The sequence below is a fragment of the Miscanthus floridulus genome, chromosome 18, assembly GCF_019320115.1.
Source record: "Miscanthus floridulus cultivar M001 chromosome 18, ASM1932011v1, whole genome shotgun sequence".
NCBI classification, from domain to species: Eukaryota; Viridiplantae; Streptophyta; class Magnoliopsida; order Poales; family Poaceae; genus Miscanthus; species Miscanthus floridulus.
In genome coordinates, this window is record NC_089597.1 from 855,530 (window position 1) to 915,801 (window position 60,272).

Sequence of the window (60,272 nt, forward strand, 5' to 3'; positions counted from 1 at the left end):
TAATTTATGAAAATTGATGCAAGGATTGACTATCCATAAAAGAAAAATCTATAACTATAAATCTACCCATGCAATGGTCCTCAAATTTTTACCAGAGTTCATATATGACAAGAATAGCTTACCACAAAAATTTCATAATTTTTGGAGCACAGGAGCTCTAGATATAAAATAAACAAATTTGAATGCATTCAAAAGCACATTTCAAATCCCTATTTAAATCTCCAAAACTTTCTACTGTAAATGTTACAAACATATTTTTCCTAAATACTACACCTTCTAATGAACACTACAAAATTTATTTCACAAATTTAGGAGCTACCAAACTGGAGGTATGAAAATCACAAAAGAAATCAAAAACTGGAATCAAATGAGTTAGCCTTCAAACACGGAGTCGCTGACCGGTGGGACCCGCTAGTCAGCGAGACACAGCAGAGCACGGCGGCGCTGCTCGACTGACGCGGCTAGAACTCAACGGCGGCGAGTTCGCCGATGGTAACATCTTCACTACATGATCTACGTGACCTAGCAAAGCTATTGAGCCACTTGGCCGGCCTTATCGTTGACTCTAAAGCTGACGGCGGCGGCCATGGCGGAGCGGCGGGGCTGGACCACGGTGGTACGCCGGTGGAGGCCAAGGTGACTCAAATTAACGCATGGACAAGCATTAGTGGACTACAAGGAAGCTGTTGCTCGCGCTATCGTGGCCTGCGGTGGTCAGGTTGGGCCTGGCCACGGCGACGGAGGGTGGTGGAGGAGCTCCGGCGAGCAGTTGCACGGCGCTGGCGCATACCGAACTCGAATGGCAGGCACTGGGAGAAGCAATGGGGTGCTGGGGAGACGGTGGAGGGATTGCGGTGATGAAGGAGCGGCTAGGCGCGGCTTGTGCCGTCAACGACGACAGTGGCGCTGCGGGAGCTCGGCGGCTGCGCTTGCGGGTGCTGCGGACGGCGAAGGAGGAGCGGGAAAGCGAAACTAAGGGCGCGGACGGGAGCGGACGGGTGCTGGCGTGATAATGCCGCGCTCAGGTGCGTCATGGCCGGCGCGGTTAGGGCGCTGGCGACGCGCGGCCATGGCGACCTCCACGCGGCGTGCAGTGTCTGAAGCCGGTCGGCCACTGTGCCGGTTGATTCAGTTAGTTCAAACGCGATAGGAGCAGCCTGACAGCGAGTTTTCACGTTGATTTAACTGCTAATCTGTGGCTCCAATTTGTAAATGATCTAAATGACTTTCGTAGTCCTAAGTACCAGCTACAAATGTTGTTCAATCATCTCGTGCTAATTCGCAACCGAAACTGAGAAAAATCATCCCCAAAGTGAGCCTGTCAGTCGGTCAGTGACCCACGACTTAGAAAATTTTGTTAAGTATAGAAATGTTAATTTGCTGATTCTTGTGATCCAAATTCAAGCATGTTAGGAGCTGAATCAATCAATGACCCAAAAATAAAAGTTGTTCCTTATACCAAATACTACAACTTTGCTTTAGTGATCTCCTCCATGCAAGGTCTCTAACACCTAGTTCCAAATTGGTCAAACGTGTCACATTTAAAAGAGGAAACACATCAAAGCATGGCTTAATGACCAAACTAGCCCTAGCCCTAAATACCAAAGTTGTTCATAATGATATCCTAAGCATGTTTAAGCAATTTGCAAGGCCATTCAATCATTTCAGGTAGTAGTCACTCATAGAGCTATTTAAAGTAATCACATGAAATATGCCTTAAAGACTTGACCATGAAAAATGACATTCATGATCCATGCTCCATTTGTGAACCTAAGCATTGCCAAAATATTTTGGTGACTCAAATCTACCAAGTACATGTTTACATTCATGATCATTTGCATATGTACAAAGAAACATGCAATAACAAGCAACGTTGCATATGTTTCAATTCAATGTTTCAATTGTAAATGCTTGTTTATGAATGCGTGATGATCATGCTCATGTTATGCAAGTCAAGTTATGCAAGGCTAACACCCGAGGTGTTACATGAGGGGTAGTCACTTGCAAGCAGTACTGGGCGTGAGTGAATGTAGACAGTTCGCCGGCCGTGTAAATTATAGTGCGAGCATGGGAGGCTCAGCGTTACAGTTTGGTGCAAGCCGCAGGAGTAGTGCAGCCTATGGAAAGGAGATGCTGGCCGTGTAGTTTAGATAATGAAGTCTGAATAAGGGCAGCAGTAGGTTGCAAGCGAGGTAGCACGAGATCAGTGTCCAGAGGCTTTGATTTAAGCCCTGATATAGAAGAGAAGATGCATTTGTGTAGTTATAGATTATAGATCAGTGTCAAAGTAGTGCATACACATGCAACACACAGTTACATGCAAAACTGATAACATAATCTAGGAAAACACTGCAACAACTAATAAGATCAAAATTGGAAAGCCAAAATTTAGATTCATAAAGTTACAGTACATAGGCTGCGATAAGAGCTCACATAACTGAAACTAATTTATCAACTAAACACATATTAAAGGCATGAGTGTGCTATGCAAAGTGGAAAGACTATAAATATGGATGAAAAACATATTGAGTGGTAACCAAAGTATGTCTCAGTCAGACAGAGATTACAGTATATTATATTAGAAAACAAACAAAGAGAGATCAAAGATAGCATTTTTAGTTAGATGATGATCAAAATTTTATTTATGAACTTCTAATATTAATATCTTCTAAGATTCTAGCCCTCATACGAGTAGGGTTTGGTGGACTAGTGATAATAAAATAGCCATATTAAATCCTTGCAATACTTTTCTTGGCATCATCAAATCCTAATAGCTCCTCCAATTGCTAAAAAGTGACCACTATGGTTAAGCTTTATGAGACTACATAATCTGTTAGTGATACTCACGAGTTGGAAAATATAATAAATAAAAACATCTAGACCCTACCATTTAACGCCCTCAGAAAATAGAGAAACCCTATAAAAACAGAGAAACACTTATATTGGGAGATGCACTATACATGACCTTTCCTTCTGAAAAGCAAAGATTTAGCAATTAAATTTGTAAACTAACATGACCTGAATATTTAATATCAATTTTGTCACTCTCTTCTCCTCCACTTGGGGAAGACATAGTGATAGAGTAGCAGGAATGTCCATATATATATATATATATATATATATATATATATATATATATATATATATATATATATATATATATATATATATATATATATATATATATATATATCACATTTTTAGGTCCACACAATTAGTTTTCATTCCCTTTGTTCTAATTATAATTTACTTTAGAATTTTCCTATATTCAAATTTTATAACTTCGATCAAGTTTTTATAAAAATATAGTAACATCTACAAGTTTAATTTCCATTGTCCAGTCTAAATGGTGGTGGATCAGCAACAGGAGTTGATTGGATTAGTGGCTATGTGTCTTTTTCCTTGCTAAAACACATGGATTGTGAAAAGTCATGGAAAGAATAAAACAATGGTGGCTGACTGGCTACTCTGCTCGAAACAGCCATGTAATACAATCTACACAAACACAAGGGGTAGATCACAAAGGGTATGGAGCTTCAGTAATCAGACCCTATACATGCTACATATTGGACATAGTTGAAGTACCCTGAAGCAAATGAGAGTCTCAATAATCGTATTCAATATATATGCCACAACGAAATATAGCTCAATGTAAGTGAGGCATGCTAATCTAACAACCAAAAGAAGTACAGTGGATAATATTATCATAGACAGCACAACAAACTGAAAGAAAGCAGTGAGGATGCCTAGAGCACGAAAGCCATATTATCTTCATGATGGCCTTCTCCAAAATTATCACAGGGGGCAACCAACACAAGCAAGCCATGCTAAACCCTAGTAATAAAACCCATGAAATCGGTAGCTAAAAGAAGAGGTTGGGCTTACCTGTAGAAGACGGCGGTGATGCGCGGGGGCTCACCTGCGCGGCTTGTGGCAGGTAGGGTTGAGCTCGCCCGTGCGGCGCGCGGGGCCTAGGGGCGGTGCGGGAGGCCGGGTGCCGGAGCCTGTGTCGTCGGTGCGCGGGGGCAGGGGCGCCGGGAGCCTGCGTCGTCGGCGTGCGGGGGGGACGTCGGGGGCCGGGCGCGGGGCGCCAGGAGCCTATGTCATCGGCGCGTGGGGGCGGGCGCCGGGGGCCGGGTGTGGGAGGGCGCGGGCGCTGGACCGGCGGCGGGGCCAGTGGCGTGGCCGGCGGCGGAAACCCTAGGCGCGCGGGGCAGCCTGACGGCGTCGGAGGAAGAAGACAGCGCCCAAACTAGATGACTTCCGTGCGTCCTCCTATTTATACTCAGGACTATTTGTAGGAGCGGTTCCTGGTCCAGCCGCCCCTACAAATGCATTTGTAGGAGCGGTTCCTGATCAAGCCGCCCCTACAAATATTTTCTATTTTTTTAAATCATAAATTCTATATTTTTTATATCATAAAAACACAAAGTAATATAAAAAAATTATGTATATGCACAAATATAATATTTTGTATTATTCTATATATGAAGAAATATATATATATAAACAATTGTAGTCAAAACAATATAGAAAACAAAAAAAACAAAAATTAAAATTTTGAATTTTAAAACTTCAACTATAATTTTATGACATTAAATAAAATAAAATGAAAATGTTGTAAACATAAAAGTTGTATAACTCATCAACATGTACAACTTTTATTTTGGTCATCTTGTCATGTGACTTTGTTTGAACGATTCAAATTTTGAAATTCAAACAATTTCAACTTCAAACAATATTTTGAAAGAGTAAATGATTTCAGATGAAAAACTCATGAATACCAAAGTTGTAGAACTCATCAATATGTACAACTTTTATTTTGATCATATTTTCATTTGACCAAATTTGAATAGTTAAAATTTTGAATTTTACTAAATGACAACTTCAAACAAGATTTTGAAACCTTAAATGGTTTCAACAATAAAAGTCGTGAACATAAAAGTTGTTGAACTCCTCACTATCTACAACTTTTATTTTGGTCACTTCTTTATGTGACAAAGTATTAGTAAACATTATTCATAAATTCACATATGACTCATAGTTTCATGAACTATACGAGAAACATGTTAATTTGTGAACAATGTTTACTATCACTTTATCAGATGAAGAAATGATAAAAATAAAAGTTGTAGATCTTGATGAGTTATACAACTTTGGTATTCATCACTTTTTTAGCTAAAATCATTTAATGGTTGAAAATCTTGTTTGAACTTGTCATTTTTTTAAATTTAAAATTTTGAAGTGCTCAAACTTTGTCAAATGAAAAGAATGACCAAATCAACACACTAACTTGATAGGGCAAGATTTTAGAAAATTTTAGGAAAAAATCATCACATTTGGAGTTAGTATGAGGGAGAAAGACTAGTTACAAATTTTACCCAGAGATTAAAAAGAAAAATCACAACTGTTCATGATGATCAACGATGAACAAGTGTGATTTCTCTTTTTAATCTGTGGCTGAAACTTGTAACTAGTTTTTCTCCCTCGTACTAACTCCAAATGTGATGGTTTTTTTCCTAAAATTTTCTAAAATCATGCTCTATCATTTTAGTCTAGTCATCTATCTTTGTCACTAATTTTGAATAATTCAAATTTTAAATTTTAGAAAATGACAGCTTCAAACCTGATTTTCAAACACTAAATGATTTCAGCTGTAAAGATGATGAATATAAAAGTTGTATAACTCATCAAGATCTCCTACTTTTATTTTGGTTATTTCTTCATTTCATAAAGTGTTAAGTGATTTCATAAAGTTTTAGTAGTAATAGAGTGGATGTTCAAATAGAGTCATCTGGATGTTGCAAAGGGTAGTCTCACACACATGCATAAAATGTAGTCTCACACACATACAAAAATATATAGTCTTACACACGTACATAAATATATAGTCTCACACGCATGCATAAATGAAGTCTTACAAACACACACTTACACAAACACTCTACGTTCAACAACTAGCTAGCCCACTGTAACGACTTTCCCCTTGACACCTTTTCGTTCCCATGGCATTATGTTTTTGGGGAGGTTCTTTTCCACAACACTGATCTTCTTAGGAAAGTCTGTGAATAGCGGTATCTCATCATAGTTATTGTAAGCTTCAACATCGTCCACGCCATCAACTCCAATAATGTGTTGTTTCCTAGAGGCAACCACGTGCTTTGTCTTCTTCTTCGGGGGGAGGTTACTTTGTGGGTCAGACATATAGAAAACTTATGCGACACGTGAAGTGAGCACCCAAGGGTCATCTTGGTAGCCTAGATTCTCGAGGTCCAGGACTCTCAATCAGATCTCGTTCAGTTGGTGTTGTTTGATCTAGCGGCATTGAAACAGAGCCACCGTTATATCCCTTCCATAGTTAAGTTCCCATATCTCTTCAATGATGCCAAAGTATTGGATATTTCGCCCTAATCCATCGAGAGCCTCTATTCGAACGCCGTTGTTTTAGTTCACATATTTACTATCCTTTGCATGGGTATAGTACGTATAACCATTGATGTCATAAGCATTCCAAGATGTCACTTGCCTCGATGGCCCCTCCGCCAACCTATAGATGATAATAGAGTCTATGGTTTCTCCAGGCGGTATGTTTTGGTCCTTCAACCATATAGTTAGTCGTTGCTTGTGTTGTTTTATGACCCAATCATCCGAACGACCATTTCTGTCCGCCATAATGATAGCCAAGTGTTCATCAATGTACGGTTGCATCAGTTATGTACTCTACAAGACACTGTAATGCGCCCGACTCACCTCTTTGTAATCATGGTCGATGAACACTTTTCTACCACTAGTGTCCTTCCTAGCCAGCCTACCCTTGTGATGAGAATCGGGTTTACCAATCCCTTTCTATACTTTTAGGTACTCTTGACAGCACTCGATGACTTCTTCAGTACTGTAACCCTCTATCATGCAACCCTCTGGGTATGCTCGATTATGCATGTATCAACTTAGAACCGACATGAACCACTCGTAGGACCACATTTCATGCAAGTAGCAAGGGCCTAGCGCCTGTATTTGATGAACCATGTAAATCATGAGATGTGGCATTATATCAAAAAAAGCAGGAGGTAAACACATCTCCAGTTGGTTTTGTGTCTCCACCACAAATTCATGTAGGTCACTCAGCTCTTGCTTGCTAATCGTCTTCTGTGAGATCTTCGAAAAGAAGTAGCACATGCGGGTGATGGCCATTTTCAAGAACTCTGGCTTTATAGCCCTGATTACAATAGGTAGAAACACTGTCAGCATCACATGGCAATCGTGAGCCTTGCAGTGTGTTATTGACAAGTCCTTCATCGACACTAGCTTCTTCACATTTGCTGAAAACCTAGTCGGGACTTTGATCCCCCTCGGGAAAGTGCATATAGCTCTCTTCTCGTCTGGTGTTAGGTTGAAGCACGCTGCGGGCAGAGTGTATTTTCCTTTAGCCTCAGTTACCGGGTGAAGCTGTGGCATCATGTTTAGCTGCACTATGTCTTTTCGTGCTTTTAGACCATCCTTTGACTTGCCTGTGTCCATCAAGGTAGCAATGAGACTCTCAAAGATATTCTTCTACACGTGCATAGCATCAATGGCATGGGGGACCTCCAAGTCTAGCCAATAAGGCAGATACTGAAAGAAGATCTATTGTTTCTTAAAAGGTACACCTTCGATGGGAGGTGTGCTTCTATCTCTGTTCGTCCCATCTAGATTCTTCTTTCCATAGATGACGCGTATGTTTTTCACCATTCTATACACGTGTTCTCTATTATGACGTCTCTCCAGAGGGGGTTCAATCTCTGGGGTGTTGTCATAAAATCTAAAGAATAATTTGCTATGGTACTTGTGACTTATCTTTAAGAAGCGTTGGTTCCTTAGGTAAACTATCTTCTTAGATGCATCCAGGTACACCCATGTAGTACCATCCAAGCAAACCAAGCATCCCGTCTTTCCTTTGATCTGTCTAGACAAAGCAAACAGCGTAGGGTAATCATTGGTAGTAACAAATATTATTGCTCTACATATGAAGTCCTCCTTTCGGAACGCATCGTACATCTGCTCCCCATGCCTACATAGCATCTCCATTTCTTGCATCAATGGCTCGAGGAACACGTCTATATCAATGCCTGGTTGTTTAGGGCTAGAAATAAGAATAGTGAGGAGAAGGTACTTTCTCTTCTGACACAACCATGTTGGGATGTTGTACATGGTCAAGATCACTGGCCATGTGCTGTGGTCACTCATCCTCTCATTGAAGGGATTCATTCCATCGATGTTCAAGCCAAACCGTACATTCCTTGGGTCATCGCTGAATTCTTTGTGCTTCTCATCAAACCTTTGCCACTGACTACAATCAGTCGGGTGTGCAATCTTATCATCATCCACCTTGTGCTCATCATCCCACCATGTCATGAGTGCGGCTTCTTTAGAGTTTAGGAAGATACGTCTCAAGCGGTCGGTCACTGGCAGGTACCACATTACCAAGGCAGGAATTCTTCTCTGCTTTGCATCGTTGCCTAATGGAGTGTCCTCTGGGGGCTGAGATTCTTGTACCACCTTTTTTGTACCCTTCTTATTCCTCTTTTTCCCCATGGAGGCTTCATCCCCACCGTAAAGGTCATTGTTCTTGTATCGGCTGGCCCCACACCGGGGACATTTGTCCAGTGACTTGAACGTTTCACCACGAAAAAGTATACAGTGGTTGGGGCATGCATGAATTTTTTCAACCCCCATTGTCAATGTACTTATGACCTTCTTCGCTTGGTATGTGTTGGCGGGAACTGAGTTTGGTTGTGGCAGCACCCATGATAGGAGATGCAATAGATCATTGAAACTACAGTCTGACCAACCGTACTTAGCCTTCAGGATGAGCAGCTCAAGCACAAAACATAGCAATGTCCAATGTGTCGGATAGCCCTTTTCAACACCATACACAGTCTCCTTCGATGATTTTGTCACCCTTTCCAAATTTTCTAGACCTTTCGGGCTATTTAGTAAAATCTCTGGTCCAAGGGCTCGAATCATGTCCTCCAAATCATCTTCATCCCCGACACGTGCTCCACCATCATTATTGGCACCACCTTTGTCGTTACCATTCCAACCACCAACATCACCACCTTGTTCATTGCCAAACTCAAAATCCATTCGTGCATCAAGCTCTGCTGAATATTGGGATAGGGATTCTATGGTTTCATCATCGTATTCGTCCTCGTCCTCATCCTCATCGTTAACAATAATTGTTTCACCATGATGAATCCACATTTTGTAGTCCTCAACAAATCCTCGCATAATCAAATGTGATCTGATGATAGTCACATCTGTCCATACCATATGGTTCTTGCAATCTTTACATGGGCAAATAATTGTATCCTTATTGTCAATGTTTTACCACCGGCAACCCATCATGGGGTACCCGGGACAGTGATTTGTTCGGAGGGGTATCGGTGTTTGCAGGAACTCGATGGTAAACGCAGGGAGACAATGATTTATACTGGTTCGGCATGCCGGAAAGTCACGGCGCCCTACGTCCAGTCTGGTGTGGATAGTATATTGCGCCCTGCGCTATTTGTTGTGTTGCGAGGTATGTTGTGGTTGTGAGTTCTGTTGGTTATGTGTTGGTGCCGATCTAGGGACCCCTGCCCTCCTTTATATAGTCCAAGAGAGGCGGGAGTCCTAGTCGGTTATAAAGTAGATATCCTAATAGGATTACGTGTAACTAGTTCTAGTAGGATTACATATAGGGAATTCTAGTTGGACTAGGTCTTCTTCTCTCTTCTCCGTGGGAAACCCCATGGGTCCCGTATCGACAAGCCCCCGAGCATCTCATGGATGAGCTTCGGAAGCCTTCTTATTCTTCTTGGTCTTCGTTGAGTTGTTGTAAATCCATTCCAGGTTCTTCTGAAGTGAAACATTGAGATGGTCTTCTTTTGGTTGGTTCGTCATGACTGATGTGCACTTTTTTTCTAAAAAAGTGCACTCAGTGAGTGTAGCCCCCGAGCCTCTTGCTTGTTGGGACAAGAAGTCAGAGGGTTCCTTTAGTCTTCTTGGTTGCTCCGAGTTCTTTTTCGGTGGGTGCAATTTTTCGTAAAAATTGCACTCACTGAGTGTAGCCCCCGAGCCTCTTGCTTTTGCTTGCAAAAGTTCGAGGGTCTAGATTCTTGTCTTCAAAAATTTCTAGGGTTATGTATCCCGAAAGTTCGAGGGTCTAGATTCTTGTCTTCAAAAATTTCTAGGGTTATGTATCCCGCAGCCCCCGAGCCTTCTCCAAGTTCTTTTCTTTCGAAAAGAAATCGGATGAAGGGTCTTGATGTGTTGTCGTTTGTTGTAGTCTTGAGTTCTTGTATTCTTGGTCCTTCGTCTTTAAATCCGAGCCCCGGGGCGTAGTTGAAGCGAATGCTGAGCCCCCGAGCTTAGTGTTTGACTAAGCCATGATGTTCTTTTGAGTTGTTTTTATTCATCCAGGTCATTTCTAGACTTCTCTAGTTCTTGATGTACCTCTTCCAGGTTGTTTGCACTTCATCCAGGTTCTTTCTGAACTTGTATGTACCTCATCCGGGTTGTTTTTTGATCACTCTAGGTTCTTTTTTGTCTTGATTTCTGTTCCCAACTTGTCTGGGTTGTTTTTCTTCAATATGGGTTCTTTCTGATCTTGACTTGATCTTTGTCTCTCCTTGTTGGGGTTCTTTTCTGACCAATCCGGGTTCTTTCTAAGCTTGTCTTGGTTCTTGCCGCACCTTGTTGGGGTTCTTTTTTATCAATCTGGGTTCTTTCTAAGCTTGTCTTGGTTCTTGCCATACCTCATCGGGGTTCTTTTTTTATCAAACCAGGTTGTTTCTTGACTTATCTGAGTAAAGTAGCTCTCAGGAGCGTGTTTTTCCTGATCTCATGGTACAGATATAGCTTTCCTGCATGTTAAACATAAAAATATGTTGTAAATGACATTCTGGATATAAAGTGGGGAGCATGTCCCATATTTGAATAATCAATCAGGGGCGGGCCCCGGCATTATGAAATGCATATAAACTTTTTGCGTCTTGCGCTTGCTAGGCCATGCAAATTCCTCAGGTAGTGTCCTGTTACGTTTAAGCACTTGAATCTCTGGCATATGGTTCAGAGGTTCATGACGTGACCATGTGAGCCTGGCACTCGGTTTGTGACCGTCCATGTGAGTAGACAAGCTTCACGGATTAAGGCGTGTTCTACCTGAGGAATTTGGCGACCGTTAAGAGAAGACCTAGAGCACTATGTTTGCTCGCATGATGATTTTTTGTATCTTGAGCACTATGTTTGCTCGCATGATGATTTGACTTTAGAGCACTATGTTTGCTCGCACGATGATTTTTGTGTCTTCCCAGAGACATATATGAATAATATCTGAAATATATAAAAAATGAGATGTGACTTAGCTTGGTTCGTGGCCGCGTTGTCGACCACCGCAGCCGGGTAGTCGGTCGGTGTGGCAAGTAGTCAGTTTGCAGCTGAGTTGTTGGCATAGCATCCGAGCTGATGGAGGCGGGGTCGACAACTTGCTTGATGTAGTCGAACAGCATGATGAAGTCGTCGGACAGCTCGTCCGAGTTGTTTGCTGATGAGTTTAACCAAATGAGTGACTGTCATGTCGAGTACTTGAAACAACTCAGAACGTGTTGCCGGGTTCCTAGAATTTGGTTGCTTGCTCGTGACTTGTCGGCTTGCTGTAGGTGGTCTTCTCTTTATTGACCGTATAGCTTGTATTTCTTGACCTTCTCTCGTATGAGTATGTCGTATGTATAAATCAATGCACAAACACCTTTGGCTTTGCTTGCTTGCTTCCTTTGTTAGCTTCTTGCATGTCCGTGATGTATTCGTATATGAAGTTGACTTGGAGACGGGGGTGTGCGCGTGTATGCACGGGTTGATCCATTAATTCCGTATATCCTGACTGACTTGCATGTCGTTATCCTTTTCTATCCAATCTCATAGCTTGTATATCTCTTGGATATGTTGCTTCATGATTGGCCCACACGTTGTCGGCTTCGTGTGGGAGTAGGACTCTTCTTGTGTCGGAGTTGGACTTGAATCTGCATATAGCTGAGTTGTGATGGAGTCTGAGTTGCAGTCCGACTTGTACTTGTATTAGTCATGTTTGATGCTGGTTGGCGTGTAGTAGGAACATGATGCAGTCGCGCTTCTACTGGGATCTCACTGAGTTGACGAAGTCGGAGTAGATGTTGACGAAGAGGTCTCGTGCTCGCACGAATTGATGCCGATGCTGAATGTGAATACGGCGGTGCGACGAATCTTGATTTTGAGGTCCACCGAGCTCTCGAACGTAAAGCGCCGAGAACCCCTATCTGGCGCGCCAGCTGTCGATGTTTTACCACCGTCAACCTGTTACGGGGTACCCGGGACGGTGATTTGTTCGGAGGGGTATCGGCGTTTGCAGGAACTCGATGGTAAACGCAGGGAGACAATGATTTATACTGGTTCGGTACGCCGGAAAGTCACGGCGCCCTACGTCCAGTCTGATGTGGATAGTATATTGCGCCCTGCGCTATTTGTTGTGTTGCGAGGTATGTTGTGGTTGTGAATTCTGTCGGTTATGTGTTGGTGCCGATCTAAGGACCCCTGTCCTCCTTTATATAGTCCAAGAGAGGCGGGAGTCCTAGTCGGTTACAAAGTAGAGATCCTAATAGGATTACGTGTAACTAGTTCTAGTAGGATTACATATAGGAAATTCTAGTTGGACTAGGTCTTCTTCTCTCTTCTCCGTGGGAAACCCCATGGGTCCCGCATCGACACTTATTCTCTTTCAATATCGTTGCATGCTTCTTTGTGGCTTCAATAAATTTATCCACCTCTTCAAGAAAAATTGCCTTGAACCTTAACGAACCATACATCCAAGAGTTCCTGTACTCCATCTTTTACAACAATAATAAAACAAACATTAAAGGACTACTTATTCAGATATATATAAAAATGAAACAAATTAATAATTACTTGAGAAAAATTGTATATACTTCATATATATATATATATGAATATAAATCTAATATAATTACATGAAGCATACAACACACCATGGTAGAGAAAAATTAATTAATGGCCCATTTATCCCTAAATAATTAAAATACATATTTATTGATTACAATAAACAATTTTAAAGACAACAATTAGCAACAATTATACTTTACCCAATATCTTTCATACAAACCCTAGTCCAATTTCATCAAACATAAATTTACAAAAACAAAATTAATAAAAAAAACCAAACCCTAGATCTAGATCCACATGCACATGAAACATCCATAAAACTAACTAATTGTTCACTAAAATCAAGAAACATGGACCAAATAAGGGTATGATCTTGTTCCCCTCCCTAATTTACCCTAGTACATTTAAAACTTGGGTCTAATTTGCTTCATAAGTAGCTCAAGCACCATAAAAGAGAGAGAAAAACAAAACTCTAATTACTCACTAACCAACCATTAAAACTTCAAAAAAAAGTGTGGAATAGCATTTTCTTACCTTCTACAACCTCTCCACCAAAGGATTTGAGACCAAAACCTTCCCCCCTTAGTAGAGCAATTTTTGGGAGGTGCTCAAGGCCTCCCCACCTTTTTTCATGGGTTGGAGTGAGTGACCCGATGAGAAAGAAGGTGCTGCAGCTATTTTATATGTTGGTTATTTGTAGCGCGGCTGGTGATTGAGCCGCCCCTACAAATCGGAGCTATATATACGGGGGCATTTGTAGGGACGGCTCAATCACCAGCCGCCCCTACAAATAGCAACTCTAGGGGCGGCTGGTGATTGAGCCGCCCCTACAAATCAGACCCCATTTGTAGGGACGGCTCGTATCACCAGCCGCCCCTGCTGTTTCATTTGTAGGGGCGGCTGGTGTCTGGGCATCCGAGCACGCCACTGTAGGGGCGGCTATATCACCAGCCGCCCCTAAAAAAATCAAACCGTTGCTAAAAAATCATTTTTTACGTAGTGCACGCCCACCATTGTTAGGTGTCCAAGCCGTGCGAGGAGCTCAGAAAGGGATTAGGCCATTGCTACCTCTATCACCACTCACTGAGATTTTGCCAGAAGTAGCAAGCGGCACGGCTCTAGCACGCCCGCCACGCCTAGCAACACCGCCACAGCCACCATGACCGCCGCTACAAGTGGCAATTCCTCCAACGTCGCAACAGCCACCACGCTTGCCTCTGCCAGCAGTAGGTCCAGTTCCTTCACACCTGCCAGAGCCGCCACGGCTGCCTCTACCACCACGGGCGTCATGAGCACCACGGCCACCACTGCTTCTATCTTCAACAGACGTCGATCTGAGGATTTAATTTCTTGGTACAATCCCATATGCGGGAAATCAAGAGCTGCCAAGTTGAGGTCAAGACTGAAAAAGCTCCCATCTTGATTGGAGGGCACGGGATCGATTTGGGATAAGATATCATAGGGGAGCGGATCTTGGGGTCGCATGGAGGCCTTGTTGATGAGATCCATGAGAGGAAGGCTTGGTAAGGGCACGATGGTGCGGCTTCTTCAAGGTGAGGCGAGGTGTTGCTTCTTCATGGGTGGCGATGATGGGATGGCCAGCGGTGGTGGGATGGGGGGTGGTGGCTTGGGCGGGCGACGGTGGAATAGCCAGGGCATGGCGGGTGTAGCAGGCGGCGGTAGGGTCGTCGGGAGCTTGGGCAGGGAAGAAGCTTGGAGCAGTAGTGTTTTAAGGCTTTTCTGTGCAAGAACCGGGAGGACCGAGATATTTCGCAAGGACAAACTCATCTTTTGGCGAGAGGAACCAGAACTTTAGACCACTTTTCGCTCATTTTTGTGGTCTAATGGTCTAAAGTGTTTTGGGGGGTTTAGCTAAAATTTATATCTAACTTTAGATCATCTATTTGGAAAACTTTAGTTTAGGGATCCAAACACGACACTTTTCTATAGTTGTGTTCCTTCAAATAAATATGAAAAGGGGAAAAGAACTACAACCAAATCAAACTCTCTTATAAACTCCTTTCAGATTGCTTTTGATAAGAAAGACACCAATGCACTAAGAGCAAAAAAGAAAGAGCAGTCCACTATACCCGGCCCGTCTAATAAGACAAATAAGACAAATATAAAATGAAATGTGGAAAGGAACTACTCTTCTGCACGCATAACTATGGTTACGCAAAAGCTAAAGAACATATGTTGCAGTTATGTAGTGCAAACGCCATATGATTGAGCACCCGTCGACAACTGTGTGGCAAGTTACTGCAACGGCATAACGGTTGTTAGCACCCGCGCCGTCGACAACTGTGTGACTGTAGCAAGTGGGATGAATGGCACGGGCAAAGCCAACCACCGGGGTCAGCTCCACTGATCATCACAAAAGTATCTACTAGCGATCAGCGAATCTATATAAGATTTGCTAAAATTTATAAGGATCAGCTGACCCCATTAACTCCACGTATAGCTTTGCTCCTGATGAATGGATGATACGACAAAATCCAGTAGGGGCAAGCCCTCCTGTTTCACTCAAAAAAAAATGGATGATACGACTAATGTTATGAAGGGGCATTGAACAGTAGCTCGCAACAGAGAGATTTACTTGCATTGCATTGGACAACTTCATTACAGACCTATACTCCTTTTAGAAGATTACAACTTCACTTTCTAGCAACCAAGAAGAAACCTGTCACGCCCTTCGTTTTTTTTCCCCCTCCGGGCGGCCAGGCCAAGTAGGGAAGCTTCAAGCTTGTAAATAAGTTCAAACTAAGAAACTATACATAGTACTAACTTACAACTGTGTGGAACCAGCCGGCCGCCTGTTCGCTGCAGCTCACCAGAATGAAGAATGATCCACACGTCTGCTCACCAGAATATCGCCTCCCATCACATAGCGGAATCTTGCATCAGCTGCCATAGCCTTTGTAAAACCAAGGCATGACATACTTTATTTGCCCATGTAGTAGTGAAGTACTAGCAACGGGTAACTACGTTTTGCCCTTTTTAGCTGTTTTGTTTCGTGGGATTGAGCCAGGAGTTTAGCAGGTTCTAAGCTATATATATCTGGACCCGGCCAATCACTCACCAAAACAAGCATTTCCTTACGCGCCATCGGCAGTGAGGAACAGAAAGGCCACGAGGGGCACAGTAATAAAGAGAAGCAGAAGCGCGAAACCCAGAGCAACGGACAACCAGAAACCCGCTCGGGAGAAGACGACCGCAGCCGGCTGCAACGTCATGTGGAGGGCGACGGGGAGGATGACGCCCACGACGAAGAGGTAGGCCGTCGGAAGGGTGAGGAGGATGGCGGCGACGGCCATGTCGAGGACAGGGCTGCGCGCGGTGGCCGCGTCCAGGAAATGGAGGACCGGCTTCAGGACTTCGCGGCAGCCGAGAGCGATGTAGAAGGCCGCCATTGCCACCTCTGGGACTGGGAGGTCGGCCGCCATGTGTACCCGGAAGGGAGCAAAGCGAGCTGCTGCTGTCACCTCCGAGCTGAAGGCAGCCAGCTAGCTGGAGCAGTGATGAGAGGAGACTGGAGAGTGAATGATTGGGAGCTATAATGCTCGGTTACCACGGCCTAGGCTTGCTTAAATAGAAATAGCCCTTGTTTAGTTCCAGGAAGTTAGAATTTGGAGCTACTGTAGCACCTTCGTTTTTATTTGGTAATTAGTGTTCAAACATGGACTAATTAGGCTCAAAACGTTCGTCTCGCAATTTTCCACCAAACTATGCAATTATTTTTTTTTCATCTACATTTAATACTCCATGCACGAGCCGCAAACATTCGATGTGACAAGTACTGTAGCACTTTTTTAGAAGTTGGAGTCCAACTAAACAAGGGCATAGCTGATGGAGACATCGGACGCTGCTTCCCTTAAGTAGAATTATCTGATGGAGACAGGGTGGTCAGTGGTGCTACAAATGGCTGGTGTAAGAAATATGAACCTGATTTTGTTTTTTTTATGAACCTGATTTTGTGATCGATTGACAACATAACTATTAGAACTAATATTTTTTACTAGTATATACAAGCTACTTAGTCTAATGCAAGAGGTGAACTTGAACTAAGATAAAGTTTGAGAGAAATATCGGAGATCGTAGAAGACAAGTAAGAAGACATCAAGGAAAAAAAATACTCGGACAAATGCACCTAAAGAAATGCACTCAGAGCAGCGACAGAGAACTCCGGTGAGCACCGAAGTGCTCAAACAGTTTCTAACAGCTAGTTGAGTTGGTTGGGCTATATATGCCCCCATACACGACCATTTGAAGTGTCAGAGATTGTGGAAGCCATAGTTGAGTTGAGGCTCATTGCTTTATACTCGAACTAGCCACCATATGCGATTAAGAGAAGATTAAACGATTAACAAAAGTGTAGGGTTAGTGCTTAGACTAGTTAGAGGCCTCTTTAGCGCTTGCTCTAGGTTTAGACCTGGTGTTTAGTGAGATTTGCATACCTCCAAGCTATCGTTGTTTGCGTGCACCATGTGTTGTGCAATAGGCTGAGGCAGACAGATCGCCTCGGACAGTTCTGTGAAAATCGCCCTGGAGGGGGAGAGCCATGATGCGGCCCCATGTTGTCGTGGAAGAGATTCTCCACGCTGACTCAAAAGCAGGCGCGACATCTCTGGAGATGACAAAGCTGAGACGTCGTTGGAGATGCTGCGTACAAGTGTACAAATATCTCTATTGACCACGAGTGCTCCTGGCCATCACCGATTACAACGAGCAATTTGAATGTTACGGCGAAAGATCAAGCATGAAGTATAGTTCTCAAAACTCAAAAGCACTAAAAATTCCCTCACATATAGAGAAGGAAGATAACCATCCTGACGTACCAGAACAAATAAATAAGGGGCAAAAGCAGAAAAACTGAAAAATTGCAAATCGTGTAGCGCTAGATGTGCATTGTACAGAAGTGATTATACTCGTACATCTGAACAAACAAATTCTGCTTACCTAACTACAGATGAACATCAGTGTATCTACCGACTGTTCCTATTCTAGCCTCCTATATACTTTGGCCGGAACTATGAACCCCAAACCCAGGTCTCGTGTTAAGACAATCAACAATGGACACAGCGAAACCAACTCGACGTGTACCGGACGATCAACAATGCTAACTAACTGCTCCTACAGTGATGTTGTATGCATGGAAATCGAAGAACAAAAAGATTAAAAAAAAACATTGTATGCATGGAAAATTCATAGATTGCATTACATATCAGTTACCCTCGACGATAAGAGAAGTCAGTTCATTTTCCTGTTGACTCCTCAATCTTGACAAAGTAGGGAGGCTCCTTTTGATTCTCTCAGGTAGGAACCTGGAAAGTTTAGGAAATAAAATTCTTTATAGCTACACATTATTTTCTGAGTAGTGGCATAACTAGAATGCTTACAGTAAATAATGCATAGCGATGAAGAAACGTATGGTTGCGATTAAGTTGCAGATTAAAACTTACATGTCGATTCTTTCTGAAATAGCTCGGCGCACAGAAGAGTTTAGCCCATAAGCAATGGAATTGAATAGGCCCTAGATAAAACAGAAAACATCAAAATATCCACACACAAAAAAAAGAGAAGTAAACCATGGAATATAGTAGTGTGTCAATCAAACAAAACACTTATATGCATAACTTCATAGCCTATATAGGAAAATAAATGGATGTGTGCATTTAAGTAGGAGTAGGCATGGAAGAATAAAGCAAAAAGGTGCACTAGAGTTATCATGGACTTATAATTGGTGCATTTGGAAGAAAGCTAGATGGCAAAGGGGGTATTGCTTATGATAATGAAGGATTGAAGTCACAAATCTATTTTATGCATCCATTTCCGTAAGAAAGCACAAGAGTGGTTAGACCTCCAGCCCTCCCATTCACTCATTCAGAGCTAATTACTTATGGGGACAGGAGAAAAAAATTGAAGCAATGTGGAGGCCTCTTACTCAAGCCCCTTTATGATAATTATGCCCACAATATGTAGGTAGCCTTAGTTTTTATATAAAAGTTCATGGTGCGCTATTTCAGTAACATTTAGTATCAAAACACAAGCATTAAGAGACTCACCATAAGTCCAGCAAACCCAACATCAAGAAAGGAGAGCCAAAATATCTTGTGCCCAGGATTGGCAAAGTCATAAAGACGATTGATAGTTGCAAATGCCCATGAACCGATTAGAATTAGAGGATAATAACCCCATCGGTTAAATGCCTGCAAAAACAATCAATCATGTATGGCTCAAATAAACTTTTATCCACTTGTTTTTGCACAATATAATGAACAGCTGTATAGAGGTAATTAGGACAGAAAGGGGCATGATAGAGAAAGTTGAGTACACTCAATAACATTTTCATCAAAAGAACTGGTATATTGTTTGTTCTCAGTTTATCTACAATCCCCGTCTAAAAAAATGTTTATCTACAATCCCAGATGTATAAAATTTACGAGAGCAAGTAAGCTATCTTTGGAAGTAAAAAAGGACATTGGTAACAATCAATAGGAAAGGGAAAAATACTCCAGCAGAAGCACTGAAGCAGAAACAACGCCAAATATTTGTTGAGGATTTCGTACCTTCCTGTCTGCCCTAATATCAGACTGGTTTGATCGATCACTTATGCCAGCAGCCATCTAAAAAAAATCGTGAGCTTATTAAAATTCAGAACATACAAGCAAAAATAACAGAATGTGCCAAAGAGTTTACAATGAAGGTCACAGTAACCTTCAATCTACAAGGGAGAATTGTTGAGAAAAAGTCTGCTAACCCGTGTTGCATTGTTCAGCATGCGGTTTACTTCATAGTATGTAAACCCATTGTACAAAATGGCACCCCAAAGTGGAAGATAAAAAGTTATTAAGTGTAGGACCTGCAAGTAAGGTCATTTTAGTGAAAGAATTGCTATTATGGTGACAAAATTAGAATTTCAGTTTAAATTCATTGTCTAGCTGAGGACAGTACATAGTCCAAGCAAAATATGTTGGAAATTTGATATAAATAGTAGCCTTAGAATTCAAACATAGATGAGCTTATACAAAAATTGTCTTTACCCAAATATGTCGAACTTCATTTAGCATAACTCTCAGAGAAGTGACACATACTACTAATGGTTGTGTAATAAACTAATAATCAAGGAAAAAACTCAGAGAGAACAAAAGGTCACATGCCTTTGCCATGCTTCCCTGCTGGATCCAGCACCAGGTACCTGGTCTTCCGTAGTCACTTCCTATCGAACGTAGTACAGTGGTAGCTAGTGAAGTTCCTGGAGAAATAAATAAATGAAAACTTGAAACCTTTTAAACTGATTTTGAAAGCTAACACAGTGACATACTGACACAAGGCTTCCAAAGTAAGTCATTAAAATAGTGATCTATTGCTAAAAATGGAGTATGCCTACCTACAGTACATCAGATAAAAGCTTCTAAACAGACATAAGAGAGAACAGCTACATATTGGTCCCAAGATAAGATGATGCAACCAAACTATAAAATTAAAAGAAACATATACATGAAAGATGCAGATAAAGGCAACAATAATGAAAACAAAGTTCCATTTGAGCATGCTGATCTGCAACAAAATATCCAGGGATGGGACACTCAAATTGGACAGAATCTGTAGCCTGAGATACTAAACATATTAACAATTAAATAAATTCAACAGTTATAGACATGGGTGCAGATTATGGACAGGCAAATGGATTGGAACTTGCAAGCTTAGCTTCTTACAAGGCATAGAAAGCCCCAAAAAGTAACAGAAGAATCTGATGAAAATAGGTACATGCATCACGTCTAAATAATTTCTAAAGGAATATGATAACCTATGTGTTAGCAAACAGAGGCAACATAATACATCAAACATATATAAATGGTGTGGACAATTTTAGCTTTTGTCAAGAACATTGATTCATATGGATACAAAATTGTTATTTTTTTCAACACAAGGTCTCTCCAGAAACTGTTATCTAACTTGTCAGATTACTTAATTTGGAACATATAAGTTCAAACAAAGGCAAGTACGTAATCAAAAGTTTGCATACTCCACACATATAAGTGGAAAATAGATCCAAATTCTTCAACATCAGTTTTGTGTTTTACAACTGCGATGCAGAGTGAATGCTATGGTGGTTGTCCATAGAAAAGAAGCCACGCAGAAGAAATGGGCACTGTAGTCATGTGCAAAGCAGTAAAATGCATTCGATGGCCCCCTGCAACATAAGGAAACATGGTTAAGAAATGTTTTACCACGAGTACATAACCAAACTATGCATTCAGATGCAAAGAGAAATGGGAGAAAGAATAGTCTGGTGTTATTTTCTTAAACAAAAACAATTATTCTGTTTTAATCCTGGCATTAATATTTCTTAGTAAGCAGAATACAAGGTTATTAACGGTTCAAATTACTTGGCCATGATTTGAATAATAAGCACAATGATTCTGGCAGGCTGTTAATAGCAAAAGTAAATTAACACTAAGCATGAAACTGAGGAAGTATTTGTGTGCAGCAGAAGAAATACAACATACCTCAGTATAGTGAATAAGCTGCAAAACATATCCTGCAATTCAGGACAAAGTTATCAGAAAATATGCAACAGCTAGAGCAATAGTAATAATGAACAAACCAAGCTTCAGCTAATGTTTCCATGTGTCAGCTAAGCAGCTAGACATGTAATATCATTTTTCTCAAAAGCAAACTACTAGTTGTCAAGTGATGAACTAGATAAACTAGATAAGTAGGTGCTCATCATGCCCATTGGTATCAATGTTCAACAAAACAAAAAATATGACGGCAGCTGTTTCCATATTTAAGAATGAACTATGAACTATATATATGAAAAAATATGCTCCCATCTAGTGATCTAGCTCTATCGAATTAGCACATGTGCTGCTGCAACAAACCGTAGACTCATATGGCCTTAAATATCATACTTTAACTACTGGAATTTGAATGTATTTCAAACAAAATCCAAGTGCAAAATGTGCTATGACGAACACTAGACTAAGACTATCACACAACTGTTGAAATTTACCTCGTAGGTGAAAATTGACGATTGTATGCACATTTCTGAAGATCCAGATCCCTACTTACTGATAGCACCAGAATACCAGATTCTCGAGAACTAATTCAACTAATATGCAAAAAAGTAACACACCCATCTTCTAAAACTAAGAATATGAACCACCAAATGCGCACAATTGGTACGCAAATTAATGAAACACAGCGCACAGATCGCACCACGAGCTTCTAATTTGAAATAACAACCGCGGTACATCGCACAACTAGCGGCTCAAACCCAAAAAACCCCGAAGAGCACCGAGATTCGAGCAGGCCACTCACCGAGACGGCTAGGTAGAAGACGAGCTTGAAGGAGAACTTGCGGAGCTCGCGGAAGAGGAGGTAGCAGAGCACGATGAAGGAGGAGCCCGCCAGCAAGAGCGCCGCGGCGCCGGTGCCCACGGCGTCGAGGATCTAGCGGTCCCACAGTGCCTGGCTCATCGCCACCGACGCCGCCGCGGCCACGGCCGGAGCCATCAGTGGTCGCCCTCACCGGCGGCGATCTATGCGGTGGTGGGGAATGGTGGCAAGGGGAACTGGAGAAGTGAAAACGGCCGGTGGGAGTCGTTGGTTGCTGGGCTGGATTGGGTTGGGAGTTGTGACCCCGAGAGCGCCTTCACCGCGAAGCTAGCGTGTTATTATTTGGGCTTGCTTGGTAGTTGTTCGTATGGGCTGTAACTGCGTCCGTTATGGGCTTGTATTAAGCGCCGTGGACCCAGTAGCCCACATATTCTACACCCTTTTTTTCCACGAGCGTGGCCAAGTGTTACATGCGTAAGTGCTATAAGATCCACTAAAAAAAAGTAAGTGCTAAGATCATTTTGCTGTTTCGTTAACAGTCGATCAAAAGAAACTCCAGCAGTAGTCCCTAAATTAGGATCATCGTTTTTTATTTGAGAGCTCCTTCTACTTTTGAATGTTTTGTTATTTGATTTCAACTCCAGAAGTAGCTCCAAATTAGGGTCCCTACTTCATTTTTTCTCTCTCTTACTCCGTGTATTCTATCCCTTTGATCCGACATAAATTTAAACAAAAATGTTACCAGTTCATACAAATGACTATTGTTTAACTGCTTGAATTGAAACATGACAATTCAAATTTAAATTCGAGTTAAAATGGCATGGTCCTCGCAAGACATAGCCCATCAGAACATAAAAGTTCACAAACATGAAACATAGGAGGAATCAATTAGCTCCTCATTGGTATCATTAGCCTCACTACCTCCATCCAATGCACCACTTGATCCGCACAAGCTATTGTTCAATGATGTCATGTCGTTTTAGATGCTCTATGTCAATTTTTAGATGGTTTGGCTGAATTTTAGGAAAAGGAAAAACAACTCATATATTTCTACAGGATCACACGACTCTTCTCCATCTTCACAGCTCCAGGAAACGAATATATACGGAGTATGTACTAGCTGCTTGTATCACCTTTGTTGTTTTGCTCACTAAAGCATCTCACGATGTGGAGGTTGAAATTTTATATTGGGACAGGCTAGCGCCCGGACGTCCGGCCCAAAGCCCGCTTCCGAACGCTGCTCCCCGCGCCTGCTCTGTGCCGCACGCCCCACTCGCTAGGGTTCCGCGCCACTCGAACGACTTGCGCCCACCCATGCTGCACGCCCCCCATGTGGGCCCATGTCGCCCGAACATCACCAGCATAGAGAAGAGGAGGAGACACTGAGGCGAGATAGCAGAAGACGAGGAGAGAGATGCAACACCTAACTTTCGAAACATCCAGATACAACACTTGCAATATACGTATGAAGACAGATGAAATGTTTGGAACATGCATCTGAAACACTTGCAAAAAAACACATGAAAACACTTGAAAAATATTGCAACACATATGCAACATCCAGATAAAACACTTGCAATATATGTGTGAAACATATGCAACATCTAGATAAACACACTTGCAACATACGTCTAAAAACATATGAAACATTGGGAACAAACATTTGCAACATAAGTGTACAACCATGCAACATATGCAACATCCCGATCTACTTTTGCAATATACATACAAAACCCTTTGCAACATACCTCTAAAACATACACTTGCAACATTCGCTTTGCGCAATATCACCTTGCTGCTTGGAAGAATGGAGCTTGTCAGTGTGGAGCTCGACACCGGCGCGAAGCTCGATGCCATAGAGTGAAAGGAGGTCGCTGATGCCTGTGATGGACCACCAACGAAAGAAGGCCCGAGATGCGGCGGTCGTCGAGGCAGCTCGTGAGGCGGTCGCTGAAGGTGGCGAGGTAGCTCCCCACGAGTAGCACGATGCGGCAGCTGGAGTGAAGGTTGACGGAGTCCCCAGAGCCGGGGTCAAGCGTGTAGGCACGCGCGTTGGCCGGGAGCAGGCCGCGCAGGAAGCCCTGGAGGCGGAGCTCGTCGTACGCGGTGGTGACAGGCAGTGATGAGGTGGAGTCTGGGCGGGCGAGCAGGAGCAGGAGCGACGCCGCGAGGAGGGCGGCGCGCCATCGCGGGTTCATTGTGCGGGTTAGAGACCAGGGAGCGGAGCCGTGGAGGCCTAGAGGGCGGAGGGGTACCGGAGAGACGTGTTTGGGCGGCAGAACAATCCGGAATGAGAGAGTCGGGTTGTTGAAATGTCGAGATGGACCACTGCAGTTGACTAGGCCGCCTGTCCGCGGGCCCAGCAAGGAGGAGTCGGACAGGACATCCTGAGCCAGCATTATCGTTTTATATTCCGTAGTAAATATAAAAAAATCAGCTCACAACGCAATGCACTGTCAAGTCCATGATCCACACATCATCAGCTCCAACGCTTCTGATCCAATCACCTAAGTCTGCGACGAAAAGATCTATCTATTTCATATTGTCAAAGGCAGTGTGCTTGCTTTTCCGACCCTTCGCAAACTTGGCTGATGTTAGGGGCCAGCAGCCCATTGACCGGGCTTTATTTTTCGGAAGTAAGTTGACCGAACTTCATCATCTTGCATACTTAAAGCATTGACAGGGGCACAAAGCATCATCAGATCAATGAAGTTATGAAGAGAAAAATCATTCAGAATAATTTATAGACCTTCTGGCAAATCATGATGAAGAAGTAGTTTAGATAAGCTACTATAAGGCGGGTGGATATGTACAATATTTAATTTCTTCTCGTGTAATATGAAGTTTATCACTAAACATGTTTATAGTATAACACAAGGGTGAGAGTTTATCTCAGAAGAAGTCATCACTCGTCAATCATATCGTCCAGCACAGCCTGTACATATGCAGTCCAGTTCTTAAAAATTTGCTGTGCTCTTAGCACAAGAGTTGACGAAACCATTTTTCTAGAGAGAATTGACGAAACCACGCACTTCGCTCCTTACGCTGGCGTTGGCGTCCATCAAACTAATTAAGTCACAGAGTAGTAGTACGAGCTAGCTATATAATTAGAACACACCTGCAAGCAAAGCTAGGACGCCGAAAGCTGCCTCACGCGTACCTTCTTCCAGCGGCACCATATAGCAACGAAATCGAGGCAGGAGTGACCCAGAGATCAATCAGCTTCTTCCTGGTCTTCTGCTAGGCGTTGAGGCAGGGAGCGAGGTGCGAGCCAGGAGATCAGATCAGCCATGCAGTTCCGCCTGGCGCAGAAGCGGAGGGCGTACTCCCCCGGGGCGGCGGCGTCGCAGCCGAACAGCGGACGGAGGAAGAAGAGGATGGCGGTGGTGAGGCTCGGTGGCGAAGGGAGGAAGAGGAGGTTCTTCGGGGTGCTGCGGACGCGCCTGCGCCTGCGGTGGCCGTGGCCGTGGCTCGCGGCGGTGTACCGGCGCGCGCTGCGGCGGCTAAGGGCCAGCTACGAGCAGGCCCTGCGCGAACTCGTCGAGGGCAACGTGCTCGTGGGCGCGCTGCACGCGCCCGCCGGCGTCGACTGCACCCACGCCGCATCCTTCGGGCCCCTGGCCACCGTCGGGTTCTGAACTCCGGTAGATCGACCAGCTGGTGATCGGGCATGCATGGCTTTGATTAGCATGTGGGCAAATAAATGTGTGGGGCAGGTTTGAGCCTTTGAGGCCATCTTTTTGTGTACGAATGTTTGTGCATGGACATGTACATAAACACGTGTAGTGTAACTGCGTTTCAATCTGTTTTTAACTTAATTTCTTCATCTTTGCGGGATCGACTTTTATACCTTTATATTCTCTTTTGATGAACACTTTACAAAAGTAAGACAAGAGCTTGAGGCGTGTTAATGTTAAGGCACTAAACGCTAAAGTTAACTGCTACTACATGGGAAGGGGCACGAGAAATAGTGGTGGGAGTTGATGGAGAGAGTTAAGGTGAAAATTTAATTTTTAGTCCCAGTAGCCTGTTTTGGTTGGTCCAGGGAAATAAGAGAGGGAGTTGAAGAAGAAATTCATATCCCCTATTTGGTGTGGGAGGTTAGAGTGAAAATTATATGATATAAGTCATGATGGACAATGAGGATGTATTTATGTTTTATTAAGAGCATAATTCTCATCCAATTATCTCCCCTCTCCGAGGGAATTGATTGGTGAAAGTTGGCCCTCTAAACTCTCGTTCCCCTCCCCACCAAAACTCTCACTCTCACAAAACAAACAAAAGATTTCTAATCTCTTACCTCCAAAATTCCATTCCCTCCGTTCAACTACCCCCAACCAAACGTGCCGCTAGTGAAATCAACGAACTTAGAACACAAGACTTGAGGCACATTTTTTTCAATGAATAGCATCTTGAGACGTGTTTAGTTTGGAATTTTGTTCTATGTTCGTTCTTGTAATAAGGTTGTGCATGGGCAAAATTGTTGGCTATCCTATTTTAGAAGGGGCAGCAAGAGGTATTCCCCATACATAAAAAAATCATAGGGAAGAATAACAAATACAACCCCACCCCAACCCTCAATCACTATTGGCTGGCAATTGCTAGCTATCTAAAGACTCTACTAACACTGAACACCCTCTAACTCTACTTAGATGCCTAAAACTTGACTTCAATGATGGAGCTGGTGCATCTCCACTCCTATGAGGATATGACCACTATATAAGCACCTAAGCAACCTCAAACTTGGCTTATGTAAGTTCACACAAGTGAACATAAAATGCTTGATTAGCAGAAATCTCGATTCCATGCTTAATTATATAATAAACTTGATAAGCACATGATGCGGTATAAAATAAGTACCTAATCAATGATGATTTGGTCCATCCAGATTCCTTCCCATATCTCATGGTCATTAGCAAATGACTCTACAGCTACACATGCAAGTTGAACATTTGAAAGAAATGAAGAATGCAATATGAAAATACAATTAATTAGTGAGCAAAGATAATTCTTGGGAATAAAACATATCACTTGCTCAATTGGTATGCGAAGTCTAGAATCAACAACAATGTCATCATCATTAAGTAGAACATGAGATTTTCAAGGAGAGGATTGCTAACTTCAACACCTACTACTAAAGTATATATGGCTGCACCATTTACACTACTAGCTCCTATCCCCATTGCTGATTGTTCTTCGATACCAATTGTCTTGTGTTCATGAACAAAAGGTTGGCTTGATCTTGGTTGTATACTAGGTGAAGAAGAAGGAGAAAAAATTAATCCTAGCCATCTTCCTTCTAAAATTCTAATGTGATGAACCACCTAATTAATTAAGCTAAACTATGCTGTCACCAATGATCGACTCAGTGTAACCTAGTTAACCATGCATGCCTTGAAAACACACTATTCGTGTGTCCCACTAACAAATAATTACAAAGGTTAATTATCATACACAGTCAGAATCAAATCTTTAACACATGAAAAATATTTATGCTCACAACACAAGTTGTCCAAACATCATAGTCATATTACACGTAGTTCTCAAGTAAAATAATTAAGATGCAACATGGGCGCCCATGCACAACCCAGCATTTCTAACAAGAGGTAACCACTATCCCAGCTAGGGAAAGGCTCCTAGGGATAGAAGTAGGTACATGTTGATATAGGCTCACTTGCAACAACTACTTCGTAAACGGTAAAATGGTAAGTATGAAAATGTACTACATAGGATTTAAGAAAGGAGAAGCAAGGTAAAGACATAGTACATTTCCATAAAGAGCATTAGAACACGATTTAAAGTGAGCCTATGACTTAGCAAAGCTTTCATTAGGTTTAAGCATATAGAAAACATATGTAAGCATGAGGGGCGAGCTTAATCTTATTCAAGCCATCATGTCGATGGCTCTTCACCATGTAAGAGTGATATTTATCCTTTTTGGGCGAAGTCTAGGAAACATTGCAAAAAGTAGGCTAGGTCGGGTTTGGCAGGCAACACCGGCGAAGTGTTGTTTCGTGACTCGAGACCTCTAGCTCTTTGAGACGTAGGACTAATCTTTGCATCAATAAATGTCATAAAGTTCGATTTCAAGATGTATTTAAACAGATGATGTCATCGTTGTATAAATTACAGAAAACATATATAAGCATGAGGGGCGAGCTTAATCTTATTCAAGCCATCATGTTGATGGCTCTTCACCGTGTAAGAGTGATATTTATCCTTTTTGGGCGAAGTCTGGGAAACATTGCAAAAAGTAGGCTAGGTCGGGTTTGGTAGGCAACACCGGCGAAGTGTTGTTTCGTGACTCGAGACCTCTAGCTCTTTGAGGCGTAGGACTAATCTTTGCATCAACAAATGCCATAAAAGTTCTATTTCAAGATGTATTTAAACAGATGATGTCATCGTTGTATAAATCTTTGATCTGTAAATCGTCGTTGTTTTTATTATGAATATATTCTGTAATAAATCTAATGATACCATGGTTATTAAAGTGATATAACAAAGGGTGACGACTGATTGTCACCTTTGCCGACGCTTTGCCACTCAAAACAAAATGCAAAATGTTGTAAAAAAATTAGCAGGGCAGAGCTATGAATGGACTGTAGAGGTCTAGAGGATGCGTAGAGGATGGAGAAAAAGGAGGAGGGAAAAAAGAAAGAAAGGAGGACTTGTAAGAAGTGGGCTAGCCCGGGCGACAAACCCACCAGGCCACCACACAGGACGCAGCCCAATCCCCTCGGCCGTCGCCGCCCTAGCTCTTGCCGCCGCTCCCCTGTCTCGTCTCGTCTGTCGTCTCCAGTCTCCACACTCCAGCGCCGCCACTCCCCTCTCTCGTCTCCCGCGCCACCGCTCTCCTCCTTCCCGTTCTCCAGCACCGCCGTTGCAACTCCGCTCCTCTCCCTCGTGCTTCCCTCTCTCCTTCTCCTCTCTGCCGCTTCCCCTCCCTCCCTGAACCACTCCACGCCCCGTCAGATCGACCGCGACTTGGCGGCGGCTACTTCTCGACGGGCGGCGCGGCAGCAAGGACAACGCGGCGGCACGGGGGTGCTCCTGCTTCTGCTTCCTCTCCCGCTTGCTGGTGAGAGAAACCTCCCAATCATCTCTCTCGCTCCTGCCGATCCCCCATCGATCTCCAACTTCCTCCCGCTGCCGGTCCTTATGGCGCTCGCCACAAGCGATTTGACGTGATTCAGGCGCCAAAGCAACGTTTATTGGACGCCTCGGCCGTAAGGCGGACGCCATACACATCTAAACCGAGTGAATGCGTTTATTTTCCAAGGATTGAACTCTCATGCCCACCAATTTTGTCCAGCCCTGAGATTACCCATAGGCCTAATTTGTTCCTTTTGAACAAAAATTACAGTAGGAGGTCATTTCATAGTTCGTTGCCCCATGGTGTGTAGGGAGTTTAGGCAACTGTGAAATTAATCTGTTACGATCATGTTCTGATATCCTCACGCCTCTACCAATTGGGCAGTATCATCTTTAAGGTTTGGTCTTGAGGGATAGAAAAACTAACTGGATTTCACTCTGCTGATTTACTATGAACAGATCGGTGCAGTACTGTTCTGTAACTCTATATTTCTGTAGGCATAACCTGTGCTCAAAATCCCTATCAGAAGATGAAGTATTGGATGTATTCTGTGAGTAGTCATAGCATAGGCTTGTGGAAATAATACAGTAGTGGTGCTAAAACCCTGGGTCCTTATATTTATGTATAGCCTCTGGTAATTAGATAAGAGGAGACACGAGACAGTATGTGCATGTATTTCTAATTTGCAGGAGGATTCAGATTTTTAAGTTTCACTGAACTCTTCTGCAGAGCAATCACATTGTTTACATTTCTCAAACTGTAAATAAGCAGAGTATAAAGAAAAGCACTTACCATGGAAACTTAGAACACTGGTTTTCCATAGCACTAGCAGCGTCAAGAATTTGGAAGCACATCATTCCTCAGCCTTACAAAAATAAAACTCATGGCCACATGGAATGATGGACAAGTAAATATTTGTTTGCTTATTGGAAATGATTTATTCCCTGTTTTTCTTTCATTTCTCTCCGGATCTTTCATTGTTAATCATGTTTCTCTATACCTGTACAAATCCTCTGACTTTCTCTAATCCTATGTAGCTGAGCGTTTCAAGCAGAGCTGATGGCTACATCAGAGGCAGTACAAGAGAGTTTGGTGATGGACTACTTACAACCTAGTAAGCCTCGGGTCCTCCTTGCTGCTTCTTGAAGTGTAGCCGCTATAAAATTTGAGAACCTTTGTCGAAGTTTCTCTGAGTGGGCAGATGTCCGAGCCGTGGTCACCACATCATCTTTGCACTTTGTTGATAGATCATCTCTACCAAGTGACATCGTTCTTTACACTGATGATGATGAATGGTCTACCTGGAAGAAGATAGGAGATGAAGTTTTACACATTGAGCTGCGGAAAATGGGCAGATATTATGGTGATTTCTCCATTATCAGCAAATACCCTGGCTAAGGTACCTTTTTCTCTTTGTGGATAGTGAATTAGTTTCATTTTATACAAAAACTGATGCTAGATTATTCTGTTCAGATTGCCGGTGGGTTATGTGACAACCTCTTGACATGCATCGTGAGAGCGTGGGACTACAACAAACCGCTCTCTGTTGCCCCAGCTATGAACACATTAATGTGGAACAACCCATTCACAGAGCGTCATCTTCAGACGATCAACCAACTGGGCATAATCTTGACCCCCCCCAGTTACCAAAAGGTTGGCTTGCGGCGATTACGGGAATGGTGCAATGGCTGAAACCTCGCAGATCTATACTTCTGTGAGGCTCGCATGCAAGACGCAACCACATGATGGAAGCAGTTCACTTGTGGTTCCTGTCAGTAATAACCGCCCATCTAGCTGATGCAGCGTTTGACCTCTTAATTCTTAAGCTTAGGAATTTGTTTTATCTTCAGTGTGCATCTTGATGTTAGAAGTGTTGTACCAGTTTTTTTTAACCAGAGTTTTAGCGTGTATTGTGATGAGATTGTGGGGAAAAGGTTGTTGTCACGGCGATAAATTCCTCCCAGCTCAGTAATGATAGTGATGATGAGTCTATTCAGTTTGTAATTGTCAGTGGAAGTACTCTTATGCAGTTATGCAGCTGTATTGTCTTTTAGAATATTGAGATTTGGGGGAAAGGCTGTTGTCACAGAGGTAGCTTCCTCCCTGCCCAGTAATGATAGTGATAATTAGTCTATTTCAGTTTTGTAATTTTCAGTGGAAGTACTCTTATGCAGCTGTATCAACGCTGCTGCAAACTTTTCTACCCTCTTTGATACACCTAGTATATATGTTGGAATGACTATCTTGACCATTTGAATGCTTTATTTACTTTGGATCTGCCATTGATGTGCTCCTGTCACTTCTCCATTCTCAGATTCTTGCCTATCTATTTACTGGTGTCGCTGTAAAAAAATATGGATGCTGTGGATGCATATCTTTTCAACTAATTCTGGTCTTCCGAGCACGACGATGATATTTCCATGGAGCTGGTGTTAGGCGCATGACGCTTGTCGGTGTTAGACCGGCGAGCTCTCGACCTAGTGAATTTATACTGCATGTTCCTAATCCCAGATGATGATGCAAAAAGACACAAAGTTTATACTGATTCAGACAATAGGTGTCCTATGTCCAGTCTAAGAGAGCGATCTTGTATTCCTTGCACCGAGGTGCTTGTAGTCGGGGTTTACAAGCAAGGCGAGAGAGGAAACTAGCCCTAGGTCTCTGCATGGAACGGCGTGGGTTGCTTGAGATGTTGATCTCTTGCGGTGAGGAAGTGAATGTGTGTGTGCGTGTTCGTCTATCTCGTATGTCCTCGTCTGTCTGTGCGTGTATGCCTCTCTAGAAATGGCCCCGGTCTCTCCCTTTTATAGTTGAAGGGGGGACGGGGGTGATACATATGTTTGCTACGCGGCATCCTGTGAGCGGAGGTGGCGTTTCCGAGCCCTATAGCTTGTTACTGTGGCGGCATGGTCGACGGAGCGGTCTTTTGTCCTTGATGCACTGGAGCGACGCGCCGGTCACACCCGATCCTGTGCGACGTGGGAGCTCCAGTGATAGCTTGACGCAGGGCATGGCGGACGACGTGTCGTCGCTGTGTGTTGGTAGTGTAAAAAGCCGAGGCTCAGTTGGTGCCGAGGCCGAGCCATCGTGGGGGGCTCGGTGGGCGTGAATCCCGAGGCTGCCGAGACCCTGAAGTGGATTGTCGAGGCCCGGAGGGAGCAGTTGGTCCTACACACTGATTCGAGGCTACAGTGACCCAGACTTGACTCCCCACACCGTGTTGTTCCTGGAGCAGGGGTTAGGTAGCACAGTGCAGTACGGGCGTCAGTCGTGGGCACAGTGCCGAGCACAGCGACCAGTAACCCCTGCCCTATCTTGTCCCAGACGGCATGGTGTTGATGCGACTCCCATCTCGTTGGTCACTTCGCTATGTCGAGCCGTCGTCCGGCTGACATCGCGGGAGTGGTTGGTCACGTTAGTTAGACGTGACGTTCTATCAGGGAAATCGGTCGAGGCGGAGGCGACGGGGCTGTCGCCGAGCCGGCCTCAAGCGAGACAGAGAATCGGTTCTCCGTCCGAGGCCTTACCTATGGGGCCTCGAGCGAGACAGAGAATCGGTTACTCGTCCGAGGACTTACGTGCGAGGCCTCGAGCGAGACGGAGAATTGGTACCCCATCCGAGACCCTTCATGCGAGGCCTCGAGCGAGGCGGAGAATCGGCGGCCTATCCGAGGCCTTTTGTGCGAGGCCTCCAGCGAGACGTAGAATCGGTTGCCTCGGACAAGGTGGGGGTTAGCCAGTAGTTGTCTTTTGGCTTTGATTTTGACAGGGTCTAAGCGATTTTTTCGGTTTTTTCTTAGGGGACTCCTTTTTATGGTACCCGACAGTAGCCCCCGAGCCTCAGGGAGAGTGTGAGTGCTCTTCCTAAGGTTTTGATGAGACTCGGCTCGCGGCAGCTCTTGACGGGGTGGTGTTTCGTACTCAAGGCCTTGGTGGGTGCGCGCGAGCGCACCCGCCGGGTGTAGCCCCCGAGGCCCTGGAGGAATGGATTTATTCCTCCAGGGGCTTTTCTCATGTCGTGCGAGGGGTTTTATTGCGTTTGCCGAGCCCATGAGTGCGAGTTCAGGTCGCTGGGTCCTCGGCTTGGTTGCAGGAAGAGCCCCCGAGCCTCTGCGCGGAGCAAGAGGGCGATCAGGAATTTCCCTATCTTTTTTGTGCGACCCTCACGCATCCTTTTCGTTTGGAAGGAGGGGTGGAGGATGCCAAGCTACCCTCAGTGGGTGCGAGCAGTGACACCTCCGGTGAGCTGTTATCGGGTAAGTCCGAGTGGAGGCCCGTGCCCCATTCGATTGGGGTCGGCTAGCGGTCTAGAGACGCACTCCAAAAAGTACTAGAGGGCTTCTCTAGTGGGTCCTAGGGCCGTTCGATTGGCCCTGGGGGCTCAGTGCCTCCCTGCGGTAGGATCCCATTCAAAGACCTCCCTACCGGTCTCGGACACGACTTAGGGCATCCCAGGCAATTGCTTGCTTGGGCCTCAGCCATGTACGGGCTCGCCCATAGTCATCCCTGACTCTGTTTGTTTTGGGGCGGCTGTCAAAACCTTTGGGGGCCCAGCCTTCGAACCCCTGGACCGTAACGGGCTCGGTGCCCTTTGTCACGTTTTGCCGAGCCCCCGAGTGTGAGTTCGGGTTGCTTGTCTTCGTCCTGGTTGCAGGAAGAGCCCCCGAGCCTCCGCACGGAGCGAGAGGGCGGTCAGGAGTTCCCCTGGCTTTTTGTGCGACCCTCGCGTATCCTTTTCGTTCTAAAGGAGAGGTTGTTTGCTGAGCCCTCGAGTGCGAGCCTAGGTCGCTGGGTCTCGGCTTGGTTGCAGGAAGGACCCCCAAGCCTCTGTGTGGAGTAAGAGGGCGATCAGGAGTTTCCTTGTCTTTTTGTGTGACCCTCGCGCATCCTTTTCATTCAGAAGGAGGGGTTGTTTGCCGAGCCCTCAAGTGCGAGCCTAGGTCGTTGGGTCTCAGCATGGTTGCAGGAAGAGCCCCCGAGCCTCTGCACGGAGCGGGAGGGCGATCAGGAGTTCCCCTGGCTTTTTGTGCGACCCTCGCGCATCCTTTTTGTTCGGAAGGAGGGGTTGTTTGCCGAGCCCTCAAGTGCGAGCCTGGGTCGCTGGGTCTCGGCATGGTTGTAGGAAGAGCCCCCGAGCCTCTGCACGGAGCGAAAGGGCAATTAGGAGTTCCCCTGGCTTTTTGTGCGACCCTCACTCATCCTTTTTGTTCGGAAAGAGGGATGGAATATGCCAGGCTACCCTCGGTGGGCGCGAGCGATGACACTTCTGGTGAGCTATTATCAGGTAAGTCCGAGTGGAGGCCCATGCCCCATTCGATAGGGGTCGGCTAGCGGTCTAGAGATGCACTCCAAAAGTACCAGAGGGCTTCTCTAGTGGGTCCTAGGGCCGTTCGATTGGCCCTGGGGGCTCGATGCCTCCCTACGGTGGGATCCCATTTGGAGACCTCCCTACCGGTCTCGAACACGACTTAGGGCATCCCGAGCGATCGCTTGCTCGGGCCTCAGCCATGTACATGCTCACCCATAGTTGTCCCTAACTCTGTCGTCCTAGGGCGACTATCGAGACCCTCGGGGGCCCAGCCTTCGAACCCCTGGACCATAACGGGCTTGGTGCCCAGTTCCTTTGTCTGAAAGGAATCGGGTGGGGGATATTCCCCTCCCATCAGCTGATAATGGCAGGTGCGCCTTTTGAGGCAGTTTTCTTGGAGAGGTGGAATGGTGCCTGCCGCTACTGTGGTCGGATGCGACGTGGTGTCAGCGGATGGGATGTTACTGTGCGCGCGATTAATAAGGAAAAGGTGGGCGCGTGGGCGGTTTAATTGGATCTGGATTAACTATGCCAGATTTGAGGGAAACTTCCTCGATTTCATCGCCCGTCTGTTTTGCCCCCTTCCCTCATAAATACGTGACGAGCCTCGCCCCTTTCCTCCTTACCTTGCCTGTATTCGCCCTTTCTATCCTCAAGCCGTTGCTAAGAACAGAGAGCACCGGGGAGAAGAAGGGAGAAGGGGGGAGAGAGAGTTTGCCATACCACCATAGCCGCATTCTCCATGGCACTCATGGCCAACAGCACTACTATCATTCAGGTGGACCCCTGGGGTTCGTCCAACATGTCCGTGGAGATGCTGCAGTCGCTTGTCGACGATGGCCTCCTCCGCCCGATTACCGACCCCAATAGACCGGAGTAGATTGCTCCGGGAGGCGAGCCGGAGCCGAGGCCACATGATGGTTACATCGTGAGCTTTGTGTCCTTCCACGAGCGCAGTCTTGGCCTAACGGCGGACCGGTTCAAGCGGGCGCTCCCACACTACTACGATGTGGAGCTCCACAACTTCAACCCCAACTCCATCGCGTAGGCGGCCATCTTCGTCGCCATCTGCGAGGGGTATCTAGGCATTGCCCCCCACTAGGAGCTGTGGCTCCACCTCTTTCGGGCGGGGTTCACCACCAAGCCGACGGGCACGGCGGGCATGCAGAAGGCGATGAGGGCTAGTGGCTGCACTCTCCAAGTGCGCCAGGACCGGCAGCACCTTTACATCTCGGCCCAGCTCGCGTCGTCCAATCGCCGCTGGTACAACAACTGGTTCTACCTCTGCAACAACGACAGCAGACTTCCCCCTACACCAGGCGGGTCGTGGAGAGCTAGCCGGAGAAGTGGAGGTATGGCGTCCCACTGGTCGACCAGCCCAAGCTATAGCTGCTCCTAGAGGGCTGGAGAGGCTGCGCAGCCACAGCCTTACGGTGGCTGTGGTCGTGGCGGCCTTCCACCGCTAGAGGGTGCTGCCGATGATGACTCAGCGGCAGCGCCTGTTCGACATGACACCAGATGAGCCGATCGAGGGCATCCGGATGTCCACCATCGCCCCCTCCGATGAGGAGATTCTACGTCGGGTGAGAGAGATGGTGGAGGGGCGGCTGAGGAGCGGTGGTCTGACCCCGTTTGCGATGCATCCATCACGGGGGTACCTCTCTTTGGTAAGTCACGTGCCGCTGTGGCCCCGAGGCCTCCTCGCTCCTCGCGTTTTCCTATTCCCTTATTTGTGTTTGTCGTCCCCACAGGGGATGAGGGATGTGTGAGCCTCCTCACCACCCGTTCCCGAGGACGCAGAGCGGCGGGCGGTGAATCGGGCGCACGCCGAGGCGTAGAAGAAGCAGAAGGACGCCGAGGAGGCAAAGCGCAAGAGGAAGATCCTTGAGCGCGAGGAGCTGGAGAAACGCCACCGGCAGTAGAGGCAGGATGGTCTCTCGGTGGAGGCATCTCCGTCGCCGTCACTGTCGATGGACTCTTCGGGCGAAGATGACAAGAGCGAGGTGGGGCGGGGTCCCCTGGACCATCTCCCTAACGTCAAGGAGATGGCGCTCGAGGCGTCGGCGAGTGGCCCGGCGTTCCCTGGAGGAGGAGGGGTGGGCGCCTCGGGGCCGACGATCGCCCGCCCCGAGGCCGAGGCCAACACGCCCGAGGCACGAGCGTTAGGGAAGCGCGCCGTTAGCCTAGTGGACTCGACGGCGGAGGTGGAGCAGGTGGCGGTAGGGGCGACGCAACTACCCCCGTAGAGGGTCGAGGGGGCACCGGAGTCCGGCGAGGACCGGCCGGCACCGGTGGTCACAGAAGTCGTGCCACCGCTGTCGCCACCGCCATTGCTGAGGAGGGACGTAGTGCCAAAGCGGTTGTGTCCCCGTTCAAGGTGAGTGTTTTTTCAGCGGAGTTGGCAGCATCTCTCATTTGTTCCTTGGTCGTATGCTGACCTTGTCAGTGTTTTGCTTTCAGTCGAAAGCGTCAGGCGGAAGTGCCTGCCTTGGCGCTGCGTAAGGCGCTCAAGGTGAGCACCAGCTCCACCACCCAATGGGTGGTGGAGGCGCAAGCCACCATACAATGTGGCATGACGTCGACGAGGACCGACCCAAAGGAGCCGGTTGCCCGGGGAGAGGCTACCGAGGCGGCCACGAAGCGAGTGGAGGAGGAGGAGCCTACGCCCCATGAGCTAGATGGGGCCAGGGTGCCTTTAGTTGCCAAGGCCACCGAGGGCGAGGCTGAGGCCCCCCGCACTTTTGAGGCCGAGGCGACGGAGGCCAGGGTGCCCGGGACCACCGAGGCCGAGGTGGCGAGGACTAGAGCCCTCGGGACTACCGAGGCTGGTGCGGCGAAGCCGGTGGCCCAGGAAGTGGAGACAGAGGCGGGGCAAGCTTCAATACCACCCCCGGTCCAAGGTCTGCCACTGTTGCTGGAGAGTGCCCGGGAAGTGGAGGTCCATTCGATCTCCTCCGACGATACTTCCTGGGGGAAGGAGGCGGCGGATGCCGAGGTGACTAGCACCGTGGAGTAGCCGGCTCTGACCTCTGGCGAGGGAAGCTCGACCCTCGTGCGGGTACAACCCGAGCCCCGCGGGTGGGATCACCTGCGTGTCTTGTGGCAAAGCCAGGACAACCCTGAGGGGGAGCCTCTGTTCGCCCTCGAGGACGTGGCCGAGGGGGGGCGCTAGGACACCTTCGAGCAATACCGCCATCTGGCAGAGCGGTCGCTGCGGACAGCGCTGTCCGTCATGGCTGACGATCTGCCCGGGGTCGCCTAGGTACGCACCTTCTTTTCTCATGCGGTGTCGTCTTTTTGTTGAGTTTTCCCGCAGCGCTTGATGTCCGTTCTGCCTATTAGGAGCTCGAGGCCCGGTCCCTCGAGAAGTCATTGTTCCTCCGACGGGAGAGGGACGTCTAGGACCAACTATCGATGGGGAACCCTACGGGCCCCCCATAGACCATACTACAGGGAGGTAGGCCTTAGTAACAAGGCCTATAGCCCAATCGCCAAGAAGAACGTGGAGCAAAGCAACGTGCAAAACCGAAACTCCAACTCAAACTATACAAGGAAAGGCGCCTGAAGCGTAGCTTAGGACTCTGACCTTGTACCCGAATAGGACACAAACAACGCCTCTCAGCGCCTGGACTATAAAGTGCTGGCGAGGGTACCCATTGTAAGAGGAGGACGGATACCCGATACTCAGAGCAATACAACGCAAACAGGCTAATGCCAAAACTGGACGTAAGGTTATTACTCGACCAAGTCGAGGGCCAGAACCAGTATAATCGTGAGTCTCTTTGCGTAACCGCCGAATTTCGCTATTCGCTGAAGCCCGAACAACTATCCCGGGTACCCCCGTGGCAGGCTATCGGTGGTAAAACATCGACAGCTAGCGCGCCAGGTAGGGGCTTTCGACGAATTTTTTCTCGAGAGTTCGGCGGACCTCAACCTTAAGATGACCTTTTTGACGGGAACAACCTTTGTCTTCGGATCCTGGATCTGCAAGGCTGATGGCGACGGCAAGCTTCGTACCCGTCTCCAAGAAGAAAAAGAATTCAATGATGAAGTTCAATACAAACTCGCCGAGAAGATGACAAAACTCTCAATTTCGGATACATCTCGGAATAAGGAAGAAAGCGAATACAAAACCGACTCTGAAAAAGAGATACAACCCGATTCCAAGACAATCTTCACGGCACAAGAGCTAAGCCTAATTGGACTTGGAGACACAACAACGATCGTGAAGGGATACGACCCGTACAACTCAAAGAAGAACTTGGGAACTTACGGACTGCACAACGCGGCATCAGTATATCAACACTGTACCTAAAACAAGATGAACTCAGCAAGAAGAATACTCCTGGAGGGAGCACAAGAAGGGATGATCATGACAGTGACCCCGCAAGATTGTGTGGTGCATTGGCCAGGTCCTTTCACCTTAAGCAAGGTCCAGACTGGCACGCGCGTTGAAGAACTACCTTATTAAGAGGGAAAAGAACTCGGATCTAGTTCAAAAGCTACAGATAGCTCAACCAAACGAAGGATGGAATACCATACAAGAAGAGCTCGGAAGAGGTATACTGTATACATGGCGGAGCAGTTAGAACAACCTTTGGAACCACCACAGATACCAGATATAAAATCTTCAGATGAATCAGAAGGCAACATCTCGCCAGATGAGAAAAGCGACAGCAACAAAAATGATGAGCAAAGACTAGCAAGGCTAAAGAAGAACAAATTGAAAGCTGGAAGGAGGAACCAGGCTAAACAAAGGAAGCAAGTCTGGAATAAATACAAAGCGGAGCTAACGGAATACAACAGAAAGAAGGCAGAAAAAGAAGCCACAAAAAATACAAAAAGGGAAAGAATTGAAGAATTAACAAATGAGTTGTACACCCTCACGAATAACGGGAAAGCAAAGGAAGACCAGAAGAAAGAAGTCGGGGGATCAGAAAAACAACCCGACGAAGAAATTCCACAGGAGCCACAAAGGGAGCAGCCACCCAAAAAATTGAATTTTCAAAGGATAGGACCAGTAGAAAGTGCTGATATCAATGGAAGGAAGGAACACTACTCAAAGCAACAAGAAAGAGACAAACCAGAATTGAGCCAACGCTACCAAGAAATATCAAGAAGATTTGACAAAGAAGATGACTATGGAGAGTCTGAGTTAAAAGAAGACAGGTCTTATTACAGAAGGGCAAGATCGCCAGATTATGGAAGAACAGAACCATATGATAGATTCCCTTGTTTCATAGGAAGACTACAAACTTTAAAGCTACCGCACAAGTTTAAACCAGCAAATCATTCCAAGTATGATGGCAAAGTCGAACCAAGACAATGGCTAAGGGTTTACTCCCAATCTATTGAATTAGCTGGAGGAGACGACGACATCAAGGCTCTATTCTTCCCAATGGCCCTCGAAGCAATGCCGCTACAATGGTTTGACAAATTGAGGCCAAGATCAATTAGGTATTGGGAAGACTTGCAAGAAGCTTTCTGCAACAACTTCGCAGGCATTATTACCCATCCAATGACTGTAGCCGAATTGAAAGGAGTAAAGCAAAGGAGAGGAGAAAGTCTAAGGGAATACTATAGAAGATTTGGAGAATTCAGGGCTCAAGTCCATGACATTACTGATAGGGAGGTGATAGAGGCCTTTGTAGAAGGAATCTGGGCAAACTGGCAATACAAGGACTATTTCAATGAGAACCCAAGAACAAATGAAGACTTCAAGAGGGTTGTTGAGAAGCTAATTTCGTCAGAAGAAAAAACTCGGCACAGATTTGCTAGGGACAACCCAGAGAATAGAAGACCCGATTATAGACAACAAGACAAAAGACCAAGGCAGGACAATATGGTGGCAACCACAGACAACAAAAGAAGATACAATGGCAATGGCAATGATAGCAATGGTAGCAATCACAATGGCAACTACAACAATAGCAACAACCGTAACGACAGCGGTTACAATAGTAATAGCAACTATTAGAGTAACAACTATCGAGGAAGAGCGTCGAAAAACATAGAAAATATGTCGTGTCACATACACCTAGGGGCCAGACACAAGTTAGTTGAATGCAGCACTTTTTAGCGGCAATTCATGAAGAGAGAAAACATGAATCAAAACAACTCAGAGCCAAAGCAAGAAGAATTTAAGAAGGAGGAAAAGAGAGCTGAAGGAGATTATCAAGAACCCCAACACCAATTAGCGGTGATATTTTTAGGTGTTCCTAACACACGAAGCAAAAGACAAGAGAAATTAGCTCACCGAGCCATCATGGCAGCTGAACCAGCCATCCCTAGATATCTAGATTGGTTAGAGTACCCCATCCACTTCACAAGAGAAGACCAATGGACCAGTGCAGCAAACGCAGGATGCTACCCACTGGTACTGGGTCCGACTATCGCAGGAGTAGCAGTAACTAAAGTACTCATCGATGGAGGAGCTAGGCTTAACATAATTTTCGCAGATACTCTCAAAAGGATGAATCTGGATTGTGAAGGTCTAATGACACCCACAAGCACACCATTCTACGGAATAGTACCTGGCAGAGTAGCTATGCCCCTCAGACAGATAACCCTACCTGTCACCTTTGGCACACTAGACAAATACCAGACGGAATTCATCAAATTCGAAGTTGCAGACTTTGAATCATGCTACCACGCAATACTTGGGAGACCGGCTTTAACAAAATACATGGCAGTACCACATTATCCATACCTACTGCTCAAGATGCCAACAACAAAGGGCGTATTATCATTGAATGGAGATCTAAAGAAAGCACATGATTGTGACGTACAAGCAGTACAAATATCCGAAAGATTACAAAATATAAAGGAAGGAAAGGAGATTGCAATGCTGGACAACGAAATGAACCCAGATGAGATTAAGATACCGGCTAAGAAACCAAGCAACTTTGCACCACCAAAAGAAGCCGCTACCAAGACTATTGACCTACTGACTGGTGATCCGAAAGAAGATGGCAATCATCAGTGCAAATCTTGACCCCAAATAGGAACTCGCCCTCCCCAACTTTCTTCGGGACAACAAAGATATTTTCGCTTGGAAGCCAGCAGACATGCCAGGGGTCCCAAGGGAGTTGGCTGAGCACATAATTGATGTGAACAAAGGGTCCAAACCCGTTAAGCAGAAGTTACGAAGATTCACTCTAGACAGAAAAGCAGCAATCAAAAAAGAGATCACCAAGCTCATGGCAGCAGGATTCATCAGAGAAATAATCAACCCGGATTGGCTTGCCAACCCGGTCCTAGTAGAGAAGAAGAATTCAAAAGAAGGGTGCATGTGCATCGACTACACAGACCTCAACAAACATTGCTCAAAAGATCCATATGTCCCACCAAGGATTGATCAAATCATCGACTCGACAGTAGGATCAGCTCTGTTATCCTTTCTAGATTGCTATTCAGGCTATCATCAAATATCCTTAAGAGAAGAAGACCAAAGCAAGACTTTGTTCATTACACCCTTTGGGGCATATTGCTATAAATCAATGCCTTTTGGGCTAAAAAATGCAGGGGCAACATATCAAAGAGCAATTCAAACTTGCTTGGGGAGTCAAGTCAGAAGAAATGCAGAAGCATACATTGATGGTGTAGTAATCAAGATAAAAGAACTCGGATCATTGATAGAAGACCTCGAGGAGACTTTCAAGAATCTAAAAGCATGGCAGTGGAAGCTAAACCCCACAAAGTGTGTTTTTGGGGTACCATCAGGACAACTACTCGGGTTTCTAGTCAGTAACCAAGGAATTGAAGCAAGTACAAAGCAGGTTAAAGCCATCATAGATATGAAACCTCTAAAGGAAGTTAAAGACATACAGAAGCTTACAGGATGCATGGCAGCACTCAACAGATTCATCTTCCGACTAGGAGAAAAAGGGCTACCTTTCTTCAAATTATTGAAAAAGGTAGGAAATTTTGAATGGACAGAAGAGGCAGAAGAAGCATTCCAAAAGTTAAAAGAATACTTGGCATCATCATCAGTAATGACACCACCAAAAGACAAAGAGGACATGATGCTATACATTACAGCAACCAAGAACGTTGTCAGCACATCAATTGTGGTTGAGAGAAGAACCCAGACACGCATACAAAATGCAAAGACCAGTCTATTACATAAGCGAAGTACTAATAGAATCAAAAGTGAGATACCCACACGTGCAAAAACTACTTTATGCAGTGTTGATATCATCAAGAAAGCTAAGACATTATTTCCATGAACATAAGATTACAGTGGTAACCAATTTTCCACTTCAAGACATTCTACGCAACAAAGATGCAACAGGTCGGATATCAAAATGGGCAGTAGAACTCAGTGCTCTCAACCTAGACTTCAAACCAAGAACAGCAATCAAATCTCAAGCATTATTCGACTTCATTGCTGAATGGACAGAAATCAGTCAAAAAGAACCCAAACCAATACTTGATCATTGGAAAATGTATTTTGATGGTTCCCTAAAGTTAGGAGGAGCTAGAGCAAGAGTACTATTCATATCACTAGAAGGGAGACAGTTAAAATATGTGCTACAAATACTTTGGTAGGCAACTAACAATGAGGCAGAATACGAAGCATTAATACACGGTCTAAGAGTTGCAAGCTCGCTTGGGATCAAAAGACTACTTGTCTACGGTGATTCAACTGTAGTAATCAATCAAGTCAACAAGGATTGGGATTGTACAAAAGATAATATGGATGCGTACTGTGCAGAAGTCAAAAAATTAGAGAAAATTTTCCAAGGGCTCGAAATCCATCATGTACTAAGAGATTCCAACGTTGCAGCAGATGTGCTAGCCAAATTAGGATCAGATAGAGCAAAAGTACCACCCGGTATATTTGTGGAAGAACTCACAGCCCCATCCATCAAACAACTCGAAAACATAGAAAAAGAGAAGGAGACAACAGATCCAATGGAAATAGATCAAGCAGAAGAACCTGACCAGTCAAGACAAATCATGGTCATACAAAGTGATTGGAGACAAACATACATTGATTTTATCAAAGAGAAGAAACTACCCGAAGACAAAGCAGAAGCAACTCGGGTTGTATGAAGAAGCAAAAACTACATTCTGGTGGGGGATAAACTATACAAAAGAGCAGCATCATCAGGAGTACTGCTTAAATGTGTTCCGATAGATAAAGGAAAGGAAATCTTGGATGAAATCCACTCAGGATGCTATGGAAATCATGCAGCCTCTAGGACACTAGTCAGCAAAGCATTCAGAACCGGTTTCTATTAGCCAACAGCACTCAAAGATGCAGAAGAGCTCGTCAGAACTTGCTAGAATTACCAAATGTTTGCTAGGCAATCACATGTGCCAGCTCACAACTTAATATGCATACCACTGGTTTGGCCGTTCTCATGCTGGGGGCTGGATCAAGTCGGACCACTCAAAAAAGCAAAAGGAGGCTTCGAATACATATTTGTGGCAATCGACAAATTTACAAAGTGGATTGAATACAAACCTTTGGTCAAATACAGTGCAGAAAAGGCAGTGGAATTCATATAAGACATCATGCATAGGTTCGGCATGCCCAACAGAATAATCATAGATCTTGGTTCACCATTTACAGCAAGAGAATTCCAATACTGGGCAAGAGATTGTGGGATAGAAATCGACTTTGCATCAATAGCACACCTGCAGGCCAATGGACAAGTTGAAAGAGCAAATGGACTCATATTACAAGGTTTAAAACCAAGATTATATGAAGATTTGAAAGATTATGGTAGAAAATGGATCGACGAATTACCAAAAGTAGTATGGGGTCTGAGAACCCAGATCAGCAGAGCAACTGGATACTCATCGTTCTTTCTGGTCTATGGATAAGAGGCAGTACTACCAGCCGACTTAATATGGTTATCTCCAAGAATAGAACAATATGAAGAAGGCAAAGCAGAAGAAACAAGGCGGTTAGAAATTGATTCAATAGAAGAAATAAGAGACAGTGCAATCATACAAAATGCAAGATATCAACAAGGGTTATGAAGACATTATGACAAAAGTACTCAACCCCAATCACTAAAGCCAGGGGACTCAATACTATGACTAATCCAAAAGAAAGATGGACGACACAAACTACTCAGTCCATGGGAAGGACCCTTCATCGTGAAGACAGCAACAGGACCCGGCACATACGAGTTGATGACTCCAGATGAAATACCTATAAAGAACACTTGGCATATCAGCCAACTCAAAAGATTCTACAATTAAGTACAATAGATTGTACTCAAGTTTCAAGAGAAATAAAACAGAGATTATTCAAGAAGAATAGCTTCAAATATGAGCCCTATCCAACAAACAGAACCAACCCGTAATCAGGTTGGGGGAAAAGGGGCTTCCCTGTTAATAGCCAACCCAGAAATGGTTGCGCTACATGGGCAATCTTGTCACTCAACCATATGGAGATGTCTGACTGACGGCCAACGGCCAAATAGCTTCTTGGGTAAGGAGACCCAAGCTAGCATTTGTCACTCTACCATAAAGAGATGGTACGACTGATAGCCCTGTCCAACGGACAGAACCAACCTGTAATCAGGTTGGGGAAAAAGGGGCAGCCCTACAAACAGCTCAACCTGGAAACGGTTGTTGCTATATGGGCGCAATCGCGTACCCCAAGAGCTAGTACGATTGCTTACTTACCCTACAAATAGCCAACCCAGAAACTGTTGTGATATATAGGTCCAGTCGCCTAACCCAAGAGTGGTACGATCGAATACTTCACCCAAGAAGCGGCACAAGCACTCCAACAACTCGGTCGCCTACCCCAAGAGTGGTACGATTGACTACTTCGCCCAAGAAGTGGCACAAGCACTCCAACAACTCGGTCGCCTACCCCAAGAGTGGTACGATCGACTAATTCACCTAAGAAGCGGCACAAGCACTCCAATAGCTCGGTCGCCTACCCCAAGAGTGGTATGATCAACTACTTCGCCCAGAAAGGGACACAAGCACTCCAACAACTCGGTCGCCTACCCCAAGAGCGGCACGATCGACTACTTCACCCAAGAAGCGGCACAAGCACTCCAACAACTCGGTCGCCTACCCCAAGAGTGGTACGATCGACTACTTCACCCAAGAAGCAGCACAAGCACTCCAACAGCTCGGTCGCCTACCCCAAGAGTGGTACGATCGACTACTTCGCCCAAGAAGCAGCACAAGCACTCCAACAACTCGGTCGCCTACCCCAAGAGTGGTACGATCGACTACTTCACCCAAGAAGCGGCACAAGCACTCCAACAGCTCGGTCGCCTACTCCAAGAGTGGTACGATCGACTACTTCACCCAAGAAGCGGAGAGTGGTACAATCGACTACTTCGCCCAAGAAGCGGCACAAGCACTCCAACAACTCGGTCGCCTACCCCAAGAGTGGTACGATCAACTACTTCACCCAGAAAGGGACACAAGCACTCCAACAACTCGGTCGCCTACCCCAAGAGTGGTACGATCGACTACTTCACCCAAGAAGCGACACAAGCACTCCAACAGCTCAGTCGCCTACCCCAAGAGTGGTACGATCGACTACTTCACCCAAGAAGAGGCACAAGCACTCCAACAACTCGGTTGCCTACCCCAAGAGTGGTACGATCGACTACTTTGCCCAAGAAGCGGCACAAGCACTCCAACAGCTCGGTCGCCTACCCCAAGAGTGGTACGATCGACTACTTCGCCCAAGAAGCGAAGAGTGGTACGATCGACTACTTCGCCCAAGAAGCGGCATAAGCACTCCAACAACTCGGTCGCCTACCCCAAAAGTAGTACAATCGACTACTTTGCCCAAAGAGGGACACAAGCACTCCAACAACTCGGTCGCCTACCCCAAGAGCGGCACGATCGACTATGTTGCCCAAGGAGGAGCACAAACACTCCAACAACTTGATCGCCTACCCCAAGAGTGGTATGATCAACTACTTTGCCCAAGAAGCGGCACAAGCACTCCAACAACTCGGTTGCCTACCCCAAGAGTGGTACGATCGACTACTTCGCCCAAGAAGCGGAACAAGCACTCCAACAGCTCGGTCGCCTACCCCAAGAGTGGTATGATCAACTACTTTGCCCAGAAAGGGACACAAACACTCCAACAACTCGGTCGCCTACCCCAAGAGCGGCACGATCGACTACGTTGCCCAAGGAGGGGCACAAACACTCCAACAACTCGATCGTCTACCCCAAGAGCGGTACAATCGACTACTTTGACCAAAGAGCGGCACAAACACTCCAAACAACTCGGTCACCGACCCAAAGAGCGAAACAAGCTATGGCAAAGCAGAAAAAAGCCACAAGGAAAGACAGGGCGAAACTTGTCCATATTATTCAAAAGACATCTAAGAAGAAAAGAAAGACAGGACGAAGCCTGCTCACATCTTAAAAATTCAGAGACAAAGTATATTACAAGAACATCAAAAGAAGGTTGACTTTTCACATCTATTAAACTCGGACAGAGAAAAATTATACATCTCATTGATCGAAGACAAATACAAAGGTTATAGACGGCCAAACAGGACCGGATAAACTCAGACATAAGATAGAGACAAGATTCTTAAATATTGCAACAAGGAACCCAGTGGCGGCAGCAGTGATAGCTCGAACGCAGAAGAACAGATAGAGCAGCATGTTCATTACCAAGCAAGCATAAGCCCGGGGGCTGCTCAACCTCACACACCAGCATATCTACGAATGAAGAAAGAATTGAAGAAGAAATTTCCTACTCGACGAAGAACCACAACCAACAAAGAAGGTATTTACAGCAAACCAGAGGTAAACAAGGCTAAAGATTACAAGAAACAAAGAGGAAAAGAACAAAAGAGAAAAGCAACAAAGGCAAATAGTACCCAAAAGCAAGATTCCTAACAAAAAGTAAAAGAAGACGCTCACTCATGGCTATACAAGACCCATCCATGACCAGCAAAAGACAAAGATCAAAGGAGTACAAATCAAGACCCTTCTTCCGGCTTCTTTTCAACAGAAAAGAACCTGGAGAAGGCTCGGGGGCTGCAAGTACCTACCACAGAAAAACATATTTTCAAATTTTTTGACCCTCCAGCTTTTTGTACCAAAAAATAAGAGGCTCAGGGGCTACACTCAATGAGTGCAATTTTTGCAAAATTGCACTCGCTGCACTCAAAGGAAAAAGAACTCGAAGGACATCAAGCAAAAGTGCACATCAGCCAAAAGAAGAATCAAAGAAGACCATCTCAAGATTTCACTTCAAGAAGGACCTGGATCAAGACTACAACAACTCGGCCCTTGAAGCTCAATCATGAAATGCTCAGGGGCTTGTCGATGGAGAACCCTATGGGCCCCCATAGACCATACTGCAGGGAGGTAGGCCTTGGTAACAAGGCCTACAGCCCAATCGCTAAGAAGAACGCGGAGCAAAGCAACGTGCAAAACCGAAACTCCAACTCAAACTATACAAGGAAAGGCGCCCGAAGCGTAGCTTAGGACTCTGACCTTGTACCCAAATAGGACACAAACAACGTCTCTTAGCGCTTGGACTATAAAGGGCTGGCGAGGGTACCTATTGTAAGAGGAGGACGGATACCCGATACTCAGAGCAATACAACACAAACAGGCTAACACCAAAACTGGACGTAAGGTTATTACTCAACCAAGTCGAGGGCCTGAACCAGTATAATCGTGAGTCTCTTTGCATAACCGCTGAATTCTGCTATTCGCCGAAGCCCGAACAACTATCCCGGGTACCCCCATGGCAGGCTATTGATGGTAAAACATCGACACCAGCTTCGGCAGCAGAAGGACCTGCTAGCCAATGCCAACGAGCTTCTATCGGCACGGAGTGCGGAGGTGGAGGACCTTCACCTTCGCTGTGCTAATACGAAGGCCAAGGCGACCATGGCTCAGGAGCAGGCTGCCCCTTTGGCGGCGTAGATCAAGGAGTTGGAGGAGGAGCTGACCAGGGTGGCCGGCGTTCAGGACACCTTCAGGTCCCGGGCTGAAGAAGCGACGGTCTCTGCTAAGGCCCTCGCTGGGCAGCTAGGGGTGGAGCAAGGCGTGCAACTACTGATGAAAGGTGCCTTAGCAGAGGCTCTCAAGGTGGCCGAGGCCTCTCGAACCGAGGCTCTAGTCTAGAAGGGAAAGGCCGAGGGTGAGTCCTATTCTCCTTGTTTTATTTGTTTTTCTTGTGTTCGACCCCTAACTCCCTGGTGTGATGCAGAGCTAGAGAAGGAGGCTTCTAGGGTGGCTGAGGCTTCTCAGGTTGAGGTCTAGTGCTGGAAGGAGAAAGCCGAGGCCTCCCGGGGCGAGGTCTAGCGCTGGAAAGAGAAAGCCGAGGGTGAGTCCCATAGGGCTTCGCCCCTGTTTGGCTTATTTTCTTTTGCGCTTAACCCCATCCTACTTGTTTTAGCACAGGGTTGGAAAAGGAGGTCTCCCGGGCAGCTGAGGCCTCTATCGTAGTGCAGGCGGTGCTCGAGGCCAAGATCGGGGAGCACAACACGCTGCAGAGCACCGCTCGTACCATCTGTGAGGCCTTGGAGGTTGAGGGGGTCGAGTCGGGCAGCTCCCTTAGGAGCCGCTTGACTACGTTGAGCAGCCAAGTGCGCGAGCGACTCCAGGGAGCACTGCACACGGGCGTCAAGCGTGCCCTGGCCATCGTCTCCTCGCACTACACCGGCATCGACCTCGAGGCCGTTAGTGACGGCTACATCTTGGCTGAGGATGATGAGGAGGCCGATGAGGAGGTCACAAAGCTGATGGAGGTGGCTGAGGGCCCCGGCACGGTGCTGGCGAAGCTGTTCGAAGAGGAGGTGGTTCCTCCCATGCCGTCTGCCAACGCTGGAGACCCTGAGCCTTGACCTGGACCAAAGGGTCCGTGTAAATAAATTAAGATTATTATTGTACCATAACGCTTGTGGCCATCGAGGCCTTTTTTAAAGTACTTGCGTCCACGCTTCTTAGTCATTTTTATTGCATTTCCGAGCCTCTGCCCTCTCTCTCGTCTCTAAACATATCTCTTGCAAAAAACTTCCTCGGAGCCTAAGCTGCCCCTCGGGCAAAAGGTGGTGAGGGAGTGACGTAGCCCGGAGGCGTAGGCCATCTCGTGACTTGGCCAGCCTTTTGGCCTTGAGACAGTCTTTCGGTCCTTAGGTTTTTTACGATCGATTTGTCAGAGCACGCTAGATAGTTTGGTGAAGAATTTTTTTTTGAAAAACGACTAAAAAATGGTGCGTGGGACTTAGGGGGAGTCCACCCTTCTAGCCCCCGAGGGAGGCTCGGTTCTGCAGAGGCAGAGTTGTGTCTCGTTCGAGCCCCGCAGTGGGCACCTCTATAGAGGTAGAGCCGAGTCTCCCTTATGGTGTTATCGTAACGCTGAGGCCCACGATGGGCTCGGGGGGTTTCTCAAAAATTAGAACAATTAAAGAACGCTTTTTGATTGTATTTTGAGAAACCATGTATACAATGCTTGGAAATTTAAGGGTAAAAGCAATACAGCTGTTCTATGTTCCAAGCGTTGGTGAGGATTTCACCCTTCTCATTGGCTAGCTTGTAGGTCTCAGGCTTCAGCACTTGGGTGACGATGTACGGTCCTTCTCATAGCGGGGTTAGCTTGTGGCGGTCCTTATTGCTCTACCTCAGTCTCAGCACCAGGTCGCCCACCTTTAGGTCTTGGCTTCGAATGTGCCGGGCTTGGTAGCATCGTAGGGCTTGTTAGTACTTGGCCGAATGTAGCGGCATGATGTCTCGGGCTTCCTCCAATTGGTCGAGAGCGTCTTCGTGGGCAGTGCGGTTGCTTTGCTCGTTGTAGGCCTGCAGCCTCGGGGAACCATACTCCAAGTTAGTGGGGAGGATGGCCTTGGCTCCATAGACTAGGAAGAATGGTGTGAACCCTATGGCTTAGCTCGGAGTGTTCCTTAGGCTCCAGATAACCGACGGGAGTTCGGCAAGCCATTTCTTGCCAAATTTCTTCAACCGGTTGTATATTCTTGGCTTGAGGCCTTGTAGGATCATGTCGTTGGCACGCTCTACTTGGTCGTTTGTCCTAGGATGTCCCACGGCCGACCAGGCCACACGGATGTGGTGGTCGTCATAGAACATTAGGAATTTGTGGCCGGTGAACTGTGTCCCATTGTCGATGATGATGGTGTTTAGAACCCCAAACCTGTAGATGATATCAGTGAAGAATAGCACCGCTTGCTCAGACTTGATTCGATTGATCGGATGAGCCTTGATCCACTTGGAGAACTTATCGATTGCTACCAGCAGATGGGTGTAGCCCCCGGGGGCCTTCTGCAGAGGCCCAACCATGTCGAGCCCCCACACGGCGAATGGCCATGTGATGGGGATGGTTTGGAGGGCTTAGGCCGGGAGATGTGTCTGCCATGCGTAGTACTGGCATCCCTCGCAGGAGCGTACGAGCTTGGTGGCGTCAGCAACTGCCGTTGGCCAGTAGAACCCTTGGCGAAAGGCATTTCCGACAAGCGTCTGAGGTGCTGCATGGTGCCCGTAGGCTCCCACATGAAGTCCCAAAGTAGGGCTTGACCTACCTTGGTGGTGATGCATCATTGGAGGATGCCAGATGGGCTTCGCCTGTACAACTCATCATTGCTGACGACGTAAGTCTTGGCTCGCCGAGCAAGCCATCGGGCTTCGGTCCTGTCTGTGGGAAGCTCTCCTCGAACGAGGCAATCGAGGAGCGAGACCCGCCAATCCATGCCCTAGTTGGCCTTGGGAGGCTCCGCGTTGACTTCCATGACCTAGGGCTCGGCCGAAGGGGTCTCAGTGATAGAGGGGGCCTCAGGCCCTACGGTGGGCTCGATCGGTGGGCCCTCTTCTGTCGTCGAGGCGTAGTCGATGGAAGGCTTGTGGAGGTCTCTGGCGAAGATGTTCGGGGGGACCAGGGCCCATGCCGACGCCATCTTTGCTAGTTCATCCATGACCTCGTTGAATTTACGCACGATGTGGTTGAGTTCGAGACTGTCGAACTTGTCTTCAAGGCGACATACCAGCTTGCAGTAAGCCTCCATTTTGGGGTCATGGCAGTTCGACTCCTTCATCACTTGATCGACAACGAGCTGCGAATCGCCCCGCACGTCGAGGAACCGTACTCCAAGTTCGATGGCAATCTATAAGCCGTTGACGAGGGCTTCATATTCGGCTGCGTTGTTGGAGGCGGCGAAGTGGAGCTGAATCATGTAGCACATGCGCACTCCGAGGGGTGAGATGAAGAGCAGGCCCACGCCTACCCCGGTCTTCATCAGGGACCCATCGAAGTACATGGTCTAGCATTCCGCCTAGACTTGAGCAGGTGGCAGTTGGGTGTCGGTCCACTCAGCCACAAAATCACCCAAGACCTAGGATTTAATTACTTTCCGAGGCACAAAAGACAGGGCTTCCCCCATGAGTTCGATGGCCCACTTGGCTATCCTATCCGAGGCCTCCTAGTCATGGATTATCTCTCCTAGGGGAAAGACGACACCACGGTCACCGGGTGGGACTCGAAGTAGTGACGCAGCTTGTGTCGAGCCAAGACTATGGCGTAGATCAGTTTCTGGATGTGGGGGTAGCGTGTCTTGGTCTCGAAGAGCACTTTGCTGATGAAGTAAATAGGTCGTTGGATGAGTAGAGCGTGCCCTTCTTCCTGCCTCTCGACCACCATGGCTACGCTGACCACCTGGGTCGTTGCGGCGACATAGAGTAAGAGGGCCTCGTCCTTGGCTGGCGGTACCAGGACGGGAGGATTGGTGAGCAATGTCTTGAGCTTGGCGAGGGCTTCTTCGGCCTCGGGGGTCCAAGAAAAGCGTTCTGATTTCCTCAAGAGGCGGTACAGAGGTAAGCCTTTTTCGCCAAGGCGCGAGATGAAGCGGCTCAGGGCTGCAAGGCATCCCATAACCCTTTGTACTCCCTTGAGGTCTCGGATCGGTCCCATGTTAGTCACGGCTGAGACCTTCTTCGGGTTAGCCTCGATGCCGCGTTCCGAGACTATGAATCCCAAGAGCATGCCTCGGGGGACCCTGAAGACACACTTTTCGGGGTTGAGCTTGATGCCCTTCTCTTTGAGGCATTTGAAGGCTATCTCCAAGTCATTGATGAGATCACTGGCCTTCCTAGACTTAACCATGATGTCGTCCACGTAGGCCTCGACGGTTCACCCAATGTGCTCGCTAAAGACCTAGGTCATGCACCGTTGGTATGTGGCCCCTGCATTTCTAAGGCCGGACGGCATAGTCACATAGCAGTACATGTCGAATGGTGTGATGAAAGAAGTTGTGAGCTGGTCAGATTCTTTCATCTTGATTTGATGGTAACCGAAATACACATCAAGGAAAGATAGGGTTTCGCATCCCATAGTGGAATCGATGATTTGGTCGATTCGAGGTAATGGGAAAGGGACTTTTGGACATGCTTTATTCAGACCAGTGTAGTATACACACATTCTCCACTTCCCATTTTTCTTCTTAACTAATACAGGATTAGCTAACCACTCTGGATGGGACACTTCCTTGATGAATCCAGTCGCCAAAAGCTTCTGCACCTCCTCGCCGATGGCCCTGCGCTTTTCTTCGTCGAATCGGCGCAGGCACTGCTTCACCGGTCTAGAGCTGGCCCGGATATCCAAGGCGTGCTCGGCGACCTCCCTCAGTATGCCTGGCATGTCCGAGGGACTCCACGCGAATACATCGGTATTCGCGCGAAGAAAGTCGACGAGCATGGCTTGCTATTTGATGTCAAGGGTGGCACTGATCCTTAGCGCCCGGTCATCGGGGCAGATGGGGTCGACCGGGACGAGCTTGATGGCCTCCGTGGGCTCAAAAGTCCTGGCGCGACGCTTGGAGTCAAGCGCCTCGCTACCAAGCCGGTCGAGGTTGACGATGAGGGTCTCGGCCTCCACGAGAGCCTCGGCGTACTCGATGCATTCAATGTCGCAGTCGTATGCATGCTCATACGTGGACTCAATAGTGATGACGCCATTGGGGCCCGACATCTTGAGCTTGAGGTAGGTGTAGTTGGGGACCGCCATGAATTTGGCATAGCACGGCCGCCCTAGGATGGCATGGTACGTTCCCTTGAACCCAACCACCTCGAAGGTGAGGACCTCCTTGCGGTAGTTGGAGGGAGTATCGAAGCAAACGGGTAGGTCGATGCACCCAAGGGGTCGTGTGCGTTTTCCTGGCATGATGCCATGAAAAGGCACGGCATCGCCTTAGAGCTATGACTGGTCGAGCTCAAGGAGCTCTAGAGTGTTGGCGTAGAGGATGTTGAGGCCGCTACCTCTGTCCATCAACACCTTAGTGAGCCGGGTGTTGCTGATGATGGGGTCAACGACAAGTGGGTACTGCCCGGGGTTTGGGACATAATCGGGGTGGTCATCCTGATCAAAGGTGATCACCTCCTGAGACCAGTTGAGGTACCAAGGAGCAGCCACCTTCACCAAGAAGACCTCCTGGCGCTCCCTCTTTCGCTGGCGTGCCGTGAGGCACGCTGAAGGCCCGTCGAAGATCATGAAGGCGTTGTGCACCTCGGGGAACCTGTCGTCCCTGTCGCTGGCACCCCTCTTCTTGGCATCATCGTCGGGGAGCCTAAGCTTAGCATAGTAACGCCGGAGCATGGTGAACTCCTCGAGGGTGTGCTTCACCGGGCCCTGGTGGTAAGGGTAGGGTTTCTTAAGCATATCGTCGAAGAGCCCGGGGCCTCTGGGGCCTCAGGGATTCTTGCGCTCTGTGGCCACGACTAGGCTGGCCTCAAGGACTTCTTGCTTCCCCTGGCGACCCTTCTTTCTTTTTCTTAGGGAGGTGGAGAGCCAAGGCCATAGGGGCCTCGTCCCTCCGCTTCCCCTTGGCCTCATTGTCGGGGAAGAAGGCGAAGTTGGTGGCGATGTCGAGGAGCGTGGCCGCCGAGGTCAGCACATTGTGGCCTAACTCTCAGACTAGGTCTCGGCAGGTGGTACTAGAGAGGAAAGCCTGGACAATTTCTGAGTCACCGACGCTTGGCAACTCGGTGCATTGCTTGGAGAAGCGCCGGATGAAGTCTCGGAGAGACTTGTCCAACCCCTAGCGACAACTCTTGAGGTCCCAGGAGTTCCTAGGGCGCACGTATGTGCCCTAAAAGTTCCCGACAAAGACCCTTACCAAGTCGCGCCAGTTGTGGATCTATGAGGGAGGGAGGTGTTCGAGCCAGGCTCACGCCGAGTCTGACAGGAACAACGGGAGGTTGTGGATGATGAGCAGGTCATCGTCCGCGCCGCTGAAAGCTCTAGTTTGGTTTTAGTTAATTGATGAAACCCTAAGTGCTAACCTAGTTTATCAAGATGATTATGAGATAGGTAGCACTACTCCAAGTGATGAAGCAATGGCAAAGATCATGACAATGGTGATGGCATGGTGATGGTCAAATGCTTAAACTTGGAAAAGAAGAAAGAGAAAAACAAAAGGCTCAAGGCAAAGGTATAAAATGTAGGAGCCATTTTGTTTTAGTGATCAAGACACTTAGTGAGTGTGATCACATTTAGGATAGATAGCCGTACTATTAAGAGGAGTGAAACTCGTATCGGAATGCGGTTATCAAAGTGCCACTAGATGCTCTAACTCATTGCATATGCATTTAGGATCTAGTGGAGTGCTAACACCCTTGATAATATTTGTGAAAATATGCTAACTCATGTGCACAAGGTGTTTGCAGGGTTGAGATGGATTCGGCGCTTTCGGGAAAATGAAATGTCTATTTTCTATTGCGTCGGATACAAAATTCTTGGTGGTTGGCACATTTGAGCAAGGGTGAAGAAGTTAGAGTTGAAATGGAGTTGGTCGAAATGATGCTGGCATTGGTCTACTGACCGGACGCTGGGTCACTTAGCGACCGGACGCTGAAAGGCTGCGTCCGGTCGAGCTGGCAGAGAGGTCGCCAGTTTCGGTGTTGCACCAGACGCTGGACCTGAGATGCACCGGACGCTGGTTTCTGCGTCCGGTCAAACTGACCGGTCTGCACAGTGGCTAAGGGTTGAGCACCGGACGCTGGCTACGTCTGGTCAAGGTGGACCGGACGCGTCCGGTCGGAAAAATATGCCTCAGGGAGCTTACTGGAAACGACCGGACACTGGGGCTTCAGCGTCCGGTCAGTTTTGACCGGAGCGTCCGGTCAGTTTTGACCGGAGCGTCCGGTCAACTTCGTAGCCGTTGAAATCTGACAAACAGCGTTTAAAGCTGGTGACGCTGGCGTCCATCGGGTGACCGGACGCTGAGGGCCAGCGTCCGGTCGGTATGACCGGAGCGTCCGGTCAGAGCGTGTTTTGCCCAGTGAAGGGGTACAATGGCTCTATTTGATGGGGGCTCTATTTATAGCCCCATGGCCGGCTCAAGGGACATCTCTTGCACATTTTCATTGACATAACAACCTTGTGAGCTTAGCCAAAGCCCTCCCACTCATCTCCATCATTGATCCATCATCATTATGAGATTGGGAGAGAATCCAAGTGCATTGCTTGAGTGATTGCATCTAGTGGCACTTGGTATTCGTGTTGCGCTGTGGATTTCGCTTGTTTCTCTTGGTGGTTGCCACCACCTAGACGGTTGGAGCAGCGGTGAAGGATTGGCACGAGTTGGTGATTGTTCGTGGCTGCCTTCGGTGATTGTGAGGGGAGTTGTACCTTCCCCGGCAGAGTGCCAAAAGGTAACTCTAGTAAATTGCTCATGTCATTGAGTTACCTCACTTATGGGTCGGTTCTTGTGGTGTCCTATCATGTGGACGAGGTTTGTGAAACACCTCTTAGCCGCCGAACCACCAAGTGTTGGTCGACACAACAGGGACTAGCGTGTTGGCAAGCACGTGAACCTCGGGAGAAAAATCGGTTGTCTCTTGTCATTTGCATTCTCCCGGTGATTGGCTTGATCTTCATCTTGTGATTGGTTCATCCCCTACACGGCGGTATAATCACCCTACTTACTTGTTTACATTCTTGCAAACTAGTTGATACAAGCTCTTTAGTGTAATTAGAATTGAGAGCTTGCTTTATTATTTACATTCATCTAGTTGAGCTCTTTGGAGTAGCAAGTTTGTGTGCCTAAGTAATCATTGCAACTAGAATTGTTGGATAGGTGGCTTGCAACCCTTGTAGAGCTAGAGCAAGTTTGCATTACGCTATTTGTCATACTAATCAAATTGCTCTAGTTAATTTGTAGATTTTTAAATAGGCTATTCACCCCCCCCCCCTCTAGCCATATTAGGACCTTTCAGCCGCCTAGCTGACAAGCCAGGTGGTAATTGGCCAGCCAAAGTTCAGGATTGGTCTTGTCGCTGTACTTCGTAGGGTTGGCCGATTGCTGAAACTAGGCCGGAAAATGAGCAGCGCGAATAGCTCTGCTAAAGACCCGAGGGCCAGGCGGCTCAGGAAAAGGACTGCGTTTCTCCCCACTATCATAGCGGCCACCTCGGTGCAGATGGTAGCCTCGGGTGGGCCCCTCATTGTCGTGGCGCCGTCGCCTGCTGACCACATCGTGGTCGCCTTGCGCCTCGCATCGGTCGCCGAGGCGGTCATGCAACAAGGGGACCCTATTGGCCGTTGGGGCTCGAGTGGGCTCGGGACGAACCAAGGCCCCCCTATCCTGCCGAGGCAGTGCCGTGGGAAGTTCCGAGGCGCCTCTGCGCCATCGAGAGGCGGAACTTTCGGCCTGCTGCACCGCGGCAGTCTCAAGGAGGTCTCGGAGCTCACCGTGAGCCCGTCGCCCCTCCGTGGTAGAGGGCTCAGGCATCGTCTGGAGCAGCATTGCCACCGCCGTGATGTTCTAGCAAGCATGGTTGAAGATAGGGGGTTGCTCGCCCCCTTCGTCGTTGTTGATGCGGCGGTTGATGTCGCGAGCCCTCCGTTGGGCTGCTCCGCCATCACTGTGGCCTCGCTGCTTTTGCTCGAGAGTGTCTCGGAGCTGCTGTAGAAGGAGTCAGTCTTGTTTGACCTTGGCCTGAAGCTCACGGAGCTGCTCCAGGTCTGGGTATTGAAGTTGCTCAGGGGCAAGGTTCTCGTTCCGCACTGCTCGAGGCTCGATGCGTGGAGGTGCGGTGCCGTTCGCCCCCTCGGGGGGCGGGGAGCGAGAACCTACCCCTTCGTCCTCATCGCCCATGCTTGGCATCCCGAGCTCGATGTGGAAGCACTCACGATTGGGGTCGTAAGTGCCTTCGTCATTAGAGTCAGAGTAGTCGAAGCAGTAGTCGCTCGCGGCCAGGAAGCGGTGCATGGCTTTAGGGTCATGGAGCCTAGAGAAGTCTGCTCTGGCCCATGCCTCGTCCTCCTCTAAGGAGTCAGCGTGGGTGTGGGTCGAGGTCGAGGGCAAAGCGTTGGTGGTGTCCTGAGGGCTCCGCGTGAGCGGAACGTAGGCGGAAGCATAGGTGGTGGCGGCATTTCTTAACCCGAAGGGGTATGAGGATGGTGCCATCGCCGGGCTTTGCCCGGTTGGAGTCGACTCCTCAGGAGGTGGTGGGGCAGAGCTTGATGACGGGGCATCGCTGCATGCCACCGGCGTCTTTCCCTTGCCCAAGCTTAGGCTGGACAGGTCCCCAACCAGGAACTCTATACCAACAGCTGGGCATGGGGTACCGGCAGAGCGCAGTGCGTCGCCCTGAGCTTGCATGGTGTCAGGGTGGTCCCGCTCGCGTCGTGCCTGGCAAGCGTGACGAGAGCGGCGGCCCAGGCGCCGCCTGCGCCTGGGCCGCTGGTGCGTGGTGTCGTCGTCGGTTGGTGGGGCTCTAGGTGAGAGGAGTACCATATCGTACTCATGTCCTAGAGACATGAACTCTAGGCTCCCAAACCAGATCACCGTGCCGATACGTAGTGGTCGCATGGGGTCCGCCATCCGGAACTTGTTAGGATGACGAAGCTGACACGCAGTAGACCCCCTACCTAGCGCGCCAACTGTCGGTGTTTTGGACCGGCGAGCCCTCAACCAACTAGTGAATTTATACTGCGTATTCCTAATCCCGGATGGTGATGCAAAGAGACACAATGTTTATACTGGTTCAGGCAATAGGTGCCCTACGTCTAGTCTAAGAGAGCGATCTTGTATTCCTTACACCGAGGTGCTTGTAGTAGGGGTTTACAAGCAAGGCGAGAGAGAGAACTAGCCCTAGGTCTCTACGTGGAACGGCGTGGGTTGCTTGAGATGTTGATCTCTTGCGGTGAGGAAGTGAATGTGTGTGTGCGTGTTCGTCTATCTCGTATGTCCTTGTCTGTCTATGCGTGTATGCCTCTCTAGAAACGGCCCTAGTCTCTCCCTTTTATAGTTGAAGGGGGGACAGGGGTGATACATGTGTTTGCTACGCGGCGTCCGGTGAGCGGAGGTGGCGTTTCCGAGCCCTGTAGCTTGTTACTTTGGCGGCATGATCGATGGAGCGGTCTTTTGTCCTTGATGCACTGGAGCGACGCGCCGGTCACACCCGATCCTGTGCGATGTGGGAGCTCCAGTGATAGCTTGACGCAGGGCATGGCGGACGACGTGCCGGCCGCTGTGTGCTGGTAGTATAAAAAGCTGAGGCTCAGTTGGTGCGAATCCCGAGGCTGCCGAGACCCTGAAGTGGATTGCCGAGGCCCGGAGGGAGCAGTTGGTCCTACACACTGATTCCGAGGCTACAGTGACCCGGACTTGACTCCCCACGCCGCGTTGTTCCTGGAGCAGGGGTTAGGTAGCACAGTGCAGTACGGGCGTCAGTCATGGGCACAATGCCGAGCACAGCGACCAGTAACCCCTGCCCTGTCCTGTCCCGGATGGCATGGTGTTGATGCGACTCCCATCTCGTTGGTCACTTCGCTGTGTCGAGCCGTCGTCCGGCTGACATCGCGAGAGTGGTTGGTCGCGTTAGTTGGACGTGACGTTCTGTCAGAGAAATCGGTCGAGGCGGAGGCGACAGGGCTATCGCCGAGCTGGCCTCGAGCGAGACGGAGAATCGGTTCCCTGTCCGAGGCCTTACCTGCGGGGCCTCAAGCGAGACGGAGAATCGGTTACTCGTCCGAGGCCTTACGTGCGAGGCCTCGAGCGAGACGGAGAATCGGTACCCCGTCCGAGACCCTTCGTGCGAGACCTCGAGCGAGGCGGAGAATCGGCGGCCTGTCCGAGGCCTTTTGTGCGAGGCCTCGAGCGAGACGGAGAATCGGTTGCCTCGGACAAGGTGGGGGTTAGCCAGTAGTTGTCTCTTGGCTTTGATTTTGACAGGGTTTAAGCGATTTTTTTTGTTTTTACTTAGGGGACTCCTTTTTATAATACCCGACAACGCAACGCTAATAATCTTTTCATGGAACTGCACATGGCCAAGCAGACGAGTGACGAGACATGAGTACATGACAGTAGGAGGCACATGCACGTGCATTGGCATTTGGCGGGCGCAGGAACAAAGTGAGAACTGAGAATGACATGGACAAGCGAGGCCAGACTCACCAAAACTGGTGGTGGCCAACAAAAGATAACGCCGAGTCGCCAAGCTCCTGCCGAATGCAGATAAGCATCAGGGGATGGAGGAGGATAGCAACAACCAGTATCAGGTCGGCAGTCGAGTCGTCGTCTCCGCTACACCTCTAGCAATGATCTCACATGGATGTATATTCAGGAAAGGCTCGTCAATTGGAATCCGCTAAGACAT

The 60,272-nt window shown here is 47.2% G+C and overlaps 1 protein-coding gene and 2 pseudogenes across 1 annotated transcript; 2 read left to right on the forward strand and 1 right to left on the reverse strand.

Annotated features, from left to right (window-relative positions):
• Positions 1 to 17,814: 17,814 nt before the first annotated feature.
• LOC136520137 (G-protein coupled receptor 1-like) lies at positions 17,815 to 22,586 on the reverse strand (annotated as a pseudogene).
• Positions 22,587 to 25,406: 2,820 nt separating this feature from the next.
• On the forward strand, positions 25,407 to 25,997 carry LOC136520048 (uncharacterized). Its single transcript, XM_066513449.1, has one exon. The coding sequence runs from the start codon at positions 25,584 to 25,586 to the stop codon at positions 25,929 to 25,931; it is 348 nt and encodes a 115-aa protein (XP_066369546.1). The 5' UTR covers positions 25,407 to 25,583; the 3' UTR covers positions 25,932 to 25,997.
• Positions 25,998 to 29,027: 3,030 nt separating this feature from the next.
• On the forward strand, positions 29,028 to 31,461 carry LOC136520895 (phosphopantothenoylcysteine decarboxylase-like; annotated as a pseudogene).
• Positions 31,462 to 60,272: the final 28,811 nt, after the last annotated feature.

Bases quoted from the DNA above. Each gene is read 5' to 3' on its own strand.
- LOC136520048 (XM_066513449.1), top strand. From the start codon at position 25,584: ATGCAGTTCCGCCTGGCGCAGAAGCGGAGGGCGTACTCCCCCGGGGCG.